Consider the following 51,862-nt stretch of genomic DNA (forward strand, 5'->3'; position numbering starts at 1 on the left):
AAAACTTCACCAAATTCAGTGGGTGAGGATTAGGTATGTTAGGCCAATCTCCTTCCACCCCACAACCTGCTTTCCTAAGACCTAAATGTGCCTCAGGCACCAGCTGTCCATCACCCATCCCAAGATTCATCCCTGGCAGTGTGCTGCACCAAGCCTTGATGCCAAGGACATGTGAGATAATTTTGGCTTGGGTCATGGCTGGGGAATGAAGGCAGCTTCCCCTTTTTGTGCTCATGACACATTGTACCCGTTTACAGCCCAAAAGGCGCGTACAGCTGCGGTCTGACCTTCTGGTCCCCGGCACAAGGTGTATTAGGGGCTACATTTCACCCTTGTATAAACCCTTTAATCAGAGGATCATAAAGTGCTTTGCAAAAGTTTGCTGATTAATCCTCACCACGGTCCTGGGAAGAAATAAGAGACACAGGGGAATCACCTCATTTGCTACGGAGACGGGTAACTTTCTGGGGTGAAATTGAGGCATTCAACAGATGAGAACAGCACTGCTCAACATAACATACCGGCCAGAAAAGAAATGAAAGGAATTAAAATCGTGGTGAACGAGGGGAGATTTAGGCAGGCACAGTGTGATTAATCACGCTGAAACTTGGCTAAGACAACGGGGAAAGGTGCCATGTGATTTTTATCAGGCTCTGTTAATGCTTCGCTCATGCCCCAGTGTGACAGGTAACACAGCACCCCATGAGAAGGGGCTGGGGCAGCAGGATCGGGACACGGCTCGGGAGAGAAAGAGCTGGGCAAAAATTCCAAAAGCACCAGGTGGGTTGGGGCTGTTGGACACGACCCCCTGCTGCCCACCAGCCTCGGGTGGGTGCCTGAGAACAGCACCTACAGCGACCCATCGGCCATGAAGTTATTGCTCCCTGTGACTGTAGGGACTCAGCCCATAACCCAAGGACGCCGTTGTTACCCACGGCTTATAAATCACACACACTCCTACCCCTGCACCCAGGTGCTTTTTGTCGTTCCCACTGCTGAACTGCCATTGCTGCAAGCAAACAAAACGAAGGCATGCCTGGTTGTTTCCCCGCAGCTTTATCTTCTCATGCAGCCTCTGCGCCTTGGACCGCTTGTGTCTCTTCAAACATAACTTTCCTTGAAGCGTCTTCAGCTCAGCCATGCCCTCCAGTAAGCTGTACGCACAGATAATTTGCAGAAAATCAGAGGCAAGACACAGCCGAGTAATCTTCGTCACCAGTGAACCCCAAGGTAGTTTACAAGCAACCCAGAAACTACTCTGCAAAATGGGATACTCTGAAAAGCAAACACTGCACAGTGCAAGATGTACACTGCCTGGTCCTCAAAACAGAAACGTCCCAGATGACAATGCTGGCAAAGAAAAAAAGGTCAGTTCGAGCTAGCTTTTGCTCCAAGATTTCACGAGACATGACCGTGCCAATCCTTCGATGCTAACGAGACTCATTTCAGAGCAGATTATCCAAGACCGAAGGATACTACCAGGGACTGGGCACACCGTGTAACTATGTGTTGTTTTGCAAAGGCTGACAAATCAGATGGCAGTGCTTCGCACAAACCTGCGCGGCTCTATATGATGGCAGGAGGGAGAGGGTGAGATTATACAACTTGAATAAGGCAAAAGCCCACAGACTTTCTTTTTTGGGCACAGATAACTCCAGAAATTATCAGTGCCGGCTCTGCCAGCCCTGTGCCTCTGTCCAGGCCACATACCACTCTTTTGTATCCTCACTGCAGTGAAGGATTTTATCCCACTAGGGTTTATTATTCTTTTATAGACTGAAGGGCTTCAGCCTAATCTTTCAACAAACAAAAGGAATCTTTCAACATTTCAATGCTGTTGTAATTGGCTCCAAAAATAGCACCCTCAGAGCCACATTTCTTAATCTTCTCAAGTCCAAGGATTAACCTTTTTTCAGAAAAAAAAAATCCAAAGACCAACTTGTATATTTTTAACATAGTAATTCAAATAAACAAAAGACTACAATTTGAAAGTTAATCTATAGTAGCTTTTATTTTCTCCCATTTAACTTGTGTGCTTGTTTCTGTGGCCACTGGAGGGGAGAAGAGAGGGTTCACTATTGTTTCATGAGCCACCACTGGATGTTTTATGGACCACCGAAGGCCCATGGATCACAGCCTGCAAAACATTGCTATAGAGATAAAAAGGCTCGTTACAGGAGGCCCTTGCTCTCTGCTCCGCTTTATGGCTGGTGGTGCAGCAGACTGCCACATTTTGTCTTTAACTCCTTTAGGCTGCCCACTGAAGGGCACTGGTCGTCTCTCCAGGTGCTCTGTGTTGCTCGCTTCGTGCTGTCCTTGCAATACCTGTGCACTCAGACTATATCCCTGGATCCATGCCATGCTCCCGTGTACTCCAGCCAGGTCAGCTCCAGGACAAAGTACCATTGCCCAAGGGATGCAGAATAATGCCGGTTTGTTCTGTCTCTTAAAAAAAAGACAGTATGCAATCAACACCTGCACCCAACCATCCTTGGACAGGATGACTTGTCTCCACTGCTCCTCAGTCACCTGAAGTGGAACAAAACCTGCCTTGGTGCAGCCCTCTGTACAGCCCCCCCAACTCTCTCCCAACCTTGCAAGCAGACACCTTGGCACCGCCAGCTGCCTTCGGACTCTGTTAGTGTTGGCTGGCTGGGACTGATAGTTTCCCTCTTCTTTCTCCTTGTTTCATTAACTGTCACGTTGGAGGTTTTGATCTTCCCTGGAGCCAAGCCCTGCCAAAAGATTTACTCTATTGCAGTGCTCCGTTTCACATAATTGCCAGAGAAAGCTGTGCAGTTGGTAACGACCAAAGTAAGGAAACACACTAGATGCACTCAGGATATAGCATTCACATATTGTACTTTCATAAAGGTATAGCAATGGAAACATTCCCTATTTTGATTGTCCCAAAGCCACAGGAAAAAGGGAATTAAGGGAATTGATATGTCTGGGACAGATGCCAGCTCTGATTTACTCACATTTTTACCCTGATCTGAAATTCCTTGGTTAGAGATGGAAAACTTTTACGGAATATGTGAACCAAATCAGGCCGTGTAAGTGCTGGGATCCAGCTAAGAGCTATCTCGGCTGACACAGTCTGAGAAACATAAAAACAAAGGAACTGACAATCAACTGGGCAACAACAGCTCTATAAGAAACTTCTCTTCCTACAGAGGGTTTGGACATTCCAGCATCACCACGGCTAATACCCACGTTTGCAGTCTGCCTTCTGACCACAAAGTGCCTAAGGTACCAGAACACCAGTGAGTTAGGATGTAGGGGTTGGCTTGGCTCCTGGAAAGAGGATGTGCTTTATCATCAAATCCCAGCATGATTTGGGATGGAGAGGCACAGAGCGGTCAAGCCAGAGTGGTGAGCCCAAAACAGGGTTGCCTTTGGAAGCAGTATAAAAAGAAAATATCCTTGCTAACATAACCTCGCCTTCTAGTTTAACCACCACGTTCCCTCAGAGAGTGCAAACATGCCTGCACATATTTTAGGCAGAGCAACCCACTTAGGAAGACTTAGATGCAGCGTAAGTCCAATTAAAGCAAAATGGAATGAAAGTCCTAAATTGTTTCAATGTGTCAGAGTGAGGAGTTTGCAAACCCACTGGTTATTGCAAAGTTGTTCTGGGAAAAACAATTTCTGTATAGATTCCATCCCACTTTGCTGAACTCCATGGGAGATTTGCCATCAGCTTCAGTGGGAGAAGGACCAACACACATAAGTAAGATTTAATCATGCATTAATTAATTGTGCTTCAGGCTAAATGTACTTGCTCTTACGCTCCAAACCTGCAATGAATTTTCTACAGAAAGGTCTCTGTCCCTGCAGTGGTGTCCACGGAGCTCGTACCAGCAAGGTGGAATTACAAGATCCCATGCCACTGCCCAGAAACACAAGAACATCTGTCTATGTGAATCTTGCTGAGATTAACATGAGTTCAATCAGGAGCAGAGTTTGATGAAAACGCCTCATTAGATATCAAGCAGAAGAGTAGATCAAAGCTTTTCTTTAGCTCACTAATAAAATAAAATAAAACGGAAATAGCCCTGCAGAGGAAGGAGCTTGCTTGTTTGTGATGGCTCTGTTTTTTGGGAAGGTGAGTACAGTAACCACAACCTTATTATTGCTAAAATAACCAAAACAAAACACAAAATTAGGCAAATCCTTAATGCAAGATAACATCCTTAATTCTTTCTATTGTTTAAATTCCCAAACATCAGACAGTGTGGTTGAAGTGTTCTGCCCACACCACCTTTGTTCAAAACAAGGGAAAATAGTGAAGGCTCTTTCTTGATTTATGAAGTAAGGTTTCTTTTGTGTGCATTCCAGTATTAACAGGACCCCAAAATTCAGGTAGGGTAAGCTTGATTTACACCAGATCAGACGCATCATCTACGGTTCCTCCAAGACAGTGCTCTGCTCTCTAGCTCAGCTCTCTAAGGCTTTCTTACACAGAGTTACTAAGGGGCAGATACTGGCATAGTTTTGTTGTGGCTTAACCCCTGAAGGCAGCTGACACCTTTAAACTCGCTAGAAAGCCATTTGCTCCCTATGTAATTAATGTCCTTCAGGTAGAAAGCTTGCTTTCAGTACAAAATAAGCTCTTTTTAATCACCTCTGTTAAGTCTTTCTACTTCATCTCATTTGGTTCCTATAGAAATCGTAAGTCTTCCAGAACTGCAAATTCTGTTTTCCAGCCAATGTTAGGAAAACTGATTTTTCCACTACCTTCTGAGATAATATTTGCATATAAACACTGTTCCGATCTCTGAAAATATAGCTGAAATTATTCTTGTTATTCATTATACTGGAGACCTTCCATGTTTCCACAAGCAGCTGCTTCATTTTTTCTTCCTTTCCACGTAAGCAAAAAAAGACCTCCTCTTTGCTTCTTCGTTAATCCTCAGCTCCTTTTTACATGCAGCTCTTCAGCAGAACTCCTTGTTTTTCAAAAATCAAAGAGAAAATAATGAGATTCTGATTTGAAATCAGCACCTTCTTGGCCAAAACAGGACTCCTCGCCCTTGACCCATTATGGTTGGTAAAGCTATAAAAGTTTGTAGCTAGTCTGGAGAACTAACTCTTCTCAAAGACTCTCTATTCAAAGCTGAACAATAAAAGTGTAAAGGCTCCAAAAGACATAAAGAAGGCTGTCAGGGATCTTCACCATGGTTTGGGAACCTCTGCATTAAGGAAGAGAGAAAGCGCATGGAATTGCATGTCTTTTCTATGTGTGAAAAGCTCCACTGAGCTGAACAAAAAGTGACGAAGTTCCTCAGCAGGGTGAACATCTCACACATTAAAAGCGGATAAAAGAGACCTACTGTGCAAGTCAGCCAGAACCAGCAAAGCTGCTTTTTGCTACATATTATACATTTCACCCCATTTCAGAAGCACACACTAACGGTATTGCTCATGCATTCCCTGAACTTCCTAGGCCTGTTTCTGGCACTTTTTTCCACCTCCTTTCTCTGCTCTCCTCTCCACTTCTGGGGCTGTACCTCACTGCTGTGTACACACGTAGGATAGGACTTGGAGGTCTAAAACAAGACTGAAACATAGGAAGGGAACACACTACCCATTAGGCAGCACAACAGCAGGGCATGACTACAGATAGATAACAGAACTATCAGCATTGTTGATGTGCAAGTCCTTATCTCTGTTTCAAAGTGTTGTGTAGAAACAACTTTCATTTGTACTTGGGAAGGGCACTCAGAAAGGGAGGTGCAGTTAGAGCAAGCTGTTTAGATGGGGCAGAAGGGGAAAAGAGGAATTTTCTTACTCTCCCCTATACGGATCACTTCTGAAAATCCCACTTGCTTTGAACACCATCCCAGGCAAGAATCAGACAGAACAGAGCACTAGATGAGAGCCACATGGTGAGATCAACTGGTAAAAACTTTTTTGTGTTTTTGCATCTCTGCTGCAGAGCACCCAAATACCAGAGATTCATAAGCATTTGCAAAGGATTTACATTTTCAGCATATCATTCCTGAGATTAGCATATAAACTTAACAACAACATAAACTTCAGCTGTCCCCTTGTTACCTCCTTGCACAACCTGTATTCTTCAGGATCTTCTCAGTTGTTGACAAAGAGGCTCTCCTCATTTAGAAAAGCAGAAAACCATGGGTTGTTACTGTTCTCATCAGGCTGTGAGATACAAAGAATTCCTGAGATCATCCTCTCTATCCCTATATTGCAGCTATAGCACTAGCCAGGAGCCTGTGTCTTTTCATCTGCCTACTTAGCTATTTTTTTGAAATTTTCAGGCCTTGTGCAGCTGGAAGATGGCTAAAACAGTGCAAAGAAGGGCCATGGGGCTCTGGGTTTTGCAGCCTCAGCACCCATGGAAAGAAGACCTGATATAGATGCTGGCAATCCTGGGTGAACCTTCTTTCAGAGGAAATGGAGACGCGCTGGGAACCTCCCAAGAGAGCAAAAGAATGCTTCCAGACAGTCAGGTGGAGCAGCCTGCTGGCTCCATCAACCTGAGGGACTTGGCAGCCTCCGCTGCTCCAGCTGGCCAGAATCCTGGAGTCTGCAAAGCTGAAGGCAGAATTACTGAATTATTGGGAGAAAACAGATCACTGCATGCGCTTATAAGCAGTGATACCTACATACATATATACATATACACACGTACATTTATACACATCATGGAGTCAGCAGCACCTAGCAGACTTGCAGGATATATGGACTTCTAGCAGGACTTAGACCCCTCTGTCTTATTCTGTAATGACTAAGCTGGTCTCTGTGTTGGGCATCTTAACTCTGCAGAAGAGTTCTGACATCTTCCTGGAAAAGATTTAAAGATGTATTTTTATTGGGTTTTGTAGAAGAAACACTGACTAAATGCTCCTATCTGAAGCTTGCCCAGCAGCCTCACATTCCCTGGGTTCCTCTAAGTCTGAATCCTCAAAGTCTTTCTGTAGCAGAGGCCAAATCCCACTTCCAGCCCCAGTCTGGGTGCCAGGCTTGCTTGCTAGGCTCTAGACTTCTTCAGCCCAGAGCAGAGTTCCTGCTTACGTCAGTAGTAGTTGGCCAAGAGAAAAAGAGAACAATACAGCCTTTATAGATTAACAATATTTCAATTTACTGTAATTTATGCGGTATATAACATGGTTCAGAGGAAGAATCTGTCCTCTGGGATCCTTGCTTTTTCTATCTTTTCTTTCTCTTCCATCTCTACCTTTCACTTCCCTCATCTCCTTCCTTCCATTTCTACCTTTTTACCTCATTTTCTCTCTCCTTTCTGCATCTCATCCCTTCCAACAGTTCCCACTGTTGCTCTGATGGCTCCACTCCCATACCTACTGCTATCTTATCTGCTAAAATCACCACCAACAGAACATCTAGAGGAAATGTATTTCAGAGTCCTGGAAGGTGATGCATGGAACAAAGAGAGCAGGACTTGAATGGCTGGAGGACTGGGATATGCAAGAGAAGTTACAGGCTGCAATGGCCTGGTGTACATGCATTGTTACAGGCAAGGGAGAGAGATCACTCCCAGCAGTAGCTGAAAGAATTCTCTGCAGCATTTCTGCCCAGGAAAAATATATTTCAAAGTCAGAAGGAGAAAAATAAATAGAAAAATGTTTCATCTTTGGAGTGTTGGATATTTGATCTTATCTGGAAAGAACGTGCGTGTACATGGGTGCATACATCACTGTTGTTATTTTATGAAAGAGTGTTGTTATGAAACTTCCCTTCCCATTTTGCATAAATATCATTTTTCAGACATGTGGTCACTGGTTTAGGGAATATTTACTGCTACATGCCTCAGTTTTTGCAGACCCAACTTTTCTTGGTTTCATTCTCAGGACTATTCAGTATAACCAGAGCCTTTGCCACAGATGTCCCAGACACTGCTCTTAAAGAAATAATCCTGACCAAAACTGGTGCTTTGGCCTGTGTGAACTGCTAAACATCATCACAAAGCAGCAATTAGGCTGTAAGTTCCTTACAATCTTTGCCTCTTCAAACCTTATTAGTTAAGTCACATGGACGAGTGTAGCTATGGACACAAAAGCAGCACTCAACAGGTTCTCACGTTTGTTCAAACTCATATCTGCTTCTCTTCCAAAAGCCAACCACCCAGCTGACATCTGATGTGCTGCCTGCCTTACCTGGATGCAAGCTCAAGGAAGGGGAAATCCCTTCTCCACCACAAGTACAGCCATTACCAACACTGAGAAGCTGCTTCTCCCACACCAGTACCTAGAAGCTACTGTGCAACCTAACAAAAATCCCTTGAGCTCACCACTCCTGGTCTAGCTAGCCCATATTTCCTTTCACTCTTTCCCAGCCACCCAGGACAAGAGTTATCCACCCCTCATTACACATAAGGACATGCTTCCAGGTCCCAGAGACAAGTACAAATGCACACTGACTTCCTAGTATTCAAGGTATTCTGCAATTCATGGAAAATCCTCCATCAACCTTCAGGAGAGTTAGATGAGGTAATAATAGGCAAGATGAAACAAGGGGCTGGAATTGTCACGGCCCCAAGAGCACCTAAAAGCCTTGCAGCTTTTTCCCCCTCTTTGGCGTCTAGCTCTCAGTTGTAGAGACCAGCCCTGATACAGTACAACTGAGAGCTGGAATCAGACTGCTGTGAAAATGGTGTGAAAAAGCTATGAGAAGCCTCTGCAGGGCACTTTCCCCACTTCACTTGGGAGCTGCCTTGAAACTCAGGCCCTTGCCTTTGGTCTTTACCTCAGCAATCACATCCAGGAGCTGGTACCCAAGCCCTCCTTTCTGCTGTGCGCTTACCAAACACTAGAATAGACAATTTAAGCAGCCACACTGGTCCCCCTCACAAGTGGGTGATGATCCTGTCCTTCAAGACATCTTCTCAGACTGAAATTGACCCCAGGCAGATCTGTTCATGACACAAGCCACCTTATGTCTTCTCCAGGACACGAGCAGGCTGAAGCTCAGACCTCTGCCTTTAAACAAACAAACAAACAAGGGATAAACCATCTTAAAATAAATTCATAGGGAACTATGATCCTCATTCTTCCTAAAATCACTGGGCTCTTCGTGCTAACGTTATATTTTGACAATATCTTTCCTTATTTTAAAGTCTTCTGGTCAGCATAAAATGATACAAGAGCACAGAAAGCCATTCCGTTTTCAGGACAATGAGGATCAGAGATAGTGAAAGCTCTTCTGGATCATCTGTTTCAGAGCAGGTCTCTATCCCCCACTTTTCACTTGCTGGAAAGTTACCCGGCCATATGTTTGCAATTAAAGTCTCAGTTCCTCACAGGCTCATGGCAAATAGTTTGCTTCACCTGGGTCACATCTCTAAAGGGAATTCCCCCAGACAGGATTTGCAGGACATATTCGGTGGCGGCTCTGACATCGGTATTAGCCATAATGGAATCCATGTCAATTATGTGTTCATCCATTCGTTTTTCTATCCAGGCCTCCCACTCAAATTTCAGAGATCCCCTTCTAAAATGCAATTTGACCCATTTTGGAAGGGAGAGAGTTCCTTAGTCACTCCATTTGAGACCAATTAGGCTGTTTGATTTGGGATCCTTTATCCCATAGCGCTCTCAGTCTGTCTGTTCCAATAAATGTTGCAGAAAATCTTAGTGTCTGCAATCCCTGCAAGCTTCATGGACCCTATTTCATATCCAGTAACTGCACTCCCTTTACTCCTCTTTCACCATCATGAGTCAATCGCAGACTTTGGGGTTACTCTGTGTGTGCCAGCTCCATCTCCCTGAACTGCCCTTCAACTTCTTGCCCGGGAAAGCTAGCAGGATGAGGAGGCATGACTGACTTGTCATGCTTTTTCCTGGCTTAAGAGCTTGAAGTGAACTCTTTTGTGGCTAACATGCCCCACAATGCATACGTGCTCTCAGAATTCACTTTTAATTGACTCCACTGATTTGCTTGAAATATCAATTAAATCATAATGATGTTCTCACCTGACTGATGGAGAGAAACTTTTTGCTCAGCAGATAATGACAGGACAATGGGGAATGGTCTTAAAATAAAAGAGGGGAGATTTAGATTAGATTTTAGGAGGAAATTCTTCACTCAGAAGGTGGTGAGGCACTGGAACAGGTTGCCCAGAGAAGCTGTGGATGCCCCATCCCTGGAGATGTTCAAGACCAGGTTGGATGGGGCTTTGGGCAACCTAGTCTGGTGGGTGGCACCCCTGCCCATGGCAGGAGGTTGGAACTAGATGGCCTTTAAGGTCCCTTCCAGCCCAAGTCATTCTATGATTCCTCTCCAACCATCTGATGGATAATCCAATCAGCCCATGACTAATTCTCCCCAGTGGGGAGAATTTCAAAGCAAGGAGCAATCACAGATTTGCGGTGAGTATCAGAGTTTAAGGCCTTTGTTTTACGTTTCATGCACAGATGTTTCCGGCACCTCAGAGCCCTGTTGAACAAATCAGTGGGTGTGGACTCAAGGCTGATAATGGAAACAAGGTCACAGGTTGTGACAGGACACCTACCTGCTTTAATTCCGCGGTCTTCAGAAGTTCTCCACATGTTCCAAACCAGAATAACTTGCAGTTTGTGAATTCAGAGTACTCCCACAGTACAGAAATAATCTAAACTTACTATAATACAAACCTTTGATTGAAGAACGAGCGCATATTTAACTGTCATCACAAAGAAGACGGCTTTCCTCATTAGGGGCTCAGATGAATTGTTACGGTAAGACCAAACCTTGTTAGAGGAGAAGGGCTGGAATCGGTGCTTCCCCTTCCGAGCCTCCGTGAGTGACCCTGAACTTTGGGTGAGGGAGGTTGGTTTCAGAATTCAAACCTGAATTTGACTCTGAAGTTGGCAGCTTGCCCCCTCTTTCAGGCAGCAGACCTAAACCAGCTGAAGATCTGCAAGGCCTTGTGCTGCAGGGAGCTCAAAATCCAGATCTGGATTTTGCAGCCTGGGATCATCTCCGAGTCTCCCGGCTTGAGAACCGCAGTTCCATTTGCTTTACGTCACCCGCCTGTTTGCTTTGGAGAAAAAAATATATTAAAAAATATATAAATCAGTAACAATCCGAAAGACAGCAATGCTGTCCCAGCAGCTTTCCTCCTCGCAGAGCAAGGAAGAAGTCAATTAAGCCCAGCAGTACCCACATCCGTAGCCCTTTGGGCCTCACAGCATCTTTTCCCTCTTTTCTCTGTCTTTGTTTTGTTGTTTTTTGTTTGTTTGTTTCAATTTTTATCACTTTAGCTTGTGCAGCCTGAGAGGCAGGGGACCTTGGTGGTGTCCTTGGAGTGTTCACTCGGTTGGAGCACACCCAAGAGGTGGTTTTGAAGGCCCCTGAAAGCCTCCGAGCCCCCATGCTGTGTGCATGTTTTGCAGAAGGGGGATGGCTGCAGCTGGCTCTGCACGATTTGCCCTTGGGGACAGGTTTGCCTGCCAGCCAGAATGGTGCTGGGAGTAAGGCACTGCCATCTTCATCCTCCTCCTCTGTCAGCCCTGCTTTGCTTTTTGGCCATGGAGAAAGTAGTTGTGCTGCTAGCCAGGCTCTGCCCCTCTTCTGGATATCTTCAGGCTCCCAGCGGTGCACAGAAGCAGTGTTCTTTAAGTTTCCTGAGCCTGCAGTGCTGCTGCCTTTGGTGGCCTTCTCTGCACATCCTGAACCCAGGCACTCTGCCACCACCCCATGGAAACCAGACCTCCAGGCTTCTCTGCCCTGTGCGCCCTTGTAATCAAAGCACACATCTCCACTCTGCAGCCTTACAGGAGCTCTAAGTTAGGGCTCATCTCTTCAGGGACACCTGACGGTCAGAGCCCGTGACACGAGGGCTTTGCAAAGTTTTTTAGCATTGTTATTTTTTACAGTAAGTTCTCAGTAAGTTGCATAAGCCTTATAGGTAGATCCAAACAAAGCAATGCAGTATTCAATGCATCCAAATCCTCCTTTCCATCACTATTCCTGCACAGCCTGTTGAGCTTGGGTCAAGCCCCATGGATAATCCAGGGTCCTCCTCCTGTGCAGGACTTCTCCATACCTGTGAACCTACCCTGCAAGCTGCTTCATTCTGCTTTTTCTCCATTTTTAACCTTGGTGGTTCTTCATTGAACCCCTGTTTCCTTGCTAAGGTCTTTTCCTTGTGTTTCTCTTCATTGTTGGCCTTCTTTCTCTTCAGCTCATGAACTTTTCCATGATTTTGAATTCCTTTGCTGTTCCAATGTGGGTAAAAACATTTTATATTGGAGATAAGGTAATTCATTGAAAATATAGTCAGTCGTACTATATTGATACATGAACACTCATGTATTTCATTTGGACACTTATTTTCTGAAACATTCAAAAAATATAACCAAATACATTTCATATTGGAAAATATGAAACTTCAGAACACTCAAAAACTGTAGGAACAGAGCTTTCTGGCATTATACAAATGTTTCATTTTGTGAAAGACTGGGTTTTCTTCTCTTTTCTCCAAAAAATATTCAAAACAGGTACTTTTTAATGTTTGCATGAAAAATACGTCTTGTTTAAAAATTTTCCGATGAAAAATGTCCACTAGGTCCCAGAGCCGGGTTCATTCCATGGTCACAATCCCTACTGACAGTGGTGAGATTAGTTACGCTTGGTAAGAGATACAATGAAGAACTAACAAACATCCTTGCTGTTCTGTGCTTGTCCCAGCTTCCCTCTGCTGCAGGCACCCCCATGTGCTCTGATCTCTTGGTAGGAGGCAACACAGTATTTGTTATTGGTTTAGCACCAACCATGGAGCTCCATTTCTTACACAGCCTCCCAGGACAATCCTGGGTTCTTATGTGCAAATGAAATATGGCTCTGTTCATGCATGCTGACGGGCCCTCTCCATGGGCAGCTTGCAAGGAAACTCACCCGTGGCATTCTGGCACCATCCTGAGCCCATTACCTCTGCTCCTGCTGCTTCTGCTTCCTTTGGCATTTTCAGCAATATCATGGAATGAGGAGTGAGCCCCAGAAGAGATGCATACCTATAAACATGGCACTTGTCCCGCTGCTGCTAATAACTACTGACACTTGGTTTTCCACACCTCCGTATAGGTGAATTAAGCTTTGTTGTGCAGAGCTCAGAACCAATCACCAGGCTGAATGGAAACCAGATTCTGATGATATTTGGATCCAAGGCAGGAGCTGCGCTTTTGATATTGCAGCTTAAACCTGACTGCACAAACAATCTTGGCTCTCCTCCCATTGTAGTTTTCTATGCTGCCAAGCCTCAGTATTAAAAAGTCAGGAGGCAGGCATGAAAAGGAAGAGAAGAAAGGAAAAGAGAGAAAAGAACAAGAAATGTGACACACTTTCACTCGTGTTCTAGGTTTCTTTAGGCTTTCGGATACAGTTGTCTTGTGCTAGAAATGTTTCCATAATCAGAAGGACTAGGAATATAACCTTGAAGAACAGAAAACATGAGAGGTTTGAAAAATTACACACCACCAATGACTACTGCCTCATCATAAGCCCCAAACCTGACAGTGAATCTACAATTAGCAACATCAAGACCTGCAACACTTCCCCATCTCATCAGTGAAAAATGTTTCCTGTTCGCAAAGCAAACTTTTATCCCTGAGATAAGAAGCACATTGTAATGCAAAGGTTGTGAAGTATTTGTCATCAACCTCCCTTTTAAATAGAAATCAGCACGTTGCAGCAAAGGCCATGACCACGTTGCTGAAAACCAAAGTGATTAATGACACTAGTACGTAATAATTAAAAATACTCACTGAAGGGGATCGTGAGCCATTCTTGACTTGGGTAGAGTATTGGCCAGTTGGATTGGAAATCTCTGGGACATTCTTTAGGGACGTGGCAAAGCACAGGGGGGTCCTGGCCTTTGAACGAGACTCTATGACTGTCCTGTAATAACGAAACATTACAGAAATAATCACATCTCAGCAAGAGCTCCAGTTTTCTGGCCAGAAACGCTAAAAATCCTCAGCACTGAGGGTCAAATTTCCACAGTCACCTTGCATCAGCCTGACTCTGCTCCCACTGCAAAATCAGTCACTGGCGGTATGAAGAACAGCCTGTGCTTCTGAAAATCCCTTTCAGACTGCTATAAAATGTTTCTTCAATTCCTACATCAGCCTAAACATTTATTCTTCAGAAGTGGCTTTGTTCTCCATTCAAATTTTGCTTCCCAGCAATCTGAGACAGAGGAGCAAAGTAGCTTTTGCCCATCCAGCCAAAAGTTTGGTTCAGAGAAGATCCCTTACTCCACCACGAGGCCCAAGCAACGCCAGCTAACACCGTGCCCAAGCTCCTGGTCTCACCAACGCTGCTGGGGCAAGTCACTGGGAGTCCACTGCTTTATTTGGGGCTGGGATTTCGTTCATATTTAGGCTACCACTGAGTTCAAAGGTCACTCCTCTCAATGTCAGGACTATAGCCCTCCTAAAGAAGGCATTAGCTACACTAAGAAAACGCAGAAATCCCAGCCTTTGCAAAACTAGTGCAGGAATTTTCCCTTAGTAACAAACCCTTTAGCATCTTTTGTTTTGGAAAACATGAAAATGTTTCCATACAAATTTTTCCAAAATGCAGCCCTCAGGATTCTCACATTGCCCCGACTCTGAGAAATCCCTCTGCTCACCCCAGAAAAAGAAAAAAAGGACGGCCCGTGGAGCATCTGAAAGATGGCAGCATCCTCAAGCATCCCTAGCCTTGGGGTAGAAATCTAATCCTCGTTATCCCTGTTTTGATCCCAGGTTCCCAGGGCTTCATGCCAGGTTGTTGGGGGTCTGGCATCTCTGGGGGGGTTTGTAGGGATTCTGGAGCAACGCTCAGGGTGTCTGTGGGCTTCCCGTCCCACAGCTGGACTGAAGGCAGCACAGGGGCCCCAAGCCCTGCACAACGAGGCAGCCGGCTGGCAGGGGAGCAGGCTGCGCTCCCGCAGGCTCGTGGCTGGGGCTGGGCAGCAGCTCACCAAAACAGAACCACTTTGAGAAGGATTTCAGCAATGACGAAGGACGATTTCCTGACGATGAGGAAAGCTTTCCATTAGAAATGTCCCAGACAGTCCTGACCCGGAGGCAGCAAGGCGCTCCAGCGAGGTAGAAATGTCCCCAGTGCAGCCCAGCAGTGACGTGGTGAAAGCACAAGGCTCAGGAACTCGCCCCGAGCCTCTCCGCAGCGTGGGCAGACTGGGACCCTTTCCAGGCAGCTTACCACCCACCCTGGCACTAGCTGTTGAGTTATCCCGGGCTCCCTCCATACCTCTCTGCAGAGATGCTCACTCCCTCCTTACAGAGGGGCTGAGAAACCCTCCAGAGATGCCGGTCCTTGCGTTGACTTGGCCAGAAGGAGATTGCAAGCATCTCCCAACACCAAGTGTCTTAACCAGGGGCTGTGCATGGGTGGCAGGCTCGTGCCATGCCGAGCTTTGCTGGGCTTTGCAGACTGCAGGGTGCCCGGCCCATCCAGTCCCCGTTGTAACAGTTTTTTCCCCCTCGGGCTCTTTCACACCTCCCCGTTTGCCTGCACCTCAGCGTGTGCTCGCACATAAACAGCACGGAGGCAGTGGGTCCCCCACTTACCACCAGGGCCAGGCTCACAGCTTGAGCTCACAGATGGCCTCCACGTTCTCCCTCCTAACAACAAGGAGAGCACATGGGCAGCAGCCACCACACAGGGAAAGGAGCTTGCTTCCCAAAACCCATAACTGTCCAATAACAAAAAAAAAAAAAAAAAAGACAGGCCAGGAACCCCTCCAGGCATCTCGGGTGGCTTTTTAATGCAACATGCGGGCAGAATCTCTGTTCCAGGTTTTGCTTTGAGCTGATTTCTTAAGCACATACACATCCAAGCCTGGGCCTCCAGCCCCCTGGCTTGTGCAAGAGCTCTTTTGTATGTAAAGTTCTGATGTCCATGTCACAGATCTCATCTGCACCACGCAGCGGGCTCTGCACAACACCGAGCAGAAAGAAATGGCACAAAATCTCTTGATAGATCATCTGTGGAAGGCCTGAACTCCAGCCAAGACAGATAAAAATAAAATAAATTAAAATAGTTGTGTGTGTGTGTGTGTGTGTGTGTTTTATGAAGGGAACATTTATATTTTTAAACTAGGAGTAATTGTATTCTGTATCTGAAATGGCATCTGAAAGTGATTTAGTGGAACAATGTGGTTTCTGATTGGTGCTTGAACTAGTTCCAGAACATTTTTTATAATAAGCATCATAAAGATCCCAATTATCTGATCCTTTTCCCTAACATGGTCAGAGAGGATGTTTCCAAAGAAAGGGCTTTTGGGTTGTTTTTTATTATTATTATTTTTTTCGTTTGTGGCACTGATCCTGCAAACATTTACATACATGCTTAATCTTGTGAGTAGCCCCAGAGAAGTGAACCAAGGCAGCCCTCAGCAGCAAAGCTAATCGGAGAGTAAACTACTAATGTTCACATTTGCTAATCAGGACAATCCATAGACTTTCAGGGAAAGGTCTGCTTGTTATTCCGAGAGCTGTTCAGGATGCATTTACGATTCAATAAAGGAGGCCCCAGCATTACCAAAATAATTACTTACTCAAACAAGCCTGTAAAACTCAAGGACTGCCCCAAATAAAATGAGGCTTCCCCCCCTCCAGTTTAATAACATAAATCTAGTGAAATGCATCTTGCTGCCGTAAAATCAGTTCTACATGCCTTAGAAGCCCTTGATTTACTAAGTGGGCAGGGAGGTCAGATCCTGCTAGGGACTCAGAGGGCTGAACGCACGGAGAATGGTTTCAAACCTGAAAGTTTTGTCCACCCACAGAAACAGAAAGCAGCTCATATCTTACCCTGTAACTTCGCTCTCCAAAGAGAGACGCATAAAAGCAACAGGCAATGCTACAAATTAAAATGGAGCCATTCTGGTGATTACTCAGTGAAGAGAATAAATAGCAACCCTAAAACCCACTGCCTGTCCCAGGGGGGATTGGCCCCGCAGAACTGGCTTTAGAAGCAGCACCTGCCTTGCGCTGGGAGCCTGCAGGGGAGCTGGCTGCCGCATCCTGCCCATTGCCTTTCCCAGGCAGCCCTCACCGGGCTGCAGGCACGGCTCCAACACGTGGGGCACGGCACATCTCCTGCCACCAGCACTGCAGAGCGAGGCCAGGCATGGCTCGGGGTGGCAGGAATTACCCAGGCTGCTAGGATTAGCATCAGGGCCTGCTACGGGACAGATGATTTCTGTCTCTGCCTTCTTAGAAACATCTTTTCCACTTCTCATCCCCTTTCCTTCCCAAACTAACTGGCTTTGGCTGGGTCCTTCCTGCCACATGCCACAACACAGGAACTACAGGTCATCCTGGACACCAGGTCTGTTCTCTTTTCAAGCATCACTTCAGTTTCCCTCTGTTTTGACCAATGGAGGCTTTAATGTGCTGCAGAGGATCGTGACTGGGCACCTGCAGAGGTTCTTGTGTTAAAAAAGGCTGTGTGTGAGATCCCCCTCGGGGTCCTCTTTTCATAGAACCTTTTCCCATTTCTCATCTGGGAGAAAGAAACTGTCGTCTGTACAACAAAGAGGAAATGTCTGAGAGGAGAGCAAGGGAAACTGCCCAGCAGTTGTCCTTGTTCAGACTAGCTACAGCCCTGGGAAGGTGTGAGGGATTAAGCAGCCTGCTTAGCCTCCCGCAGCGGGACAGCCAGAGCTCCAGCAGTGGGTTTGCATTTGTAGTCAAGAGGAATAGGGAAACAGCTTTACAAAATGCCAACTGTCTGTTTGTGGGTAATGAGCTGATCGAGACCATAAACCATTCCTCGCAACACTGTTCCACGCTCTCTGCAAACCCACACTGAAGCCTACTGTGGTTATGCAGTGCTTCGCCCCTATCCCAAACCAAACTTCCCTATAAGGTGTTGTCAGGCTGATCCTGGGAGGTTCTCAGCCCATGTAGCCCCCAGCACTATGCAGGAGCAATTAGCCTGAGTGTTTGGGTGGACGTGGAATTGTCACCTAGCTACAGCAGCCACCTCACTATCAAGCTGCTCCTGGTCACTTGGATCATATTCTGATGATGTGTGAACACAGAGGTGGCCAAAAATAAATAATATAAGACGCCGCACTCCCCTGAGCGTTGAGGTTCTCATGCCAAGAAATATTCTCTCTTCTTACTGCCTCTTTTTGTGGTGGTTTCCTGAGACTGAAAACGTTCCTCCACTGCAGAAGATGCGAAAAAATTCCTGCTGACCTCAGCATTGAGTTTCATCTTTTTGAAGCTTTGTTGCGCCTCTAAGATAATTTATGAGGTGTCAGGATTTTCCGACCACAAATGTCTTGGACGAAAACTGTTTTTACACTACAGATGCCATGAAAGAGAAGCAATTTCAGTCTGTTTTTTCTACAGCACTGTCTGTGTCCACAATGAAGCACGGGTTCAGAGCTCCCGGAGATTATTTGTGCAAGAGTTGTCCGGGCCAGCGCTCCGCTGAGACTCAGGCTGGGTCTGATTCCCCACCTTTGCCTCATTGCCCTGATCTTCTCTGTTGGGAGGGGAACTCCCATTTCCTGGTGCTGTGCCACGAAAACACGAGCTTGCCAAGTTATTCTCTGTATGTGTGTATGTGCGCGTGTGTGTTCAACAAGCCAGAAGTACCAGAAGTAAAAAGATCCATTAACAAACCACATTTTGCAACATCCATAAGGATCCCCAGATTTCTTGTCTGTCGATTTCTCTTCCCCATGCTTTAGATTTTCGAGGGGAAAAAGAAACCAGCAAAAAAACCCCAAGAACCCAGCTTAGCCGTTTCTAATCCAGTATGCACCTCAGTCTCCATGAAAGTGTTCTTGGGACGAGAGCAGTATTTCCCTTGGCTGGGATGCCCAGCCTCCTGGCTCCTCCGGAGCTGCAGAGCTGTAGACATTCCGCTGAGTAGTTTGCAACCCTGCCTGCCAGGAAAACCCAATGTCTCCATGGAGAAATCTCAGCGGAGGAGTTTGATACTCAATCAGGGATGGAAAAGAAGGGAGTTTATGCCTCCTTGAGACCAATCCCTTCCCTAAAAATAATTTAAAAAGCAAGAGGAAAAAAAGAAAAAGCAAAGCGGCTGTATTCTTACAAGCACGGGCCCAGACAGCCCGGCAGTTTTGGTGGATGGTGTTTTGCCTTGTGTCAGGACTGGCCCAAGTCACAGAGGCTCGGTCCAAGTGACTGTTTAGGTCAGCAGCAGCCTGTTTAGGTCAGCGGGAGTCTATCAACTTTGGATCAGACCTAATGTTTGGATCCAGAGCTGAACTTCCAAAAGTCTGGGCACGCTTGTATCTTATGGTAAGGGGGGCTTAGTTTGGCCCAGCTTTGAGATAGGAACCAGCTGCAAATGCAGGCCTCCAAACATGTTCTAGGAAAGAGGTTATAAAAGAGCCCCTTCTTGCTCAACACATTTATTCCCTGTGGACCATATTCTGACATCTTCATTAACACGGAGCAGAACCTTGCTCCAAGAGCAGTTACATTGATTTGAATGGGGCTATTCAGAGAGTCAGCAAGTACCTAATGTCAGCAAGGGTAGCACCATCTAAGGTCACATCTGTTTGCTTCATTGACACAAATTATTTTCCCTCCTTCCTGCTATTAGCACATACAGCTACAGAAAAAGCACATTGGGTTCCCTTCTTCCTGGCACCTCTTCAGCAAAATGCTGGTTGCAGACTCTTCCTTACTGGTAAACAGGTAAGAAGCAAAAAGAGCAGGAACTCAATTTGCAGCTCCGACAGCTAAAAAAATCCTTCTGTGATAAAAGGAAGCAAGGAAGCTGTGGTAAGGTCAGAGTTCCTTCCTGAGCACTGCTGTAATCTCTTTTTGTCTGCTTTCCCTCCCAGACTGAAAAATAGTGCCCACATGTGAAAGCACTACTGCCTACCTTGACCTTTTTGTAGCCATGTCTTCCTAGAGGTCATCCTCCTTTGAGCCATCATCACACTTAGTCACTGAAATACTGAATCTTCGCTGTTCTGGACCACATTGACAGAACCAGGTAAGGGACCACTCCTGTGGCTGCTGACAGGGGCAACAGGACTTCTAACACAGTGCCAGTGATGGGCAGGATGCGTCATACCCACAAATTTCCTATCTTGCACGCTGACTTGTGAGAGATCTCCAAAAACTAGCTTCGAGCCTTGACTATTAGCTGAAAGAACCTGAATTTAGACAATCAGGAGTACCTGATTCACATTACTTGGAAGTTGTGCTCCTAATTCGCATTCACACAACCCCCAACACCCGCATGTCTAATTTTCTTCCTTCCAGGACATTGACCAGCTCTCAGCCCTACCTGTCACAGGAAAGACTAATTGCAAAACAGCAAAGCAAAACAAAATGCATTCCCTTTAGATTCTCACAACGCTTTCTCCGTGACTGCATCAGAATAAGCTCCCTGTCACATAACTAAGGTTTATCAGAGGTAGATTTTCTTTTCCTTCTCCTTTATCCAGGAAGATAAGGGTATTTGCACTGTGAGGTTTAGATTAATCATCAAAACTATTTGCCAAACACTTCCCAATAAAAAAGGATGCTTAACCAGAATGTCTGTAAGGACAGGCCAGTGCTAGTCTCTTTCCAGTTTTGAAGAATGCTGAATGTGTAGCTCCCCCAGGATAGGTGATTGCAGAATAAATGCACATGATTTTGCTACTGCCAACAGTGATCTGGGACATGACAGTTGCATGCAGTGCTGCGGTAAGCCATTTTCTCCTTACTGAAAAGGAGGGAAAAGTCTCCCCGCTTATGACATTTTTGGCTTTCCCCACCACTTCCAGCAGTTAGCATGACTTTTAACTCATTTTGCATAAAACCCCTTCTTTTCTCCCATTCTTTCTTGGACTCAGTTCTATATGGTATTGTCAGATATTACTAACAGGTATCCAAGAGTCTGCTGCTTTTCCAGAAAGCCCTTCAGGATTTTATGTGGGTAGCAAATTCTCTGTTTCCCTGGTCTCTCACAGAAGTGTAATGAGAATACGTGATAGGCTGTTGTTTGTCAAGAAGGACCTTCTGGGCGAGGTTAGGAAGAGGATAACCTCTGCTCTTCTCGCTTACTCTAAATGGTCAGATGAGCAGAAAACAGTTGCCAGTCCATGGAAGTACAGGGTCTGAAAGGGAACAGCTGAGTTCTGGAGAACTGCTGGCAGTAAAAACGGATTTATAGGTCATTTATATGGTGGGAGGGAACATAGTGGCAAGACACGGACGTTGCTGCAATTGTTTGTTTGTATACATTTCATGTGCAGGAATGATTTTTATAGGAGCAAAATATCCTCGGGAGATGGTTTCTGCTTGAGACTTGAGATCTGTCCCCTCTTAAGAGGATGCAGAGGGACAGGATTCTGGTGTTAAGACCTGGCCTGATGCTCCCACAGCCCAAAGGCTCCGCAACTCAAGTTCCACATGGGGCTGGAGACTAATATATGTAAACACTGGCAGTGCTGAAGCACTTTTTTGGACGTGGAGAGCAGGTTAAGCTGTTTTGTAAGATACAGATAATGAAAGACCATTGTTGCCCTGAGGAAAGAGGAGGAGAATTGCATTATTTATGCATTACAAATGCAGGCGTTAAGGCATAAACAAAGCAACTTGCACAAAAACAGACAAAGGAGGTTGCAGCAGTCAGCAGTTTCAACCCAGGTTTCCTCTGTCCCAAACTAGCACTTTAATCATCTTCCTTCTCTGTAAGGGAGAAACGAGTATCAGGGAACAGAGTGAGCCTCCACATTTTTCTAGCCCAAGACAGAACTGTGTCCATTGTTGGGACTAGCCCCCTAGGAGGAATTATTTCTATTCAATTTGTGTGTGTCACAGCCAGATAATGCACTGGGTGGTATTTCCCTCTCTTCCCCCAATCTTTCTCTTTTATGACCACATGACTTCACCCCCTCGTGTGAGTGACAGTACCCATTAGACTAGACTCTGATGCAAAACAGCTGTGTGGAGAGAAGGGGAGGAAGGGAGTGGGGAACAGCAATTTAGAAAACAATTAAGAACATCAATTCCAATTCATTTGCTTGGCCAGGATAAGTAATTTCTAAGAGGTAACTTGATCTGCAGCAGACCGAGATTAAAGGCGAACTCCATTATCTCTAGTTTACAGTCTGGAGGAATTTGTTTTAACTGGTTACCAAGGAGGCTTCATAAAAAAAAAGAAAAAAAAAAGAAGAAAAAAAGAAAAAGAAAAAAGAACCTTTGCCTAAAAATGTCCAAAAAATCATCCTGATTTCTTCTTTTAAAGAGCACGCATGAATTTATTAACTCTCTGAGAATGTGGTTCCATTGTGTTGCAGGAGGAATAGCTCAGTTCTTGAAAACAGAATCACTGCCTACAAGAGCTTAGAGATGTATTTTCCCGAAGTTAATTATGCCCGTTTTAAACTAGTGTTAAGATTTTGGTGTAAAGATGGACTAGAAACATGAGACACTGGGTTCAGAAGCAGACTCAGCATTCTCTGGAGGAGGCAGTGGCGTCTGGAGGAAAATACAATGCATTGAGCACCAGGCAGTCCTCAGTCGTCTTCTGGCTCGGACACTGCCTAGCTGTCTGGCTGTGAAAAGCGATTCTCCTCTCGGCTTTTATGCTGCTGAGTGAAACAATGGTAATGTACTTGGACACCTCTCAGAGGTGCTGTGAGACTCCATGAGTAAATACCCTAACGTCACTTTGAATGCTGAGAGTCTAAAGCCAGGCAGAGGGGCTATGACCCAGCAGACACCGAGCTTCCTCCTGTACTCATGCTAGTGCATGGAATGACACCAAAAACGAATATGTGAGTGGGAGAGTCACTGATTTTCTACTGTGGAAGCCTCACGCTTTAGGACTTCCACCTTCCTCAGCTATCAGCACTTTACTTTGCCACAACCCTGTGTCCCAGTCTTTGCCTCAACTTCTGCAGGCCTTGACTCTTCACCCTTGTTTTGCAAAATACGGTGTTGTCAAGTAGTAGGAGATGCCCTGCCACTCCAGACCATTAAAATGCTGCTCAGACCATTTATTACTCAGAAGGTCCAAGTACCTTTCCTGGGCATTTCTCCTGGGAACCCAGAAACAGCAGCCCACGTGGGTACAGGGACACAGAGGCCACGTGTGTCTCTGGATCTGATGTGAGGAGCTCAAGGGTGGGGTAAAAGCAGACATGGAAAAAAACATCCGTGAGCTGGCTCAGAATTCAGCGTTGGCCTTGGATCTGCATTTCTCTGGCTGGACCCAGACTTCTACCTCTCCTGCGGAACTTTGTTTGTCTTAGGGACAAACTGCATTGCTGCCATCATGAGTCGGCCAGCCTGCACTTTATACAGCTGCGTCCCTGTTCTCTAGCTAAGACTCCAGGGTGATGTAATTGCCTCAGTGGAAATAGGAGCTGGAGAATGTGATGTGACGAATTTCCCTGGACCACCAAATAAATTAAAAAGTAGGCTCCTGGCCCAGAAAGGTTACCCTCCCAAATAAACATGTCCCAGCCTCCCTTCCTCACACACACTTACCTTCTTCCACACCAGGAAGCTGAGCTCCTCACAGGCTCCATTACAGATCCAGAATGAACAGGTTCTTCCAGCCAGTCAGCATCTCCCGTACAGTAATTGCTTTGGTATGGGCATCTGAGTACAAGACAGAACTGTATATACTAGAAATATTCTCTTTGCATAAACTTCTCAGTAGACTTACTTTTGTCTTGTTGCCAGGAAATGTATTTGGGGCCTCTCGCTAACTTCACATTTCTTTGATTAGAGGAGCACAGGCAGTTTGTTCCGATAGTTACAGGGGAAACTGCAGCCAGAGGAACTGAGAAACTGGAAAACCCTTTCTAAGCACAACAGCTCTGCAACTGCATGAGACCACCTTGCTCTGCCACCTTTTGTGACAGCCACACTTTCATAGGTTGGAAAGAAAGAAAGGGGGAGAAAAACCCATCTTGCAAATATGCTTTTTCACAAACTTACAGCCTGAGACCATTGAAACAAGACAATGCAGCGAGCTCCAGGGTGAAAAACGGGCCAGTCCATAACCAACAGCAACAAGTGGTTGTAGGAATCAGCACACAGTCAAACCTGGTTGGTCGGGTGGGGCAGGAATTTAAGAAAGCAACAATATGGTCAGCCAAATTGGAGCATGGCCAGGAAACAAGAGTTAACACCTCTCCTCTGCCAAAGAACACCACTTGGCCTGTAACAACAGTGAATGGCCAGGGCCCTGGCTTCACAATCTGCCCCAAAAAGCTGCAAGGTGGGACATGCAGATTCCGTGCCCAGTTCTGGTCAGGATTACTTTATGGCATGGGGCAAAGCACTTTGCCTCTCTCAGCCCCATCTCGTCTGTGTGCACAGCTCTCTGGGTTTCCGCCTCCCTCCTGAGGCTCAGCAACAGTTTGTTAAATGCCTCTTTCTCCTAAGAGGCAAGGTGATCCAGAGAGTGCAAAGTACTTTATTTTTGTCCTGGAGAAGCCAGCTTCCTTCAAAGCTTCACTCATTAAGACAGCAGCCGTTGTAACTCAAGTCCCTTTGATGGAAGGAGTAAGTGGGGAAATTGCCAAAGGGAGGATTAGCTGATGGATGTCTTGAGCTGCAAGGGTGTCTCATATGGATTTGTGCTGGATTTTCACCTCAGCTGTCCTGGCTGGAACTTCTGTCCTCCCGTACTGAGACACTCTCCTTGCAGACCCTGCTCTGCCTCAGCAGCAGTGAGGCCCTGGCTGAGGACTGCTTGTTCTGTCATTCCCAGCTCCCTTGTGTACAGAAAGCAAATGGCATGCCAAAGAAAACCAATATCCAGCCTGTGAAAAACATACCTGTTGTACTTGCAGGGAAGTGGCTGCTTTGACCAAAAATACAATTGATTCAGGTGTGGTTCCCAACTTGGCTACTCAGTGATACAATGCTCTGGGCCACTGCTTCCCCTTCTACAGTAAGGATTACCATGCGCTCCTTTCTGTACTGCAAATCCTTTGAGACCTAGGAATGAAAGTGCTGTAAACTGCTTTGTGCTTTTAGGCCTAATTTTGTGTAAAGGCATTTAGAAGGCACACTCCCAACACAAATTCCCAGACTACATGATAGGCAGCAAGTTTCTTGCTATCCCCCATTCAAAAGGATTAGCACAGTCCACGTTTTTCACCTATTACGTTGTGTCCTTACTTCTCTGTCTAGATCTTTGATTTCTGCCACTGTGATTCCATGGACTGAAGGTAACAGGAACGGCATCAGAGAATTTGTGTGCACTCATTGTTATGGGGCAGAGAGGAAGGATGCAATCTGCAAAGCCAGGTTAGACCCACTTCTACATCCTCTAGTTATGTGAGAACTTTGATTTTGAAAGAACAATTTTCTAACCTTTCACGATTCAGTTAAGCCTTGACAGGTGTAAACGACAAATGCAAGATTATAATTTCCTAAAACGTCATTATCTGAAAGTCATTTGGGGGCACTGAGGATGAAAATACTCCAACCTGTCAAGTCTCCTGCTTTCTATGCCAAACATCTCTCTCCTCACCAGCCACCATCTTAGCAACTCACACATGCCCAACATAAGGTCACAGTTTCTTTCTAGCTCCCGATGCCAGGTGCTACATGCTGCACTGTCTGCTGGTGTGACAAGTAGGGCATGATGCTGGAAGGGAGTGAGGTACTCTGTGACATTCTCTGCATGTTGCCAGCTGCCCTGGAGCTTCTTTGTCATAGGATTATAAACCCATCCATGGGTGAGTGTCCATTTGTCTGCCACACGACCCAGTGGAGGGGGGTATGTGTGATACTGCTTGTAATGTTACTGTGAAGAGGTTCCCTTGGGTTGTTTTCAGCAGAAATTTGAGTTGTTTGTTTTCCAGAAGAGAATCAGTTACAAAAATAACACCAAGCAGAAAGGCTTTTTGAGAACGAGGGTTGTGTTTACCATGCTCATTTCAGGGAAAGTTATTTGGGAGGAGAGAGGAAGTAGTTAAATCCTTGTTTACCAAGCTGGAAACCAAAATTCCCTCAGTTTACATAAATAAGAGAGAAAATGGCTTAGTGGTATGAGCACATGGCTGCGACTAAGGAGAGTTGGGTTCTGTTCTCTGCTCTAATGTATAAACCTCTTTAGGTCTCCCTTCCCTCAACGTGAGATTCAGCTCATTAACATTATTTTGTGTATGGCAAATCAGTAGTCAGCAGAAGCAGGAACTTCCTAATGCCAGATTTGTCCACCAGCATTGGAAGGTGCCTTGCAGAGGTACTGGCCTTGCTCCCCTGATTACTAGGCAGCTGTAAGAATCAGTTGGACTAAACAGCTAAGTAAAATGAGATGAATGTAGCTCTCTTTTCTGGGGTTCCCATACACACAATGAAGCTAACTAGTTATTCCCTATCTGACTGTGGTGGAAAGGACTAATGTACTGCTTATTATAAAATGCTCTGATGATGAGATGCTGGAGGCCATATAATCCTGACTATAAAGAGACCTGTCTGCCTGAGAAGGCAACCAAGGAAAGGAGTCCACTGATTCCTAAATCTGTTTGTTCAATATGTGTACCTGTCTTGGATGTTGCGTGGCTGGTTCAGATCACAGCAATGATGTGCTCAAACATCTTTTGTGAGATGGTATTTCTCTCCTTTGTGTAGGGAATGAAGTCTGCTGGGGGACACAGGACAAAACTGCCTGCACTGAAAGACTCCGGAAGAAGAGATAATTAATTACTAATCTCAATTACATTAGGGAAAAGGCAGGGTGTACTCTGCCCACTGCAATCGTAATCACTGCATGTTGCAAAGTGAAGGTGGTATCAGACACCACTTTGGGGATCTGCAAGATAGAGAACAGAAAGACAGGGACTGAATCCTACCTGAGCAGTGAAAAAAAAAACACATAGTGGAGGGTGAGAAAGTGCTCGCTTGCTCAGGGCCCCTCCGCCTTGGCATCCAGAGAGGTAGGGAGGATATATAGCCTAACCCCAGGGCAGAGAGCAAGTCTGACAGCAGAGTGACTATACAGATACCATCCAAACAGGAGCCTCTCCAATGGCCTATGCCTATGTTTTGCCTTTGGTAACAAATTAGGGCTGCCTCTCACCAAACCAAGGCAGCCCCAAAATGGTACCTCTGGGAACATTAATGTTTTACTGAATCACTTAGTCTCCCTTGATGACTGCTGCTTCAGAGTCTCAGTTGCCAAATCCCAGTGGGGATTTTGTTGATGGGGGTTTATTGACTTCTTGTTACCTTGAAGTTGCTGCAGTGGCAAGAGTCACAGGTAACTCCTGGAGTCTGTTTATTTTATGGGCTGGATTTTTAAGAGTTTAGCAATGGTAACCTGATTTTAGGAGAAGCCACTTGTTTATTTAGCAATGCATACGCATACTGATCCATAAATAAAACTAGTGTGTTATCTAGATGGGAAAATTTCAGACAACCTTCACTTTGGTTCTCAGTAGAAGCTTTTAAGATTATACTGCTGGGGCTGCAGATCTAAGTTGTGCATCTGTGGGAGAAAGCAGACTTGAATGTACTGGTGACTGCTCTCACAGTGGAGTCCATGGATTTACACTTGAGCTGGAATTCATCTGATGTCACTTAAACATCTCAGAGTGACTTGTCTGAATCTACAACAGCCCTGTAGGCTCCTTCTGAAGTTGAAAATATGGAATAACCATTGCAGGAGCGAAGAAGCTTTCTGGGAGGAGCTGATCTCTCCCCAGCGACTCTAACAGGAAGTCTTGACAATTACCTTAACTTCAGAAAACTGTCTCTTAGATGGCCCAAATGAGGTGAGATACATCTCACCCTCGGTGTAATACTGGGGATCCAGATTACACAGTGGTTGTCGTTCCTCTGCAGTTGATGACCCCTTAAAAGCTGACAAGCCACATATATTTCAAGGACCACAGGTCACCTTGGCTGATACAAGCTCTGTATTCATGTATGCATATGCATCTGTAAAACTGATATCTGTGTGTGTGTACTTCCAAACAAAGATTTTGATGCTAGATCTGTGATTTTGACCTTCTGGAGTTGACAGTGCTGTATGTTTGTTATTCCGTTATTGGAAGAGTGTGGGAGGATTCCCACACTGCAGTATTGCCCCAGAAGCAGTGGCAGTGGGAATTGAAGCTGCTCCCGGCAGTGTCAAGCTGCGTGTGTGCAGAGAAGGCTGTTCAGAAAGTGCTGGGTACCACTTTCCAGAGGCTTGGCACCATGTGTGCCGTGTGTGTCATTATTTGGGAATCTCTGCTACAGATCTGGAAGAAGCCACCTCTGCATCAGGACTGTACATTCACATTGTCAGAGCTTAGGGAGAGGGGAAAAATCAGGCATAATGTACGTAGTACAAATCAGTTTGAGTCATTGTAAATCTTAGTTTTGTGTAAAGCTTAGGTTCCTACAAGCCAAATCTTCAGACTTACAGAAATCCAGAGACACCAACAGGTGTCTGTTAAATGCGTTTGTAGGACTTCCTCAAATGTCTCAAAACCTTAGTCTCAGGAGCCTGAAAATACCAGAACAGATTAAAATGCCTTCAAATTCAACATTTTTGGAAGACAGAGACAGAGAAGAGAGACTTCCCACCAATTTTCTGTCTTTATTTTTGCTGCGGTCATACACCAGGTTGTTCTACTAAAGCTCTGAAATGAACAGAAGCTGTGTATGTTCATGAGCACAATGTCCAGCCTGAGCCCTCTCTTTGCAGGACATATGAGGTTGGCCTAATAAGCAGGCTAACCACAACCACATTGTTTCAATCTGCTCCAAGCGCAAGCAGAATAAGTTTATGTCTGCCTGCAAAACACTCTGTAGATCCTGTAGTGGCCTGATTTGTGGAGGTGTTAATCACTCACAGCTCCCACTTAGATAAAGCTGTAATGCAGCCCAGATCACCCTTCTGTGCCTCAGTTTCCTCATCCAGAACACAATGATAGCACATGCTTCAAGGTCTAGGGATGTGTATTGTTGTACAAATATTGTTATTTATGGTGATGATGAGAATGTGAGCTTTGTTTGGTACAAAGGTCTGGGAGTGCCTACTTGACATCAATTGAAAGGGAAGGGTATTAACCTGCATGTTTGAAATACAGCCTGTTGTTATTGCTCTCAGATAAACAGAATTACCTCCTCTTAAAATCAAAGGTAATCTGCTTTACTTCAATGAGATGTGGTGATGTCCACAGAGAACAAATCACTTTTGGCAAGTGGAGGAGGGATTTTCTTGGCAAGTTAGAAGAAGCATCAAAGGAATAGAGGAGGAGTGGGATGCAATGCAACTGGTTTTAATCACACGTAACAGTCAAGTTCCTCTGGACAGGCCTACTGTCTGATATGCCATCGTAAACACTCTGGGGAGCCTGGATTAAGAGAACGGAAAACAAACGAGAATGGCATAAAGGTATTCAGGGCACTCTGAGGCATAACTGACAAATCTTTTATCAATTGGTGTTATGCCAGCTGATTATGGCAATATGATATATTCTTCCCATTAATGCTGTGCCCCAGTGCCATGACTTTGATTTTTAATGAGTGTTTGGATATCCAAGCCCGTGCCCTTTTCTGGTTTCAACAGTCACAGCTCCTCAAATCACTCTGCGCTTCTGTTTACCATTCATAATGCAGATACTAAATGGGTTATAACAAGGATGTATTTTCATTCTGACTGTACAGCCAGTGGAGAGAGGGGATACTCTCTTATGTCAAGCCAGTTCAGCTCTGAGGTGGTCTGAACTGCTCTACAGATGCCAGTTTCTTCCTCCTGCCTGTCAATGAGCCTGAAGTGGCTACTTCTTAGGCCAGGCACACTGCAAGATGCCTGAACTCATGTGATACATCTAGAGAAAAACAGCTTGGGTAAATACTTCTTGACAGGACTGTTCCTCTTGAAATGACTTTCCTCTGGAAATTGTTGACTTGTTTCACTAACTTTGGGGGCAGGGAAAGTACAGATTTTATTAGAGTATTCTATAGGAAACTAATGTTTTACTTCAACTATTATAATACTGTGTAATGTATTATTTAAGATATCATCTCACATAACATGTAAATTTAGATTAGATTATATAAACATCCAAACAAGAAAGTCAAACTAAAAATTTTGATATGATCATTTCAATATTTCTGAAACAAAATATTTTAGAACATCCATTCAGCATTATGCTTCAAAATGATGGCTCTCTATTCCAATTAGGAATGAAAAGACATTTGTAATGTCTGAGTCACCTTCCGAACATGAACGGCTTGAGCTTGACGGTTGCTGGAGCTGCACAGTTGGGATTGCTGTTCAGACTGCTGATATGATTGCTTCCATACATTTTGTTTGGGTCGCAGTAGCACTTAGGGGCTCCCGTCAGAGCCTGAGGATCTGTTTTGCAAGGAATCTCACATTTATACATTACAGATAACACTTGGCCTTCTGTCACACAGAAAATAAGCATTGGACCTGATATGGGAAAACCAGGCATTATCAAGAGCTTTGGTGGTGACATGGCAGAAGTGGGCGTTCGTGTGCTTTGGCTAATTGACTGCTTAAGTACTGGTCGCCTCAGAGTAACATTGACTACCCAGGACTAATTGGGTAGTTCATTAATTACCTGTCAGTAGTGAACGATGGTTTGAGCTTTCGGGACGCTGAATGTCCTGTGAAAACTGCCTCAGCTGGGGTCTTGATATTGGATTAAATTCCTGGTAATGTTGAGATTGGGAACAAGTGCTTACATGAACACCAGACAAATGGGATTCAAGCTCCCACTGCAAACTGGTAAGCCAAAGACTTCTTGAAATGCATGATTTAAATAACCTGGAAGCTGAGGCAGAGCAACAGAGTTGATTATCCAGTCTTTGAACAACAAAGAAAAACTGATGCATGGATGGTTTCTAAGCAAGATCTTCTGTTTGAAATTAGTGATTTATTACTATTATTACATATTATGGTAAAGACCAGAGAGGCCAGAACTTTAAAGCCAAGAACGGCCTTTACCCAAATTCATGAACTTTTAAGGGTGGCCTGCAGTGGTTAACTTGGAGTTCTTGAATTAAAATGTACTTGGAAAAGGAGGAAACCAAAATATTATTGAATCTGCTGCAATCCCATGCATCTATGCCCCTAGAGAGCTTGTGTTTCTTTACTCTTGAGGTTCATTATGTCACCAGAAAAGCTTTAATATTTTACTGTGGAAGCAACATAGCCATGAAACATTAATTTTCAGGAATGTGGGAACCATGAAATATGTTTTTTTCTACTAAATTAAGATTTTACTTGTTTCCATTCTCACATAGTTAAGGGAACCAATTTTCATGAAATATTTGTGAATATATAGTCTGGAAATTCAAATAGGAAAGGTACAAAATATGGGAAGAACATTTTTACCTCAAAAAATCTATTTCACTGATACTGATACCAGACATTTATATTCTACCTTTCATCCTAAACTACTTTTCATCCTGCATCCACCTTGGAACAGCATCTCTCCTTACTGAACTTCACCCACTCTGGTGTGGAAGTGAACAGCTGACTTATTCTGTACAATGAGATGTGATGTGGCAGCTGCTTAGATATTTATAAAATTGTTTACCTCCCTATTTCCACAATGCCGTTCTCTTGCCATTGTAGCAACCAACACCATTCAGATATGCATGGCACAGACATGATTGTATTAGGTTCTCCAGCAGCCTCCAAGTACTCTGCACCATGGCAGATGTCTCTGGCAGGAAATAAAAATGGTGAAGAACAAATTAATTTGTAATCTGTATCTAGATCCTTTAAATATTTGTCTGTTATTGCTAATCGGTGTTGCTAACTATAGGGCTGATGCCTCTTTCCTATAAAACAAGTGACTGGTTTTCCTTCAAATTTCTGCACATATTCACCCAATCACTGCATCAGCTTTTAGCAGTTTCGGTAGAATGAAAGCATTGTAGTGGCTTAAAGGGAATTTGAAGCACTTAGTCTGGGGGACAATTCCAGAACAAAGTATTCACCTAGGGTTTTTAACATTATATGCTAAATTTATGCCCATTACCAGTTGATTAGAATGGAAAAATTAGCCAAAACATTCCAGAAGCATCTGTGTCATGGGAACCATAGGTTTCTAGGTTATATGACACGCCAGAATATTCAACAAATCACCAGGGTTGTTTTCCTTAATGCTACAATTAGTAATGGCACATTAAGAGAACAATTACTGGATAAGATTTGACTGCAGGAAGCCCTATGCCATAAATTGGAAATTCTCAACATATGCAACCATATTGCTAGAGAAGATGAGCTATGCAATTAAAACAAAACTGGAGATTTGTTATCAAAGGATAGCAAACAGTACTAAAATCCAGCTGAGAGGTTCCCTGATCTTGTTATCTTCAGGCTTCTATGTGAGTTAATCTAACACAGATGACAATATTTCACAAAGACAATTGTGCATACAGTCATGTGGAGGATGCTTTATAGAACCCCTTTCCATTAGAACATGCAGGTTTGTCGTAAAGCAACTCTTTAAAAAGTCTGGTAAGTTTTGCCAGAACTACATTCCAAGGGAATAAAACAAGAAAAAAATACTGACAGAGTCAGAACAGTCCATTCTAATATTAGGTTTCCTTTCTAAAATTTTGAACATGCCATATTTCATTTACTTTTTGCTGCTTTATAATAACAAACTTTTTAAATGCAAATTGTTTTAAAAGTTGAACTCAAAAGAAACATTTGATTTTGTCCAAATGAAAAATTTTAATCAGTTTGGAAAGGTCTGTGGTTGTGTGGTTTTCCTTTCCAGAGAATTTCAAAATTGCCTCTTCTTGTACTCATTCATATTGAAGAATTTCATATTCTGAAAATCTTTGCAAAATGAACTCTGTCCTCCCACAGCACTATCTGTGCCTTTATGAAGGGGACAAGAAGCTCAATGTGTAATTTCTGTGAGCCCTAAGGAGATGGTATGTGTGTTAGTATTGTCAAATCCAGGCTTATACAGCTGCTGTTTGAATATAAATCATAGATGCTTTTGGGTTACACTAACACACTCTGCAGTTTCGTACAGTTGTTAATTAATACAATACTGTATTAGTTCTTCTTACAGTCTTACTATTAACACTCCATGAAATCCCATTAGCTCTGCATATGGAGCCAGACTTGTTCTGAATGTGGGAAAGAAAGAAATTTACAGTGGTATGAATAATAAAGAGATGCTTTCAAGTGGTTTCCACTGCGAACATTTTGAAAAAATATTTTCCAGAAAGTGGATTGTGGGGCAATCTTTTCAAAAATTTCAATGCAAACATGCATATATGTCATCTACATTTTTCCCTGGAGTGTGAAAACCCTTATGCACCACTATTGTTCTATTGCAGAAACAGAAGGAAGATAAAGTAGTCATTAAAAAGGAAAGGAAAGAAAAATTACCAGGTTGTCTCATTGTCCTAACTGACTGAAAAGCAAAAAAATAAAAAATAAAAATTTGCATAGCTGATGCCAATGAATGGATAGAACTTTCCTTACATTTTAGATATAAATATTTTTAAAGTACAGATAGTGATGACAGTCAAAAGTTGGGTTAGGTTTTCCAGCAGTTATTATTATGAATATCCTGCTTCAGTGATCTGACAGATCCTTCTTAACTTCCAAGAAAATTTAAGTGCCATAGTAAAAAACAGGCTTATTTCTTAACCCCTCATAGAGAGCACTCTAAAATGTATTAGCCACTACAGAAACTTCAGACCTAATTATTTTCTATTAGTTGAGTTTTGTCATAGCATTGACTCTTCAATGAAAGAGAAATCTCACAAGGAGCTGTTAGAAAGGCTTTTAAAAACAGAGGGTATGATGAAACAGGCAGGATTTAGAAGCAGACTATTCCCTGGAGAAGCTGGCTCAATTTTAATTCTCCCCTGATCCTGCCCTACAGTAACAGTAGTAGCAGTACATGGTTAGTAGGATTCCAGCAGATGCTTTTCTTCCCCTTTCTCCTCCCCAGTCCTGTGGTTCATTCATAGTCCAGTATCTGCCATCACATTATGCAGTCAGGAATGGCCAGGGCTTTTCTGCATGGCCAGCATCCAGACAGGGACACACTGCTCAGGGAATCCCTCCTGCCTCTCCTCTCGTAGGATGGTGAGTCCGCTCATTTCAATGAGGCTGTGGAGGATGTTGAGGTCTCGGATCACACTACTATCCAGACAATCCAGGATACAGCCCTCCCTGGCTACATTGTCCTTGAGAATGATAACACCATTATCCTTCAAGCCGTTCTGGCACCGGATGAGAAACTTCAGGAGATCTTTATCTGTCAGATAGCCTACAGATGAAAAGATGGAAAACAGATCACTATTAACCATTCAAACAGACTCCCCCTGTGCACATCAGAATGGTGCCTAGATCTGATTCTTCATGTCCTAATTACTGATCTTTAGGAAAAGATCTAGATCTGTCAGGTTTCATTATGAAAACCTGGGCAAATCAATGAGATCAACAGTAACAAGCTCAAATCAATATTTATGATCCATATTAGTAGTAGCAACAGATGTGGACAGAAGTCAGTGGCAATAGTGCAGAAAATACTGGGTGCTGAAGGGTTCTTTAATCTGGTGGTTAAAGTCATAATAAGAATCAGTGGCAGGAAGCTGGAGCCAAACAAATTCAAACTGGAAATAAATGACAACTGTTTTAACAGTGTAAGTAATTACCAATTGGAAACTACCAACAGAAGTGGTGGATTTACCACCTCTTGAAGTCCTCAAATCAAGCGTGCTTGACTTTCTCAAGATACGTTTTAATTGAACACAAACTACTCGCTCAGTACAAGGGTAAAGCAATGAAATATAACAGCTTGTAATATAGAATAGGTCAAATTAGATAATCTAACAGTCCCTTCTGGCTTTTTGTGCTACAAATCTCTGTAACGTCATGTAACATTATGTGCCCATCAAAGAAGCTCTGGATTAAAGATCCAATGAGGAATGCAAGACCTAACAAACTGTCAAATAAACATATTGTCTTCATATTGCTCCATACTGTTGTGATTTCTACATATACCATATGTGTTTAAAAACAGGAATTTTTTAATATGTTATTGAGATTGTGTTTTGCATCTCCGTTCTCAAAGATCACTTCTGTTGAGATCAGTAGAGTGGGGCTCAAAGAAGAGCAAAATGAGAACCTCACATGTGAAACCTATGTAAAATGAATTAACAAGGGCAGGTGGTCAGAAACTGAATTAAAAAACTTGAAAAAGTTGATTGTATTTTCTAGTCGAAATATTTAGTTTTCTTCATGGTAGATCTAAACTTTTATAAATGGAAGTTGCCATTTCAAAACCACGGTTTGATATAGAATGTCATTTTTTTTAAACGACTTCACTCTCCCCAAAAAAAGAGAAAGAAAAAAGACACAAAGCCCAAAGCTGAATACCTTCAAAGCTGAAGGAAAATGGTAATTTCAGTACGAAATGTAAACTTACATTTGTATTTCTTCATAAAGTAACAGCCAGGGCTCATATAGTTATGTATATGTAAGACAAATCAAGATTGCATAGGCAAGATTCATTGAAGCATTTGGCCACCTAATTTGGAATTTAATGTTCTCTTAACCTAGCTTTTAGCCTAGTTTCCCTCCAAAATGAGATCTTCATTGTGTTGCTATCTGCCAGTTTGTCCTGCCCCGCTACCCCAAAAAGTGTGGAGCTTGTTGGCATATTTCAGTCAAATTCAAGATAGTGGTGGAAGCTTGATTAATACTGAAGATTACTATATAGTTAATTGCAATTTATGGCTGAAGGGAGGAAGGAGAATCAGCCCTCCATTTCTACAAAAGAAGAGGCATATGCTGCCTTTGTCAGCAGCCACCCAGCTGATCAGCACAGCCCCAACAAGTCTTCACTCATTCTGTCTCATGTTGACTGGGATTTGTTCAAGAGATGAGACAGGAGCTAGGTTTACTGTAATGGTTGATTGATTATTCAAAAAGAATAGAAATGCAAAGGAAAATTAAGTTGTTCTGAAGCAATTTGTTTGTATAGCAATAGAGGAAAGACCTGTTCTAAGACCAGTTTCATTACTGTTTAAGACTACATGTAGAGGACAAATTAAGTGCTCCTGAATAAAACCATCTCCTGTGCTGATCTCTCTGCCTTTGTCTTTTGCCTAACAAGAAACTATTTCTGGGGTTTTGGTGAGGAGAAGTTGTTCAGGACTCCTATTGTGCTTTAGAATAATGAATCCTGCCAGCTGAAATTGCACAAGGGACACTTAGGTCCAATGATGAGGAGAAAACCTTTCTGGAAGGACTGCTAGGCACTGCAGCAGGTTTTCCAGAAAAATTACGAATTCTTCAGCAGTAAAGATTTTAAGGAACAGCTTGGGAAAAAACCTGCCAAAAATGGTATTTCTGACTGATTGGGACAGGAGAATAAAAAGTTGACTTTTCAGGTCACCTTCAATTCACTTCTGTAGTTGCATGACTATTCCGTTTGCTTATGGGCTTACAACACTTTTCACTCAAGGATCTCTGCACACTTTACAAAAGTAATTAATTCCCATATCATTGCTGTAAGTAGGAGGGAAAAAAAAAAGAATCTTTTCTGGGGGGAGGTGAGGAGCATAGCCCACACTGTCTAACTGCCTCTTTGCTGCTATTAATGCTCCAGTGCATTCACTGGGGTGGCTGCAGGAGAAGTAGCAGGTATTTGTTATATGGGGTGGTGGTGTTGGATGACACAGCTAACTGAACCTGTTGGATAAGCATCAGTGCATGTAAAAGATACAATCATCCAGTTTATAGCTTTTGATGATTTCACCATGGTGTGTTTTTTTTTAATTATTTTTTTATTTTTTTCAGGTTGTTTCCTGAAATAAACCCCAGGTCTCAATAAACAATCATCAGATTCAGAAATCCCTCTGAGAACACCAGCAGGAAGGAGAGATTTCCACTGGCAGAGGCTAAGAAAGGACCAAAGGGGATATCCCTGAAAGGCCACTTAGCCTAACGAGTTCTGTGTGTGAGGGGTATCATGCCAGTGTTTCCCACAAGATCTTTGCTGGAAACCATCCCACAGGATGCCAAAACATGATGCAGAAGTGGTGAAACCTGTGTGGAAAATGGCTTTCTGCAAAGAACCAAAGGAAACCATCCTTAAATGAAGGCAGTATCAATCTTGTAAGCACAGAAACCCAACAACCTGTCCTACCTTCAAATGCTTGCACTGCCCCACTCACAAAACGGGTGAGATCTCTCAAAAAGGCTCATGTTTCTTGTTAAATTGCATGGCAGAAGGTGAGAAATCATTAAGGGTATCTCCCTGACAGTCTGCAGTACCCAATGGCCCATGAAAAACACATGGGCAAAAGGGTGTCCAAAATCTGCCAAGATTCAAGACACCAACAATGAGGTCTCACATGCTGTATATCCTCACAGCCAAGCTTGATCCTTACATACTGGTACTGCCACAGTGCTAGTCTTTCTCCCACCACATGCCAGATGTGGAGGTGTTGACAGACCACTTCTCACATATGAGGCCAACGCTCTGTATCTGTCTGCAGCAGTAGTAGGTAAGAAGGAGGATTTCTGCTCAATATATAAGGCCTATCTATAAGGCATACTCCACAGCTGCACCTTAGCATGCAAGCTGCTCCCAAGTATGTGTACCTTCCTCCACTATCTGACATGAAAAAAGCAACTTGATCTGTACCCACTGTTCATGTGGCTAGGGAGAACTCTCAGAAGTCTCTTGTGAGATTTTAAAGGAAGCAGGAGTGTTCCTGGGATGGCAGGGTACTGTGGCAAGCTTTAGGAGATACGGACTGCGAGGACTGCCTGACTCCCCAGGAAGGCTACAGGAGTGCAGCAGTTTCAGATTTATTTATTTATTTTCCTATTTGCTTGTCCTGGCTGCTATGGGACCAGGTAATGGAACTGACTGAGTGCAAAACTAGCCCTGTGCCTCCAGCACTGGTCAGTTCTGGCCTGGCGTTATCGAAGACTTGAGAACCTCCTTTTACAGCTGCACCATTCTTTTAACATTAATTTTAGCACAGGCTGTGTAGTTCTCTGAGATGCTGAGCTGGATGAATCATGCTGAACTAACCTGAAACCCACTGAATCCAGATGACATCATATCTTTGTGGGGCTGGAGTGAATTCCTGGAGGCTTTTGCAATAATACATCTCTACTCTGTCCTCCTTGCCCTGCAGGTAGTTCGGGACCTCAGCCAGAAAATTCTCCATCATATCCACCAGTTCCACGCTCTTGAAAACTGGTAGCAGGACATGCTTGCTGATCCGACCTATCCCAGAGCCGCAGTCCAGGGCGCGGTTGGTGCCGGCTTTCCCCACCCCCTGTGGAACACAAGAAAATCATTTGAAATCTGAAAACTGAAAGATCATAGCAACCGTGTTACCAGCTATGGCCTTTTGTCCTAGTGTCTTGTCTTCTTATTTGTTCAGGACTTTTGCAAGATTGATAAAAACCTGCATTAGTATCAATACACCTCTGGGTGGCTATGGGGCTGCTACATTTCCAGAGAATGTCTTGATGCATTTTTCCTCCATAATCATTTCCCCAGCTGAGAGCAAAGCCCAGAGACATGCAGAACCTCACGTTGAGTGTCCAAACCAGTAGAAGGAGGGAGTGAAGACAGACCTCCCCTCGTGCTCACCTGGATTCCCTCCCTGCCCGACTCCTATGAGCCAACACTGTCTGCACCAGGTTTTCCTCCCCAGCATCCAACACCCCAGATCTCCAGCAGCCACTGCTCATTTGGAGCTGCAAAACATGAAGGCTGCATTTGGTGGGACTTCTTCATTGCAGCTCCGCATTTAGTGCTGTACAGTAGGTTTTTGCTTGGTGTATGAAGAGACATAATCTTTCACAAGTTCCTAGCTTTCTCAGAAGATCCACTGGTCTCTGTAAAGTTTTTTGCAACGTCATCTGTCATGTATTTGTATGTCACAGCCAACTACATGACTAGGTAAGTCTCATTATATTCTGAGCCCAGTGAAGGCCTAATGAAAAAAACAAGAATATACCAAATACTGCATGCAAGAAGTAACTTCTGTAGCACAGAATGCCTAAGGTGTCCATCGACATCTCTGCAGATGCAGAGTGTCCTTGAGATCCAAGTGTGTTTTCCAAAATAAGTTGGATCTGACCAAAGATCATGGAGTTTTAGGTAACTTATCACAAAACAAAAGTTTGGACTGGAGCATATAAAGAATTTCTTTTTTTTTTAGACAAAGAAACAAGCAAGATGATTGAGTAGCTTCTGCTTAAGTATTCCTTTTTTTCTTCCTAAATATCGTCTCTGGATAGAGATCAGACAAGAAAAATTGTTGCACAGAGGATATGTCTTTGAGAAAATAATGAGTCACTGTAAAAGGACCTTTATAATGAAAGCTGTATTTTACCCCTGAAGCTTCCATTCTAGCTATAAAAAGGCTCTTAAGAGCCTGCTGCAGTTCTGTAAAACAGAAATTTTAAGTCTGTACAGGCACCGACTGTGGGACTGGAGCTCCCCTGGCCAAAGTTATCTGTTAAACAAATATATTAAAAACAAATGTAAACACCTTTTCCCTGTCTCTGGAACTGAGCATTGAAGCAAAAGCTATGAGCCAAAGTCCCTGCTGCACCTTTGCTGCTCTTATAGGAAATAAGCCCAGGAAGAGTCCAGCTCTTCCTGCTTATTTGGGAGACCCCCTCTGTAATGACCAAGCATAAATCACGTAACTCACTGTTTTTCTGGCCTTGCTTCAGTGGGTAATTCAGTAGATTATTAAGGTCAAAGGACAGTACCGTCAATGACATGACTATGAATAGCCCAACTCAGCATCTGGTTACACAGAGTAACTGTAGAAAGAGCACAAGGACCTCAATCTCACTGTTCTCTGGGGCTGCTGGTCACAATTTGTATACCTAGGAAGATTAGGAAGATTAATCTCCCAATGTGTGCAGGAGTCCACAAGCCTTCCACCCTATTGGACTCTGGAGAATACCTGTTTGTAGTTAGCCAGAAAATGTGAGCTATTCTTCATTCCCAGGCTGGGCTTAGGAGCATGTGGCTTTTACTGAAGACCAAACTGAGCTGTAACAAGCAGTTCATGAAAGGAGAAGGAACAGTGCATTAGATCTTCACAAGGTGGGTTTCTGTACTGTTTGCTGGCAGGTAAATACAGGCTTATGCTGATGAGATTAAGTAAAATGCTTGAAGAGAGCTGGTGAGAAAACAGGGATCATTTACCAAAAAGCTAACAGAATTAGATAAAAAGCCATTCAACTTCTTTGACTTTGTATATCAGAGAACCTACAGTCACAGTACCTTACTAAAAACAGGGAATTCATTTCCCATGATGTGTCACAACAAGGACCTCTGATGTCACATCTCCATTTGCCATCAAGAAAAGGGAAAGGAAACACTCATGGGAGATGAAGCTTGACCCCATGCTTCACTGACAGGGAGCAAGAGCACCAGGCAGTCAGATGAGAAGCCCTGCAAAGCACCACAGCTCCATTTATAATGAAAATGTTGACATAATTCCATGTTCAGCTAATATATTTTCAGTTTGGGAGTGCTCAGATCTTTGACAGGGTATTAACATTTTCTTTGGAAGGCAAGCATTTTCCCAAAAGCCTAATTGAGTTGAAAACTGGACTTCTTATTTAAAATAATAGTGTATGTGAAAATTTTAAGCCAGAGCAGGCTTCAGAATTTAAGATTGACTGCTTCTCTTTTTACTTGCTTCCCATTACTCAGAATCACTATCACTGAGGTCATGTACACACCCAGAAGTTCTGCTGTAAAGCTGTATAGGGCACTCACAAAGCTCCTTAGAAGTAAAGAGTTGTGGCATATGTTCATGATGCTACTACTTCAGGTGTTGAAAGGGCAGGAAGGCAGTCTAGATATGTAGGGGAATCAAAAGAAATCAGAGTTCAAGAAATAGTTAAAAAACAGAGTGGCTTTCTTTCTAAGTAAATAAAAAACCTTTTTCAATCAAGTATCTTCCATCTCCCTGATCAGACAGAAGAAAAATCACTTTCCAGAAGCTTTTCATTCAGAAAGTCCCTCATAAGGCAGCTGAACTTAGGGCAAGACAGGGCAGCAAGGAACGAAGGGTTTGGGGGCAGAAGGGGAGCTATAAGAACAATATAATCCCCATCTGTACTGCCTCACACACCTAAGCTCTCAATTTTTCCTTAATTAATGGTTTGTTTTCTTTGCTTCCTTTTTTAACAGATTACCTCTGGATTAGGGTCTGGAAAACACAGTGTCTGTGTGGACATCAAGGCTTGAACTGGTGTGAATACATTGCCGTAAATACGCGTTGGTATAGCTCTGCTGATAACCTTTCAAGTATGACTGTACCTAAGACAACCTATAGCTTGTCTGTATAGCACTGTTGGCTCAAGTTCTCGCTCAGATGTTGCTCTTGGTTTGAGTTCTGCCCACACACACATAAAACCTCTTAACTTGAGCACAGTGGCACTTTTAACTCAGTTTGAATCGCCTGGGCTGGAGACAGGTTAAAATATAAGTGAAGCCCTTAGTTTTCTATTGCCTTGTTGTAATTCCTTCCATGTGCCCAGGCAAGATAAATTCTCCCATGGTAAAGAAATCTGTAGCTCAGTTTACAGTGGTGCTAAGAATCATGCTAAGAAATGCCATACCTGAAGGTATGCAACATCAGTCATGGAAGGGAAATGTCACTGTGTGGCATTTCCACACCAGCCAAACTAACTCAGGAAGGGTAATTTGAGTGGAACTGGGCAACTGTTTTTTAAGGAGCACTAGTTTTGCCAGAAAATAAAGTTTTGGAAGAATAAAACTCTCTGTGAAATTGATACTTCAAATCTAGAGAATAGTTCTAGCCAAAAAAACATGGGAAAGAATGTTGAAAATGTCAAGATACTTCTTTTTGACGACTTTCAAGGAAAAAAAATAACTTGTCAATTTTTCATTTCTAAACAGCATTTTTCATTTTGGAACTGACTTATATCTTGAAAACAAAGGGAAAAGTTTTTTTCAGAGGGTAAAACAATCAAAAAATAAATGAAATACATTCAGTTGATCTGAAACTAATTTTCCTATTTTCTGTTTCTGTTAAATTTCTCTGTAAAAAAAAGAAAGCGTAGTTTATCTTAGGATGAAGCAAATTGGTTTTTTTCTACTTTGATTGCCTTATTGGAAAAAAAAAAATATCCATGGAGCCATAAACTTGGGAAGACATAGCTCAAATTAGCTGTAGAGTAAGGTCACTACTACAGAAAGCCAGTAAATATCTGTATCTGCTTGAGTAGGATTCAAATTGCAGTAGTAAGAAAGGAAAATAAACCATAAGTAAATAACCAATTGACTGTATCTCAATAGAGGACAGGCTTTAAGAAACTAAATCAGAACTAGCAAAACATGCAGATTCCTTTCTCTTCCTTTTTTTTTTTTTTTTTTCTTGTTTGATCCTGGCCATTCAGAGTATCCTTTCTATCCCTGGCTAATAATAGGAGCAGGAACTCTGCTCTGGAGTATTTTGTACCTGTCATCACACCTGATGCATTGGGTATGAGTTCTCTTTGGCCTGTGAAACTCTGCTCTTCTTTCCTTTTTGGGGAGAAAGTTTTAACAGTGTGGTGCAAACTGTCTGTTCAGGAAACTGAATCTATATGATGTCCAGAAAGCGTGAAATCTTTCCCTGAACACAGGCTTATGCATCACTTGAATTCCACAAATGTCCTTAAAACAAGACTTAAGTAACATGTAAGGGATATGCCTTGGGCTGGCCCTGGGCTCACAAGTTGCATTTCTTTTTTTTTTTTTTTCCTGAAAATGCCATGTTACTATCAGGTTCATCTGCCTTTCTGAATTTACTTTACATTTTCTTATTTTGTAAAAAGCCTAATAGAGCGAGGCCTTCAAATGTTGTTAAACCATTAATACAAAACACTGTCATTAGAAATAACGTATTTTTTCACTTAGGTAATCGCAGTTTGCAATTACCTGAAAACACAGTGCCCCCAAAGCCTCTGTCAGGTACAGTAAACTTTTTCATCAGCTGCCCTTCACTGCTATATAGGATGTTTATCTATTGTTAAACGACACTCATTTTCCATCCCACTTCATTTAAACTGTGCCCTTTTGAAACACAACATCTAATTAACTTATTGAGTTTTTTTTTTCCACAATAGATCATTAAGGCTAAAAAAAAGGTCATCTGGCTATGCCAAGTTTGTACATTTGAGTAGAAAATGAAGGATCTGTGGTAGTGTTATATAGAACTAGTAATTTTGTGAGCAGGACAATTTAGGAAATTTGGTTCCCTGTAGGTTTGTGAGTTCTTTAGCATCTAATACTGTTGTTGAGCTAATTTAGCAGGCTTTTTATCCCTGGGAAGAGCAAGAGGCAGTCAGAAAACCATTGGACCACACTTTAAAAAAATGTACAGATTCCTAAAGATACATTTAGGCATCAGTGGGATTTTCTGAAACCCAAGTGCCAGTGATACTGCTATTGTACGTGCTTTTAAAATCCTACTTGGCATCTCTTTGCATCTCAGGTCAAACCAGACCTCTAAGATCTTTACAGACCTTTAGAGATCTGCCTACAAAGTCCACAGTGATACTACAATGGTCAAGAATAATATATTTTTCCTAATGGGTAGCTTATTCTATATACTGCTAACACTGGGAGGGGAAGGAGGGTTGGTTTTTCTTGCAGCATTCTCAGAAAAAAAATCTATAAATAGGCAAAACAGAAACTTGGCATTTAGTCTCAGTTACTTTCCCAAATAGACTGCAGGAATTTGCACAGACAATCATGAAAAGTCCCAGTCCTACACTGAAAATTAATCTCCCACCCAAGCTATAGGAAGTCCTTGCACAATCCTCTTTGCAAGCTTCAGAGTGTGAGAAAGGGATGCAAAACAGGTAAATAATGACATACAGCCAGGCAAAATTCGTATTCACGATGATGCGTGATCTGACAGGATGCATGTAAATTATATGTTCCTAGCCCCCATCACAGTCAGTTACGACGTGCGCTTCATGCATATCAAATACAACATATGGTGCCATTTACAATAGCTGTGACTGGGCACACTGCATGTCATTTATGACACACACCACCACTGTCTCTTGCAGAAGATGGGATTAAATGACTCACCCCAACAAACTTCCTGAGAAATTCCCTGGAGGATTCAACGTCTATATTGGAGAGCTCAATGTAGTCTCCCATCATGCCCTCTTCTGTGGCTGGTACCTCCTGGTAGAAGTGTTTGGCCCTGGCGTAGAACTGCATCTCCCCATTGATAACTTGACTTGTTAAAGCGTAAAGTTTCACTGTAGGCAGATAAATCATTGTTTTATTGTTAATGACAGATATTTCTGGGTTAGTTTTATTGTTCTGGAGGCATGGTGGTGAAGAGCTACGAATCTAAGTTGAGCCTCCATATCAGCAAACCTCTGTTTCAAAAGCAAAGGTAGAAGGAAGAGTGTTGGATTTAATCCTGCAAGGCTTTGAAAGGACACAGCACCTCTTGGGCACATTCAGTGCCTCCCAGGCTCAGACCTCGTTTGTCATTACACAGTACAATTTCCCATCAGTGAAAAATCATTTCAGTTTGAAGATGAACATTCATGCCAAAGAGAGAAATGGGGTTGGTTTTCTCCCAGAATTGCTGTGGGCAGAGTTTATTGCTGTACAGAATCCACACTTCTGCTGTCACAAACCTAACCGCTCCTTACGGCCTGCACATTTCCATACACGTTTTCTAGCCATTGACAGCTGCGCGGAGAGAGTATCACAAGAGTGCAGATGAATGAGACACTTGCTCTCGTTTATTTTTAGTGATACTGTACAGTCTGGGGCACTGCAAGTAAACTGAACCCAAGAGCAGATGGTACTCTCAGGCCTAGAAGACTATACAGGGAGGAAGATAATTTAGAAGAGAGAGTCCTAGATTTTCTTCCGTCATAGATCAAGGAGCAAAATAATAAAGCTCCTGTGTACAGAGGCTTGGATATTTCTTTTCAGTGCTTGGCTATTTGCTGGTAATAAACAGCAACCATTTATTTGAGGCTGTTTTATTAGAACCTGTGAGTTCTGTTGGCTAAAGGCTTATTTTCCCCCATTCTCTGAAGAACTGAGATCTATGTGCTGCATCTGTTTCTTTTCTATACTTGTTGTGTATTGGCATATCAAACGTAGTTATGTTTCATGGCTCAAAAGTTGGGACGGAGGCAGGCCAGAAACAGTTTGGAAACCAGCAACTCTTGCTGTCCCCCCCACATACAGGTGCACGGGCATTTTCCTGCGTGTATGACAAGGAGCTGTTCCCAGCCAGGCCTTCCAACAAAACCACGACTACAAGCCTGGGGTGAAAGCCAAGCAATAAGGAGGGATGGAGTCACGCTGGGAATGTCTTCGTGAGCACCACTTCACAGTGTGAACCCTGCCCTGCTGCAGATTTCAGCGTGCTCAAGGAACTGGAAGCAAGCAAGCAGCAAACACGTTTCTGTTAAGGGCAGTGGGAAGGGAGACCTCCCTGCAGGCTGAGCAAACAGGACAAGGGAGCAGGACTTAGTTGCTGCTCAACGTTTGCCTTCTGTGGGCTGAATCTTTAAAACTGCTGCTGGTAACGCTGGCAAGGCTCTGAACAGGCCATGCCTTGCTTACCCCGCTGGGAGCAGGAACTATGCCCTCCACTCAGAGGATGAGAGTTAGGCCAGAGACCCCGAACATAAGCCTGAAATGTATTTATTGAGGGCAAGCAAGCTCAGCAGGGAATGATAAGTGTGTGCCTGCCCATCCTCAGCAGGAGAATGACATTTTGGAGGCAAATGATGGGGGACAAAGGAAGTAGAATGGAGAATAATTACCACCAAGGACCACTCAGAACAGAATAGTGCTATTGGGTTACACACCAGCAGCATGCCCGGCATATCCTTCATCCAACAAAAGCAGCATTACCAGCCCCTCTTGTCATCACCTGCTTAAGTCAACTGCCGAACGGATGCTATTAAAGCTTTAATCCATTACACATTTATGTTATGCCTGAGAAATTTATACCACAAGAAGCACTGAGCCCAGCAAGGGTCAAACCTGGGAGTTTTACACACTCCGCTGATTATATTCACATTCTCAGAAGAAACCATTTAGCTGCAGAAATTAATATGAAAGGGGCAGCAGCCAATCCCCAGCACAACTTGGCCAGGGTGGCTCCCAGAGCCTGGGAAATAAAGGCTCCATTGGTGGTAGGGATTCTTCCAGTAAATGATCTCCATCCTCCCTCGGGAGCGGCACCAGCTTGTTTTCTCTGAGTCTTTTTTTCTCCATTTCAGATGCCAGCCTGCCTGGTGAACAGAACTGAATCCCTGGATGCTGCTTTACAAGATCTTCCCTATGAGAGCCCAGTGATGATTTCTAGGGTTTGTTTAATGGAACTATCAAGGGACTGTGATTTATCCCGTTCCGCTAGACTGAAGGGAAATGCATTTACAGGCTGTCTGCACACTGGGACAGGGTGTTGCAGGCAGCTGGCAGCACGAATGACAAATATTCAGGGTCCTTCTACTCAATACATGAGCCTGACCCGAGGCAACACATGGAGACGATATGCTGCTCAGGATATCAGATCTGTAGTGTGTGCTCTCAGATTTCTCACTCAGAACCAGTGTCAGACTCGCAGAATGCCTGCCGGGACTCGCATGCATACACCAGCTGACTTCTGCTCCTCCCTGACCAGCTGGGGCCCCAGAGCCCTGCCTTATGTGCTGGCATCTGAAACCACCTCTGGTCTGAACATCCACAGGGTTTTCTCTACACAGCGAACTTTGCAAAGATCTTTTTGTGCAAGTGTCCCCTCTGAGGGCATGCAAGGACACCGGCTAAAAGGGTGGCACTGTACCCAAAGCCTCCTCCTGCAGAGCCACAGAATCTCGCTCCTGGAGTGTGCAATCTACACAGATGATTTCCACCTCTCGCTCCCTCAGTGTTTCTCCTCCCTCTCATGAATTTGCATCGCTGCCAACCTCCCAACCCACAACCCAATTTTCCAGACACAACCAATCAACCTCACCTCTGATCTGCCTCGCAGCTGTGCCTGGCATGCAGGCTTGAGCAGCAGGACCAGAGGGAGCAGGAGGTTTGCCAGCTTGCAGGAATCTACCGCAAAAGAGAAGTGCGAGGAGACACATGTCCTTGGTGGCAGTTAGTGTTGCAGCTCTGCTCCAGCACGCCTCCCCCTCATCACAGGACCTGTCTAGCCAGAGGCATCTTCCCATTCCGCGACCCACGTGGGACTATCTCCTGCATCAGGAAATGAAATACTTGTGAGGTCTGTTACTGACACACAGCCTGATTTCAATGTACTCTGCAAAGCAGGGCACAGGCAGGACAGGATGATGGAGCCTGTAAGTCTCACACAGATTGGGGCGGGGGGGCAGCTTTCACAAAGTTTGCAGTGTTAACTTAGGTGCCTTGTAATGTTTCGTGTTAGGAATGTGTTTCTAGTAAAGCGAGAAGAAACTTTTTATCATGGCATACAGCCTCTCAGCTGAACCTGCTGGCAAGACCCTCGAGCAGTGAAGGCTAAAATGAACCCACTGGAAAGGAGGCTGAGAGCAGAAACTGGCTCCTAAAGGTCACCCGCAGTCATGAGGTGTTAGCAATTTTCAGTTGCTGCAGACGTGGTCTGGATGCTGAGTGGTGACCTAGATCTGAATGCCAGCCCCTGGACTAGACAGAGAACATCCACCTAAGCCCTTTTTCCCTGTAAAGTCCAAAAATGCTATCTCCATTTTTTTGACGGATCAGCTCAAAATTTTGTTTCCCTTTTCTGCTCTAAAGCTCTAGAGAAATGGGACCCCATAATACACAGGATTGGGCACAATCCCAACCTGCAGTACAGGTTCTTGGTTGCAGGGTTTGCTCAGCTAAATTTCCCTGGCAGAAGTAAATGTTGCAAATAATTTTTTTTGAAGTTTTTATTTGTGAACATTATTTTGTGGCTCCAACTGCTTTCTGCAAGATATTGAACTAATTCCAGTTTGGCTGGGTATTCCCTTTTAAATGCAACATCTGCTTTGTGCATCAGCTGAAAAATAGTCAGTTACTCTGGGTGCAGAGTAGAATTCACCTCTCTACTATGGTCCGAGAACCATTTAAACTCTGTTTTATAGAGGATGAACATCAGCCCACCCCCAAAGCAGATTTTACTTAGACACGTGCCTCACATACTGAAATATTTGGCTCTGTGGACTGATCATCCGAGTTTTCCACTGCAGATCTCACCCCCCTGGCACCAAGTCCCACAGCCCACGTAAACACATGCACTATTTCCAAAATCTGAGTAGCTTCATTAAAGTCCACTGGGCTTAGGGGCATTCACACATTTAAGTACGCTGTTGGATCAGGGCCTAAAGTTACTCATGTCTTTTATTTATAAATGTTACCCCAGCCTGTAAAAATGACATGTTTCTCTTAACAGGCTGTGATACCAGATATGCTCAGCTCATAGGTAAACATGCCTAAGTGCTCCCCCACTGAACCTAGGAACAGAGGGGTGGGGGAGTGTGGAGTTTGCATGGCTTTAAGTAAACTTTGTACCTTGCCGACTCTTGATTGCAAGGAAAGTTTCAATGTGAGGCCTGATTTCAGTGTAATTATTCATGCGTAGGGTTAAGCACACACATAAGTACCCTGCTAGGTCAGAGTCTTGGTGTTGTAGTAGTGGTTTAATTCTGTTTACACAGAGATATCTGGATCTAGCCGTGAAGTTCAGTTCATTTCTGGTCAGTTCCTCTCTGAACTGAACTGGAAAATGACATTCTGCAGAGATGTTCGGACCTGCCACATTCTTTCCTCTCCATCACAGAGAGCACAGGATCACAGGATAGTCTGGATTGGAAGGCACCTGAAGAGGTCGCTAGTCCAAACTTCTGCTCAAAGCAGGGACAGAAATGCGGTTGGATGAGGTTCCTCTGGACTTTACTCAGCTCAGTCTTGAAAGCCTGCAGTGATGCAGAATTGTATAACCTTCCCGGGCAACCTTTTCCAAGGCCTGACTGTCCACACACAAAGATTTTTCCTTATAGCCAGTCTGAACTTCTCTAGTTTCAATTTATGCCCACTGTCTCTTGTCCTCCACCTCACACCACTGTGAAGAGCTTGGCTATTCAGGTCACTGATAAAGATGTTAAATAGGACAGTTCCCCATGAATTCCACTGACCTCGAGATTGAACATGACATATTGCCATGACTTTCTCAGCCCAACCACCCGACCATTTCTTAACCATCTGAGTGTCCACCCATCCAGACCATGACATGCATACTGTGGACTCACAGTACATTTTCCATGGGGTCCAACTGATTTGGTTATGCTGGCAATAAAGTGGAAAACTTTAGAGAAGTTCTAATAATGACTCAGAGCATGAAAAACCTGGCAGAGGGACTCTTCAGTCTGACAGATAAACACTTTGCAAAGTTTGTTGGCTAGGAATGGAAATTCAAATAAAATTCAGACCAAAAATGAAATATAGTTTTAAAAGAGTGAAGTAATTAGGCCTGGTAACAGCTTAATTATGTACTGATGAATTCTCAGTCATTTGCAGCTCTTAAACCAAGTTATTTTTGTCTTCATAAATATATACTGTAAGCCAGTCATATGTTATAAGCATGATCCAGGTACTTTTATGTGAAATTCAAAGCTAGATGTTCATAACAGTACCTTCTAGTCATAAAATGATCTACCAGTACTTACACTAGCAGTTACATTGTAGGAAATCCTGCTCAGTTTCTAATATGTTGTGTTTATTTTCAAAACAAATGAAAGAATAACATTGTCATAGACTTCTTGAGATTACATCGACCTATAATTAACTTTCCTTCCTTTCCATCTTTCCTTCCTTTCCATCGTTCATAGCTACCTACCACTAGGGACAGGAGTATTTACCTTCCACGTTTCATTTTAGATAGCTGAAGATACTGCTGTATGTGAAAAGCCACATCAAAATACTATGAAAACATGGAAATACTTCTTCTCTTTACAGACTCGTGAATTCTAGCACCTTGAGCAGAGTTCTTACTGGGGTCTGTACAATCTTACAGAGTTGGGTAATCCGCTTGCCTACATGGATCTTTCAATCAGGAAGGAACCCTCAAGAATTCACTCTGAAGCACAGTTTAGTAGGTCGGACAGACACAGCCCTTCCGTCTTAAATTACTACAGTTCTAACATTGAGAGGAAGCCGAATAATTCTGCTTAAAAAGTAATATGGTAACATAATAAAGCTTCAAGTCAAATCTACTTTTTAGGTATACTGTCCTGGGAAAATTCTGATTCTTGTTCAGGGTCAAAGTTTCATAAGAAATGAACATTCTTTTCCTGCATGTAAAAAAAAAATCTTGGCATCCTGTACTTTTCACTGAAATTAGGCTATAAACAAATGTTTTCAAAGCATATTCCTCCCAGATAACTGTGGGCTAGACAGCCTGCTGCAGAGATCTGGATTACAGCCTCTTGATAAAAAAACTTAAAAAGCATTACCTTGCAAGCACTTGTCCAAAGCAATCCATATGACAAAGCTAAGGACACACCAAGAAACAACGCAACAGGTATCGGGCAACAGAAAGTACAGCCTGTCAGCTCTGCTACTCCGGGATTTGTCCTTCCAAGTTCCAAATATGTCAATTCATGTTTTACTTAAATGGTGAGAAGAAAGGGTGCCATCACCCAGAAACTAAACTTTCCTTCACTCTTGTGTTTTTTTTCCTTGCCCTTCTTTACGAATCTGTGGAGTATTCAGGTTAAACAACAGGGTACTGAATTAAAGGGAGAGAGAGAGTAACAAATAGTGTAGCTAGTACTATAGGCTCCCTAGCAGGGCTTCTCAAAACTACTATTTTTGTCATTAACGTGTCTGCACCCTGCCATCTAACATGACACATCCTTCCGGACGTGGTCACACACGCACACATGCTCCTGCCCACGTTACTCACCCAGAGGAAGCTTTTCCAGCAGATAAAGGTAACTCTGAAAGAAGTCATTCTGGATTGCCTTATGCAAGTCAAAGGACATGCTGTGGCGACAGAGTTCTTCATCTGTTTTGTGCCAGCGTGACTTGAAAGCCAAATGTGCTCCTTTATATGCCATGATGAAGACGTTTTTCGCAAGGGTAGACGGTTGTTGTGCCTGGTGCTTCCTGAAGGACCTGTCCTTCCAAAGAGACAGAGGCAGCGTCATTTAAACTGTGGCACTGTGCTGTCATTCTATATTGGGGTGTGTGTCTAGAGCAGCGCAGGGGGCGGAGGCGGGCGAGAGCGGATTAAGAAACGCTGGCTGTTGGCACTTCCTCAGAGTAATCTCTGGAGTGTCGCCCTCCGAAACAAGCAGGTGCTGGAAAGCGATAAAAAACTCAACCAGGAAATTGCTTAGCCAGGGTAAAAGTATATCTACTCCAAAAAAGAGTGGCTTTAATTCAGTTACGTTTTTCTTTCCCTAATCTATTCAGCCTTCACTTCAAAGAAACTGAGATACTATCCAGGGTCTCCCATCTCCCTCTTTAATCTCACAGGGCAATTTTGTTTCTCTGTCTCTCCCTCAGTATTTGTTTTTCAGTCTTGGGGGGGGGGGGGGGCGGGGCAAGAGGAAGGCCAGAAGACCAGAACATGGGCATACCTTTATACAAATTGTGTGCCCTAGTAAATTGTGATAATTGCAAGCAATGAGAAAACAATACGTTCAACTTCATGCTTTGCTGCTGTGTATGGCAAGACAAGCTCTTCTCTACACACTGTAGGGTCTGCCCAGGGTTATTTAAGCTGTTTAAATGGTACAGAGTATCTCATCTGCAGAGGCTGGCTGGAAGAAATTGCTGTCTGGGAGCAGCCAGAGAAGGGTAAGAGCTTTTGTTTTAGCTAACAAAATGCATGGAAGAACAAAAGGAGATAAACTGCCTATTAATAAACTTGGACAA

General features: G+C 43.6%; 1 protein-coding gene and 1 long non-coding RNA gene across 5 annotated transcripts; one reads left to right on the forward strand and one right to left on the reverse strand.

Annotated features, from left to right (window-relative positions):
* Window positions 1-1,728: 1,728 nt before the first annotated feature.
* Window positions 1,729-51,279, reverse strand: METTL11B (methyltransferase like 11B). Of its 4 annotated transcripts, XM_040565249.1 has the most exons (10): window positions 50,886-51,279; window positions 44,051-44,226; window positions 37,991-38,240; window positions 31,496-34,207; window positions 26,476-26,606; window positions 24,572-24,920; window positions 23,457-23,570; window positions 13,728-13,860; window positions 8,788-8,963; window positions 1,729-6,561 (listed from the first exon to the last, which is right to left on the reverse strand). In XM_040565249.1, the coding sequence occupies exons 1-4, from the start codon at window positions 51,127-51,129 to the stop codon at window positions 33,933-33,935; spliced, it is 945 nt and encodes a 314-aa protein (XP_040421183.1). In that variant the 5' UTR covers window positions 51,130-51,279; the 3' UTR covers window positions 1,729-6,561; window positions 8,788-8,963; window positions 13,728-13,860; window positions 23,457-23,570; window positions 24,572-24,920; window positions 26,476-26,606; window positions 31,496-33,932. The 4 variants fall into 4 exon arrangements, with proteins under 4 accessions (XP_040421183.1, XP_040421182.1, XP_040421184.1 ...); XM_040565248.1 differs by lacking the exons at window positions 24,572-24,920; window positions 26,476-26,606; XM_040565250.1 differs by lacking the exons at window positions 24,572-24,920; window positions 26,476-26,606 and having other exon boundaries at window positions 1,993-2,445.
* LOC121073830 lies at window positions 37,228-38,118 on the forward strand. The gene is made up of 3 exons (XR_005821964.1): window positions 37,228-37,343; window positions 37,446-37,541; window positions 38,097-38,118. It is a non-coding gene; the product is annotated as an uncharacterized LOC121073830 (long non-coding RNA).
* Window positions 51,280-51,862: the final 583 nt, after the last annotated feature.

Source organism: Cygnus olor, chromosome 8 (genome assembly GCF_009769625.2).
Source record: "Cygnus olor isolate bCygOlo1 chromosome 8, bCygOlo1.pri.v2, whole genome shotgun sequence".
Taxonomy (NCBI): Eukaryota; Metazoa; Chordata; class Aves; order Anseriformes; family Anatidae; genus Cygnus; species Cygnus olor.

Excerpts from the sequence above, each read along its gene's own strand:
- METTL11B (XM_040565248.1), bottom strand. The coding sequence starts at position 51,129 with ATGACGCTGCCTCTGTCTCTTTGGAAGGACAGGTCCTTCAGGAAGCAC. Across the intron at positions 38,241-44,050 it reads TTCTCAGGAAGTTTGTTGGG|GGGGTGGGGAAAGCCGGCAC; the intron begins GTGAGTCATTTA and ends TGTGTTCCACAG. Across the intron at positions 34,208-37,990 it reads CTGGATTCAGTGGGTTTCAG|GCTATCTGACAGATAAAGAT; the intron begins GTTAGTTCAGCA and ends TTTCATCTGTAG.